The following is a 70,632-nucleotide window of genomic DNA, read 5'->3' as shown; positions in this document are numbered from 1 at the left end:
GTCAAGATCTCCAGGAGGTCAGGAGGGTGCCCCTGTCATTCCAAGGGCCTGTAGATTCAAGCCCGGGCCTCATTTTCCCAAGGGATCCAGCCTCCACATGTGACAAGAAAGAGAGAGCAAGAGAGAGAAGTCAAGTGGAGTAGAAGAGATAAATTTGGGCTGAGATCCTGTCTTCTCTCTTCCTTTGGATACGCCCTCCCTGCAACCCCAGAGCTGACACCCAGATGAGCCCTTCCAGGGGAGTCCTCTACCCTCCCCCACCATTGCCCACCCAAACCCGTCCTTGGTCCCATCCCAGCCCCCTCCACAGCCTCATCAACCCCTCCCTCTCCTGCTCACTCCACTCAAGCTGCACTGCCTTTCTTTCTGTTCCCTGAAGGTGACAAGCTCATTCCAGCCTCAGGGCCTTTGCACTTGCACTTTGCAGGTGCTGTTCCCTCTGCCGGGACACCCTTCCCAGATCTTCAGGGGGCTCACTCCTTTTGCTCTCAGCTCAACGTCAGGAAGGTTTCCACTGACATTGAAATTCAGGGCACTACCTCCTCCCCTCACCCACCCACATCTTCCTGACTTACTGTCTTCCTGTTACTCATCCTTATCTGAACTCATCATTTATCTATTTGCCTATGTGTTTATTGCTTGTTTTCCCCATTAGGGTATCAGCTCCATGGGGTCTGGGATTTCCCCCTATTTTGTTGACTGCTGTGTCCTCAGCTCCATAAATATTGCCTCTCACATAGTGAATGAAGGCACAGGCTCCAAGGAAAGGCCGTGCTGTGGGAAGGAAGCTTATCTCAGAAAAATACTGCACTCCAAAGATGCTGCCCTTTGCAAAGTGTCCTGGGATGTCCAATGAGCTTCCATTTTCTCATCTGTAAAATGGGGCAGTGCCTTCCTTGCTGGGTCATCATCATGAGGATGAAATGAGATCAGGCTTATGAAGCAGTGAGTCCAGCGCCTGGCAAGCGGCAAATGCTCTTGAACACTGGCAGCAACTCTCATTATTGTGGTTATTAATCTCTCACCCCGACTCCAGGCTTGACGTCATGGGCTGCTGTCTGGCGGTCAAGGGAGGAAGACCCAAGGAGAGTCTGGTCTCAGCACAAACCATGTGGTCACCGCTGGCTCCTTGGGCCTCCTCACCTGCCCCCCAACTTCACTGGCGCCCACATGGTGTGCCCTCCATGGCTGGCCGTCCATTCCCACCCCACAAGACTTTACAGGACCCCCGGGCAGCGGATGAGTGCGGGCAACATTAGTAAGCCCAAGAGACAGAATGCACCAAACACCATAGAGGTTTATTTCTCACTCACCCGAAGTCCACCATGGGTGCTCCCAACGAGTGAGCGACTCTCACCAGCAATGATTCCAGGACCCAAGCTCCTTCCATCTCGTGAGCCACCATTTCCACCCCGAGGTCTCCAGGCCTGCGTGCATCAAGCCCACGGAAGGGGAAGGCGTGTGGTGGAGCGGAACTCAGGGACATGCCCACTGCTACCTGCAAAGGAGGCTGGGGAATATGGCCTCGCCACCTGCCTGGGTTTGCTTACCGCCGGGTGGTTCCTGCCTCTGGTGGGAGCAGATTTGCTACCTGGGATTCTAGGATTGTCGGGGAAGGCTTTGCAGAGAAAGCACCCTGGCTGTTGCTGCTGGCACAGGGCCACCGGGGCCAGCCACTGTCTCTCATGCCATCCTCCACCAGAGGGCCGTTCTGTCCCCCATGCTGGAGATGCAGGTACTTTGAGGTGAGGCCCAGGGCCTGAGTGGCTCAGAAGTCTTACAGGGAAAGCGGAGAGGACTGAGGAGGGAAAGGACTGTCTTCCTCTGCTTTCAAGATAGCAAGGATTGCGATGTGATAGGATGAATTCAGGAAGGTCACAGCTTGGTCCTGTACACGCTTTACGGCTTGTCCTTTACTCCCAGGAAGACGCCCTATCTGGACAGTTCCCTTGCATTATTCTCCCTCCACCTCCCCGATAAGACACCTGCAGGATAAACGAGCTGTTATCTCCCTCACTGTCCCAGGAAATGATGGACGGAAACCCAGACCAAGAACAAGGAGTCTGTTGTCTCCCTGGATCCTGGGGTGTAGGAAGAGCAGCCCCCACTTCCCTCCTCTGCTGACAGCCCCCCGCTCGCCCACGGGGGAGCCATCCCTGCCCACTCTCAGCCTGTGCGGTGAAGGTGGCCGCCGGGGTGGTTAGCTGGCATAGCCCATCCCTGCGGGCCACCACGGTTGGTCCAGCAGTAGGAACAGGACCCCATTGGAGCCAATGTGATGCCTTCCCAGAGATTTTATGGGGACTTGACAGAGAGGTGCAGCAGTCAGGAACGGTTTCTGCTGCAAGTAACAGGGCATTTAATGCAGTGGCTTAAACAATAGAGGCTTATTTTTCTCTTTAGGAAGAAGTCTGAAGGTAGGAATTCAGCTGATTAACAATGTCAGAGCTGATGTCATGATGATTTTTTTGGCCTTTCCCTCGAGGTTGCAAGATGGTCCATGCTCCAAGCATCAGGCTTGTTTTCATTGACCTGAAGTAAACAGACAGCTAGACATTTCTCCCGCAAAGATGGGTTTATTCAGAATCGGCAGAGAATTGCAATTTGGGGTCGGTAACCACGGTGAGCCACATGCAACTCCCTGCACGGCAAGGAAAGGAGAACAATTTTATAGAGAGGAGAAGGAATTGGGAAGGCTGTAGTAAACAAAATGTCCGTGGTTTTTCATTGGCTGAGTCCTTGCCAGGAGAGAAGAGGAGTCTTTCTTCTTCCTGTTGCTCTGCTACCATCACAGGCTGTGAGGGCTCCCCGTTCTGGTCTCTCGACTCCCTTTAATCGAGGTTTCTGTTAATTAATTTTTTATATGTACAACGCAAGACAAAGTGAGGAAAGGCAGCTCCAGCCACTGCTGCCCTTGTTATTAGAGTAGCAAAAACTCTCTTCCTGCCAGCTGGCTTTGGCTTATGTCATATTGACCAGCAGTATGTCATGTGTCCCCACAGCTGTAGAAGAGGCTGAACAGGTGGATATTTGGCTACACAGCCTCTATAGTGGAAGGAAGCCGATAGGAATGGGCACTTGATTAGCCAAGCCCAAGGACTGCGATTAGACATTCTTTTTCCCTCAACACTTGGTTCTTTGGGGAGGGGAGGAAGGGATGGGAGGGCTGGCATTGCAAGCAGCCATCTTGCTACTATGACATGAGAGGCCATCCGAGAATGGAGCCTATTTTGATGGTGTTGTTTGAGACCTTAGATCCAGCCATGCCTGAAGGCTGCCCCTCATGGATATATCTATTACATGAGCAAAAATTAATAATAACAATGAAATATTATATTTATTTTTAAAATTTTATTAAAATTTAAAATATAAAAATATATCATATAAAATATTTTATTTATAATTTATTTTATATAAAATAGTATATATATTGTTTTTTGCCTGCCCCCTTAGGCTGGACTTAACTTTTTTCTCTTCCATAAGAAAGGCCTCATGGTAGAAGAAACAGTACTCAGAGTTTAGAATCAGGTCACCCAGTTTCCAGTTCTGGCTCTGCCTTGAGTTGGATTTTCGCCAAGTCATTTCACCTTTCTGAATTCCCAATGCTTACTCTGTGAAGCAGGCTATCGTGTGAATTGAGCCAAATGTGGTGTGTGAGAGGTCCTGTCCCAGGTAGGCCTCAGCACACGGTAACTGCCTTCCTCCCTCCTTGCATTCAGTTTGCAGAAACTGGAGATGAATTTCCCAGCTATGTTTTGCTATGGCATCTGTCCAACTTTCTCTTTTTCCTTTAGATCAAGTGCTCCTTGAGGCCAAGGACTATGTCTGATTTATTTTCGTATCCACAGCCCATAGGCTTTCGATGATACTCAGGAAACGTTTGAATTGGAGACTACAACACTTCACTTACCCACTTAACAAATATTTACTGAACACCTACTGTGTGCCAGGTACCCAATGGGGAGACGAAAGCAAATGCCTTAGACATAGTCCATGCTCTCGGGGGCTCACAATCTAATGAAGGAGACAGACAGAAAATAGATAAATAAAACCCGATGTCAGATAGTAAGAGTGCCATGAAGAAACCACAGAGGGGAAAGGGATAAAGAGTTTGTTTGATAGGGTGCCCAGGGAAGACCTCTTCGAGGGCAGATACTGGAACCTAGCTCGAATGATAAGATATCCACTGGGGGAACAGTGATCCAGGCAGAGGGAACAGCAAACACAAAGATGCCCAGGTTGGTCCTAGGTGACCCACACGCAGGAAATGTCTAAATGAATGAATGAACCTACGTTATAGCACCCGCCAGGCCAAATACTCCTCTCACCCCAATGTGGAATGAAAACATGATCCACTTAAGAAAAGAGGCCAATTTGAGAATGTCTGTCACTGATGGAACTTCTTCTTGGCTGCCAACTTTCAGAGGATCATTTCTGCCAAGGAGGTGATATCTGTGAGGGAATACACTTGTCCTCCAGGATTTCCAGGTCTTGGGCTCAGCCTTCACATCCACTCACTCACGTAATCCTCCCACAACCCCTGTGAGGTAAGGAAAATTATCTCACTTTCCACAGGCAGACCCCCTCGCCGCCCCCCCACCCCAGTTCAAGAAGGTCACGTGGCTCTCCCAGGATCACTCAGTGAGAGGGAGGGATGAGCCCAAAATGTCCCAGGCCAGAAGCCAGTGAGCCTGGCGCCCTCCTGCAGCCGGTGTGTGCAGCAGTGTGGACTGAGCCAGCCCCCCACCCTCAGGGGCTCAGAGTCTGCTCCGTCAGGGCCCAGGCCTTGCTGTCACCCTCCTCTTTGATGCACTGCTGGCTATGCATGCCCCAACATTTTATCTTGGGCAATGATAATGAAATATCGTCAGCAACAACAATACCAGCTATCGTTCACGGAGAGGCTTACTGTTTGCAAGGCGGTGTGTCAGGCACGTGGCTCTCACTAGCTCCTTCACTCTTCCCTGCATTGCTGAGAGGTGATATCTATAACACAGCACTTTCTGGAGCGTATGCTGTGCCAACCTCTGTCCTGACTGTTTCACGTGTATTCATTCATTTCGTCTTCTCAAGACCTCCATGAGGTAGAAACTACAGCATTTGGAGTGGTTTGGCTTAATCAACAGAGAAGTTTGTTTCTATCTCAGTTACCAGCCAGGGGAAGACAATCAGGTCTGGGATCCAGGCTCCTTCTATCTGCTGCTCTGCCATATGTGACCTCAATTCCCAGGTTCAGCTCATGGTCCAGGATGGGTGCTCCAGCTCCAGCCATCACATCTGCATTCTAGACAGCAAGAAGGAGAAAAAGGGCAGGAGAAAAAAAGAGCCCCATCCCTACCCCAGATGTTATACAAACCTTGGCTTAGATCTCATTGGCCAGAATTTAATCGCAAGGGAGGCTGGGAAATTCCATCTTTAGCCCAGCTAAAATTCACAGTTTGTATAATTGATGAAGAAGAGGGATATAGATGTTGGGAACAACTCATGGTCTCTAACTTCATCTTACAGAGAAGAATGCTGAGGCACAGAGAGGTTAAAGATCTTGGCTAAGGTCACACAGCTGGTCAGCAGGGCAGATGTGATGAGATCACAGGCCTATGCTCTGGCCTCTCTGTGCTGGCCAAGGAGATCGTATTACTAACTTCTCTGTTTTTCTATTATTCTCTTCTTCAGAGGAGGAATTGGAGGCCAGAGACATGAAGTGACTTTCCCACTGTCTCATAATTATAGTGGAAGAGGTGGAACTCGAACCCAGCTCTGTCTGTAAAGCTGAGCTCAAACCCATGGCATCATGCCACACTCCCTCCTCTCCTGCAGACATACTTCCTCCCTACCTGGGGCATCCCAGGCCTGGCAAGGTCCTGCCACCAGCTCTCCCATTCCTGTGCCAGCCTATGTACCCGGTCCAGATTTGAGCCCAACCCATAGCCCTATCAGGCCTCCCTGAGGTCCCCAGCACCTTCCTGGCTCTGACTCCCCCTGCTTCTGTGGTAGGTGGGGGAGGGGTGGGGAAGTTACTGGACAGAAAGCTGGAGAGCAGCCACCCAGCCCGCCCGGCCAGATCCCAGCCCTGCAGGGGGATGAAGTGACAGAGGGGCCATTCCATTCTCATTTGGAGCCCAGATCTTCCTGACACACATACGAGGGAGGTCTTCCTTCTTCATGCCTTCGTCCCTGTGTCAGGCCTTTGCCCCTGCTGTGCCTTCTGCTGGAAGGAGCCTCCCGACCCCATGCCTGAGCAGCTCCTCACCACCCTCTAGCCCGACTCAAATGTGCCTTTACAAGGCTGCATTTCCTGACCCTGACTAGGTTGAGACCCTGTTACACTGGCCTGGGGTTCCCTGGAGCCTCCTTCCCAGCGTTTGTCACAAATGGATTCATTTTCTGTCTATTTTTTGCTTGGCATCACTTTCTTGCACTAAAACATAAACCAACAAGGATAGCATTTCTCCTTGTTTGTTCCTGAATCCACAGGGCCAAGCATAGTTCTAGGCAAGTAGCAAGTGCTCAATAGATATGTATTAGATGGACAAGTGTATGGATGGATGAATGGACAGATGGAGGCATGGGTGGAGGCATGGATGGATGAATTCTTAGTAGATGGGGAGAGGATGCTTAGGCTCCTTAAGGAAACTCACCCATCCTTATGTTTATTAGAGGTAACAATCTTCACCATCACTTACTGTGGTCTTTGGGGCTCTTTTCCTGCATCATTTCCAATCCTCACAAGGGATCATACAATGAGGCAGGTGGTGATTCCCATTTGCTGATGAGGTACAGTGCCTTGCACTTTGTTTCAGAGGCAGGCAGTGTTCCAGCACCTTGGTGATCACCAAGAGTCAAGCATCTTCCTACTGACACTACCTGTTATCGTTTTAATCAGCTTCATTAAGGTATAATTTGCATACAATAAAATTCACGCATTTATGTTTATAGTTTGTTGTGTTTTAACAAATTTGTACACCTGGGTAGCTACCACTCCAATCCAGAATAGAGCACCTCCATCACCCTAAAATGTTCCTTTGTGATGTTCCTTCCCAGTCAATCTCTACCTTTCAGGCCCCAGCCCAGGCAACCACTGATCTGCTTTCTGTAGCTATAGATTAGATTTGTCTTTGCTAGAGTTCCATATGAATGGAATCACTATGAATTCTTTTGTGGTTTTGACTTCTTTTACTTGGGGTAATGCTTTTGAGATTCATCTATGTTGTTCTACATAATTCATTCCTTTTCGTTGCTAAGTAGTACTCCACTGTTTGCATGTACCACAATTTGTTTATCCATTCACAAATTGTGACATTTGGTTGTTTTCATTTGGGGCCAATTTTCATTTGGGGGTGATTTTTAATTATGAATAATGTTATTCATAGGAACATTTGAATACATATGTGTAGGCATATGTTTTCATTTCCTTTGGATAAACACCTAAGCAGAGAATTGCTGAGTTGTATGGTAAGTATATGTTTAACTTTATAAGAAACTGCCAAATTGTTTTCCAAAGTGGCTGTACCATTTTGCATTCCCACCAGCAATGAATGGGAGTTCCAACTGCTCCGCATCTTCACCAGCATCTGTTGTCAGTCTTTTTGATTGTAGTCATTTGGTGAATATGTAGTAAGCATCTCACTGTGGCTTTAATTTGCATTTCCCTAATGACTTTTCATGTGCTTATTTGCCATTTGTGTCTCTTTCTTCATTGAGAGTTTTTGTTCAAAACTTTAGCCCATATTTTTGGGGGGTCGTTTGTTTTTTTATTCTTGAGTTTTGAGATTTCTTTATATACCCTGGATATAAATCCTTTATCAGATATATGTTTTGCAAATATTTTCTCCTCGTCTGTGACTTGCCTTTTCATTATTTTAATCGTGTCTTAGAAGAACAAAAACAATTAACTTTAATGATGTTCAGTTTATCAATCTCTGATCTATATGTCTGTTTTTGTGCCAGTACCACACTGTTTTGTCAATTTATCAATCTTTTCTCTTATGATTCATGCTTTTGGCGTCTTTAGAAATCTTGGCTGAAGTTGTTTTTGTAACTTAATATATCATGGATCTTTCCAACAACCTCACTTTTAATAGCTCCTTGGTTTTTCAGCCCACGAACTTGCTACAGTTTCTTATTCCCCTTCTGGAAGACAAATCCAGACAGAGGGCCTCTAAATCCCCAAAGCTGGACCTGTGGAGCCTCCTTCCCGTCTCTACAAATGCCATCGCCTCGGAAAAGCCACACACACATCCACCTAGTCACCCTGCTCAGTGTTGACACCCCCTAGTCAGGCAGCTCTGTGAGGAGGGGCCGTTTTGTTCACAGTCCTTCCTCGTTGCCTAGAGAGAAGTGCTGGGCATACAGTAGGCATGTGGTAAATAAAATAAACAGGAAAATAAATAATAAAAATGAGTGAATGAATATTGTATGTGGAGCACTGAGCAATGTGCCTGGTGCACAGAAAATCTCACTGAACAGACACTGTGACGACTGCAAGAGGGAACCTTCATTGACTGTTGTATTAGCTAGTGTAAGTTGGTGAATTCGTTTCCTGGGGCTACCATAACAAAGTACAGCAAACCTGGTGGCTTCAAACAACAGAAATGGATTTTCTCACAGCTCTGGAAGCTAGAAATCAAGGTATCAGCAGAGCCATGTTTCCTCGGAGACTCTGGGTAGATCCTTCCTAGCCTCTGGTTTCCAGTGATGGCCATCAATCCTTGGTGTTCCTTGGCTTGCAGCTGCCTCACTACAACCTCTGCCTCCACCTTCACATGGTGTTCTGCCCTGGTATTGAAGCTGAGCAGGACCCTGTGGGACCTTCACAGGTACAAAAGCCCCTCTGTGTTCCCCGTTTCTTATTTGTAGAAAAAAGGCTTTAGTCTCCTAGGCCTTCCCTGAGTTCCAAAGAGCAGACACATTCGGTTACTAATTAGGGAAGTGAGGGAGTGCAGAAACAAAGGAAAAGAAGGCAAGCAAGAAAAGTGATGATAGCTCAAACAATGATTCAGTGATAAAACAGAGTCCTAGTTCCTCCTCAAGTGATGTACATAACAATCTGAACACCCCCACCCAGGTGGAAGATGGTGACTACATGCTGACCGCAGACTGGTTGGAACCAGAATGTTGATGATTAAGATTCCCGCAACCCTCACCCCAAATGTTGCCTTTAAAAACCCTTCCTTAAAAGCCAGTGGGGAGGGGCTTCCCTGGTGGCGCAGTGGTTGAGAATCTGCCTGCCAATGCAGGGGACACGGGTTCGAGCCCTGGTATGGGAAGATCCCACATGCCGCGGAGCAACTGGGCCCGTGAGCCACAACTACTGAGCCTGCGCGTCTGGAGCCTGTGCTCTGCGACAAGAGAGGCCGCGATAGTGAGAGGCCTGCGCACCGCGATGAAGAGTGGCCCCCACTTGCCGCAACTAGAGAAAGCCCTCGCACAGAAACGAAGACCCAACACAGCCATAAATAAATAAAAATTAAACTTAAAAAAAAAAAAAAAAGCCAGTGGGGAGTTCGAGTCTTCTGAGCATGCACTGCCCATTCTCCTTGCTTTGCACCCTGAAGTAAACACTGTACTTTCCTTCAACACAACCCAGTGTCAATAGATTGACTTTGCTGCCCAGGGGCTAGCGGACCTGAATTCCATTTGGTAACAGTATCTTCACATCATCTTCTTATGAGGACAACAGGCATATTGGATTAAGGGCCCACCCTACTCCAGTATGACCTCACCTTAACTAATTACCTCTGCAATGCCCCTTTTTCCAAATAAGGTCACATTTTGAGGTACTGGGGTTAGGACTTCAACATATATTTTGAGGGACACAGGTCAGCCTAAAATAGTTGTTATGCTGCCATAACAAACAGCACAATACAACAAAGGTTCTTTTCGTCTTTCTCCTCCTTCTTGTCCCCAATGGGGATCATCAGGTAAGCTTATGGAAACCTCACTGGGACCAAGAATTTTGACCATTTGATGTTGCTGCTGTCTTAACACAAGGCTTCAGTTTCTCTGCAGTAAGGAAAGGAAGCAGAGAATCCCACAGTGGTTCTTAAAAGTGTCCAGTCACATTCTGTGGTCAAAGCAAGTCACATGGCCATGCGTAACTTCAAGAAGGAGTGTCCTGGAAGGAGAAGAGACGTGGAAATCTAGCACTAGGGATGTTTACTTAAGTGAACATCAAATACTTAAATTATTACGTTTGCCTTTACATTTAAATAGTGATACCCTCCAGAAAACCTGGAAGGATGAGGAAGTTTTGGATAAAGAGGGGCAGCAGGGAGAACAAAGGGGACATAAGAAAAGTCACAAGTCTAAGACCACCAGGACATGAAAGAGGACCTGTCAGGTACCAAGTCCTCACTGGGTGATACTGACATGCACCATCTCATTCAATCCTCACAACGACTTTGAGGGATAGATATTAACCCCCATTTTACTGAAGAGGAATTGAGACTCAGCAACCTGCCTAAGATACACAGCCTTAATGAGCTGAGCAAAGGGAAAACCTGACTGGATCTGCATCAGCTTTTAGTATCTCACAAATCATTCCCAAATTCAGTGGCTTAACACAACAAATATTTACTATCCCCACCTTTCTGTGAGTCAACTGGACAATTCTTCTGGTCTGAGATGTGTGGCCTAGGATGTCTTCAGCTGGCCTGGTGGTCAAGGATGGCCTCACTCATCTGGGGGTTGGTTCAATGTCAGCTGAGGTGATAGGATGACTTGACCACATGTCCATCATCATCCAGCAGGCTAGCAGGAGCTCACTCACCCTGTGGTCCCAGGATTCCAGGTGAGTGAGAGAGCAAGCCCCAGGGCACAGTCTCTTTCAAGCCTCAGGAGCCTCACATTTGAAGGGGTCCCATTGGCGAAAGCAAGTCACATGACCAAAGCCAGCTTCGAGGGGTGGTAACATAGACTCCACCTCTTAAAGGGAGGAGCTGGGAAGTCACATTGCAAAGAAGCGTGCTTACAGGGACCGGAATCTGTGGCCAGTTTTGCAATCTACCCCAAAACAAAGCCCAGTGTCCAACAACAGAGAATGAATTGAGAAAACCTTGGCTGCACCAGTGGAGGCTTACGCCACCATTAAACATGTGCTTATAGAAGAACCTTCTGCTGTAGAAAGAACTTCATAATACATAGAGTGTTAAGTAGGAAACACAGGCTATAAAATTACGTGTACATAACTTCACGTTGATTTCACAGCCATCAGATTGCCATAAAAGTAAAGCCTGACGATACCAAGGGATGGCAGGAGTGTTGAGCAGCAGAGACTCTCCTGCCTGCTGGTGGGTGGTACCTCAGTGCAGCCTCTTGGAAACACAGACTGGAAATCTACTCAGGCTGGCAATGCACATACCCCACATCCCAGGAGGAGCACCCCTCCATTAATACCCTAGAGAAACGCTTGCTCATGGTACAGGGCTAGTGTAAAAGAAAGCCACAGAAGCCTCGTTAGGAACTACAGAAGAACTGAGTCAACCCAAATGTCCATTCGCAGAGGCTGAATAAATAAAGAGTAGTGTGATTATTGATGCAATGCTGCACAGCAGTGAAAAGAAGATGACCCCAGTCACGGGATCTATCTGTGAAGTTTGTATAGATCTGGAAAACATGGTGTGCACGCAGGACATTGCTTACAGCTTAATAGCATATGTTTGAGTTTTGGAAACACAGAAATAGTATCATTATTTATGGATACATACATATGGACCTGTGGGCAGGGAGAAGAGAAAATGAGACTGGGGAGGAGGATGTAAGGGATGCCAACTTAACCTGTAACCATATTTCATTTCTTTAAAAAAAATCTGGGAAAATTTGCAAAATGTGGACAGGTGCCCATTTGGAGTGATGGGTATATGGGGTTGTATTATATTACCCTGTGCATTTTTTATATTTTGTTTTTCAAAAAGTAACACCAATGTAAGTAAAACAAATTTTTAAATAGCTTAGAAATGTTCCTTTGAGGTTCTGGAAGATTTTTTGTTTTGGGGGATTGCTAGAAAACCACCCCAAAATATACGTGTCTCTGTGTAGAGAGAAATGATTGGGGGAAAAATACTCCAAAATGTTAGCTGTGGTTTTGCCTCTGGCTGGTGAGAGCACAGGCAACATGTATTTTTTTTCCTTCTTGCTAAGTATGTATTTTCTGACTTTTCTATGAGGGACATGCTGTGCTCATTTAATAAAAACAAACAAAATACAGAGGGGCCTGTTGGTTCTCTGGGTCACAGGCTCCCCTGGGCCTCCGGGGGGTGCCAGGTTCCAAAATAGATCTGCCCTTCGACCTGGCAGCCTCACTCTTCACGTCCTGCAGCGAGTGCCAGGCGTGGGCTCAGAGGCAGTGGGGCTCCCCAGGCCTGAGAAAGGATGGATATGGATAGTGGCCCAGGCTGAGTGGCACAGCTAAGAGGTACGTGTCCTCCACCCTGGTCCCCTCAAACTCTGGGGTAGCAGAGTCAGGCCTGCCATTGTTCAGAGGGGAAACCGAGGCCAGAGGGGATACCCCAGGGCGAGGCAAGTGTCGCTAACAGCAGAGAGAGCTCTGTCCGAGGCCCATCTGGCTGGGACTGGACTGAGTGCTGATATGCTGGGTGGCTTTGGACAAATCTCAGAGCATTTCTGGGCCAATTTTTCTGGCACCCCCGATGGAAATAATCCCACTTCCTGCTGCACCTTTAGCCATTAGAAGGGCTGAAGGACATTTTCATGCAAAGAGATGCTGGATCTTGCCCATAATAGCAGGGATAATAATAACAACTACCAACTATTAAGCACTTTTGTGCTAAACACTTAAATGACATTTTCTCATCCTGCCCTTCTGTGGCAGATTATATTTTCCAAAAAAGGCCACATCTCCCGTCCCACATGCTCTTCTAAAACTTTGCCACTCTCCATTAAGAGGTAGTCTATTCCCTTGCTTCTTGAACTTGGATGGGACTTTGTGAGCTGGCCTTGCAATGATTCATGAGGCTAGGTCGTAAAGGTCATATGCCTTCTGCCTGATTCTCTTGAGATTCTCCCCCTTGATAGCCAGCCACCACGTCGTGAGGACCACCCCGCCCCATGACATGCGGAGGCTGTACGTAGTCTTTAGGGCTGACAGCCCCAGCTGAGGTCTCAGCTATATGAATGGATGAGCTTTCAGATGATTCCAGGCTCTAGCCTTCAAGCTGTCCCTGCTGATGTCAAATGGAGTCATGTCAAGCTGTCCCTGCTAAATGTGGCCCAAACTGCACGTTTATGAGTAAAATAGGTGTTGCCATTGCTTTAAACCACTAAGTGTTGGGTGTTTTATTACACAACCCTGGGAACTGGAAGCCCCCCCAAAATCACCTTGCTAATGAGGGACGGCTCTCTCATTATATAGATGAAGAAACCAGTTCTCACCTACTAAAATGGAATCAAGATTCAGTACCATGAGTGGGGAGCTCTTAATTGATAGGTGTGTGTCACAGGAGTGACCTCAATACCTAGCCTGGGCCCCTCCTGATGCATCAACTATGCTGTGGCTCTAGGGTTGGGGTGGCAGAAAGCAGAGGCAGGGAACAGTTGACAGACTTGTCTTGAGTGGAAAGTCTCACGGGGGCACCATGATTCGTGCTCCAAAGATCCCCGCCTTGGCCTCCTGGGGACACTGACAGACCATCCCCCCGGTGGTCAGCAACCCCAAAGCTTCCTGCCAAGACTCGCTCTGTTGCAATCAGCAGCCCTAGCAGATGCCAGGCCATGTTCTCAGGAATGTGAAGAGTAGAGAACAAGAGGCTTGGGGGCACTTCAGGCTGCCCGCTTGCAACCCTCAATTATCACCCTGGGTGTTGAAATGTAGGAAGCTGAAAAGGGAGGCGGGCGGGGGTAGTGCTGGATTGTGGAGATGAAGCCAGGAGTAGGAGACTCAGACTTGTGACTAAATCCTCTTCTTTGGATCCAAAATCAGTAAGTGACTCTCCAAGAATGATCCCGTTTTCCCCGCCTTTGTCCCCAGGAGCAGGAAGAGCCATACTTCCAGGAGAATCGACCCCAGTGTGTGACTTGGGGCAAGTCGCCTCATGAGCTAAATGCGAGGTGAGAGACCATGGTATCCCTGGTTATGCCAAGGCTCCCCTGGCTGGGGGCAGGGGGGCAGGAAGCCAGTTCACTTGGTGAGTGACTAGGATGGGGAAGCAGTGGGCAGGTGGTCTGTGCCCATCAACATCCATCTCCCTTCTGGTCTCTCTACCCCAGGTTTCCTTGAGAGCCACCCCACCCTTCCCTCAATCCCTTTGGGTCCCATGAGGTTGACCCATGAGGCACATGGCCCAGCCTGACCTACCAGGGTACCTCATCCCTCTGGCTACAGTAGTCGGTTCAGGAATGTCCATGTGACCCAAGCCAGAATTTTCCCAGGAGCTGTCAGGAAAGGGGTACTCCATTTCTGGGGGGGTGGCTAAGTTGATAGATTGGAGCTGCCCTCATCAATGGTAGAGGTGATGGTGGTGAGAACTGTCTGGCGATAAGCTAACAGAGGAAAACAAGAGCCTAGCGCTAGAGAAAAAGGGGGAAAAAAGAATTCCTAATATCATCTGAGTACCTGGATCCAGGCTATGCCTGAAGCCAGGTACCCCTACACTTTTCAGTTACATCGGCCAATAAGTTCTCTTTTTGCCCAAGACATTTGAGCAAAAGCCAAATTCTCCAGATGGATATGAGTATTTTCTCCACATTCTGGCTCCACGGCAACAGCAGGCCAGCAAAGGGAAAATAAACTGGGGGTAGAGGGGCTCTTTTAAGTATTTGGAGGCAAGATACTTGAAATACCCCAAACAGAAACTTCCTGCTTCCCTTGCCCTGGAAAGGGTGATTTCCTGAGTCTCCACCTGGGGACTGCAGCTCCTGTCCCCACACCAAAGTGGAGACTATTGATTCAACACTCTTGAGGACTTACTATGAAGTTGACCTTAGGAGAGGCAACAGACACAGAAATGGAAAGTGGGGCTGATGCCCTGAAAGAGTTTTCAAACCAGAGGGGGATAAAGGCACACAAACAAGGCTTTATAATACAGGGTGAGAGCTCTGATGGGGAAGCACAGGCAGGGGGCCCTGGGGTCCCAGAGGAAGAGGGCCTATTTCCACCAAAGGAGGGAGGCTGACGGCGAAGGCTTCCCAGAGAAGGTGATGCCTGAGATAAGACCCAGAAGACAGGTAGAAGGAAGCCAGTGAATAAATGTGAGGAGGATTCTCCAAGCAGAGCGACTACAAAAACAAAGGAACTGAGGCTGGAGATAGCAGAGAGAGTGTTGGAAATTAAAACCAATTCCTCATCACAAAGTACCAAGTCCTAGGATAAGAGTGGTGAGGCTGGAGGCCAGATCCTGCAGAGATTTATAAACCATGTAAAGAATTTGGAGTTTAAAACTGAAGGGTCTTAAGCAAAGGAGTCAAGAGCTGGATTTGTGTCTTAGAAAAATCACTGACTGCAGCATCAAAGATGGATTAACAGGAGTTCGATTCTGAGGCTGTTATTCTCCCTTTGGCAAGGGATGAAGACACTGGGTTAAAAGAGTGACAGTGGGGGGAATGATGACTGCCATTTATTGAGCACTTCGTATGTGCCAGACTCTGTGTTAAGCCTTTACAGGGATAGGCTTTTTAATCCTTTTAACAACCTTACCAGGTAATTGCTAGTATCAACCCCATTTGACAGAAGAGAAAACTGAGGTACAAACAGGTTAAGCAAATTGGCCTAGACCATACATTTGGGAGATGGGAAAGCCAGAATTCCAACCCAGACAGGCTGGCTCCAGTATGCCCAGAACAGTGAAGAGGGGCAGAAGGGAGAAATATTTAAAGGGTCATTGGCAGAACAGGTCTGATTGGATGGCAAGTGGGGTTAGGGGGGTGGTGGGGCCTTGTGTCTCCCTGGCAGGACCGGCTACATAATTTGAGGGGCCCAGTGCAGAATGAAAGGGCTGGACCCTTTGTTCAGAACTTATTAAGAATCTAAAGGTGGTGACAGCAGAGCATTAAACCAAGTGTGGGACCCTTCTAAGCGTGGGGCCCTGTATGACTACAGAGGTCACACACCCATGAAGCCGGCCGGCCCTGCTTCCAGGTTTCTGGTCCAAGTGCCTGGTCAAGGTGGGGCAATTCCCAGGGATGGAAGAATCCAGAAGAAGTTCATTTGGAGTGGAGTAGGGGAGGAGAAAATGAGGAGTTCCGTTTGAGACCTAGGAGGTCAGGTCCAGAAGGCGAATGGGTCTGGTGCTCAGGAGGGAATTCGGGGCCAGGAGTCCACAGCACAGAGCATGCTGGTTACCAAAGACCCTTCAGGTCCAAGGTTCAATGTTGCCTCTAGGCTCCCTGAGCTCGCTAACCGACCCCAGACGGCATCTTTCCAGTTTCCTCTCTGGGTCTAGGCACCAGCTCCTGCTGCCTGCTGCCACCTGGGCACTTGCTGCTTCTCGTGGGACTGGCTGGTTCCCTTTTCCCGGAAGGCCAAGAGGTCACTTTGTAAAACCTCCGTCTCCTGGCTAGACCTATGCCCAAACCACCTCCGACACTGGCCCTGAGGCCCTGTGTTCAAAGATTCTCAGCGGCCTGAGAGTTCGTAAACTTTCCCTAGAGCTCTCCTCTGCGAGATCTCCGGAGACCTGGTGAACCTGTTCACGCCCTCCGCCCTCCGACTGAGGAGGAGGTAGCTTTGGCCCCAAATGGTGATCTGCCCGAGGCCTCCCAGCGTTGTGCCAGCTGGGACTTGCCCTGGTGCCACAGCCCCGTGGCAGATCCACGGCATCCCGCCTCCTGCCCCTCATCAGCCCGACGGCGAGAGCCTGGCTCAAGCATTCATTCACTCATTCATTCATTCATGCATTCATCTGACAGATATTTATTTACTGAGAACATACTGTATATCAAATGCTGGGAACAGAGGGAGATAAGTCATTACACAAGTAATTAACCTCTGAGCACCTTGAGGAGGGTTAAGATAAAGGGGTAGGGCTCCAAGAGGGGCGGGTCTGGTTTGAACAGGGCTGAGGGGGGCCGTGTAATCATGTGTCAGTTCTCCGGCCTGTAGCATTTCCCAGAGGCGGCTACACTAACGCACCTCCTGTCCTGCAAGCTCCTCTTGTGACAATGACACTCCTCCATCAAGGGATGGTGTCTACATTCCTGCCGTGAACCTGGGCAGACCCCAACCAATAGCACATGGTAGAGCTTCCACTGAATGCCTTCCGAGGCTAGATCATAAAAGGTGAGGTAACTTCCACCTGGCTCTCTGAGGACATGTGCCTTTGTAGCCACCGTGCTCCAGACACCACCGTGTGGAGTGAGGAGGATTCCCAGGTACTGACAGGTGAGAGAAGCCTTCAGGATGACCTCGGCTCAGAGCCACCATCTGATTTCAACTTCATGAGTGAATGGAACAGACTGTCCAGCTGAGCTGCTCCTGAATCCCTGACCCACAGAAACCCTGAGAGATACTACATGGTTATTTTTGTTTTAAACCACTAAGTGTTGGGGTCATTTTCTGGCAGCCATAGTAACTGGAACACTGATGAAAGGTGGGGGTGAGGGCATGTGGACAGCAGTGTTCTGGACAGAGAAAGCAGCATATGCAAAGGTCCTGAGGTGAGAAGGAGGTGCTACAATGAAGGTGCAGAGGTTGGCAGGGCCATCTCCCAGGCTTTCCAGAACTCTTCTTTTGATTCTACCTGCATTTCTCCTATGAACAGACAATCCTATTTCCTCTTCTGTGCAGAGAGCCATTCTGTGTTAGTGCAGTTATGGGGCCCATGTCTATTTAATGAAGCCCTGGGTGGGGCGGGGTGGGGGGTAGAAATTAACATTCATTCTTTCTTTCAATCAATAAGATTAAATGCATTGTCTGTGCCAGGAGCTTCCCTTGTCATATTGGTGCCCACGAGGAGGTGTTAATGCTCCCTGCGGTGCACAGATGATGAGGCTGAGGCTGGGGGGCAGGCATCCTCACACATGGCCTTGACAGGTACGTGGGAGGAGGTGGGATGGGCTCTGGGGCCAGCATGGCTGTTGAGCCTGCCCTCCTTCGCCACTTCCGGGTCAAGCCCCTCCAGGCTGTGTGACTTTGGGCAATTCACTTTCCTTCTCTGGGTTTCAGTTTTCTCCTCTGTAAAATGGGGAGGATAATAATGCTGGCCTTACTGAGATTATCTCGAGGCTCAACCTACACAATCTTAACGATAGCTGCCCTTACTCTGGGCTCATCTGCGCCTGGCACTGTGATAAACTCGTGACTTATGTTAACATTCTTCTTTCTTGCAAGGGCAGAGGTGGTGTGACCCCCTTTACAGTGGAGACAGTGGAGGCAGAGGTGGGCAAGCAGGGCTCTGTGAATGCCGGTGGCTGATGACCAGCTGCCTTTCCTTTTCCTGCCAAAGCCTCACACATCTGGTTTCATGTTCTCAGTCCCCCGGATGAGCCCCTACTTTGCTGCTGTCCCAAGCAGGCTGCCCACTTCAAAACTCCGTCAGGATTTGGGAAAACAAAGGGAAAAAAACAATACCAAACAGCCGGATAAGCCCCCACTCTGGGAAAACAAGCAGAGAAAGCCAGAAGGCAGCCCACACAGGAGGGGCCCAACCAACTCCTGGGCACCTCCTGTCCAGCAACCAGGTCCCCCAAGGACAAATCCTTGCCCCTGTGGTGTTTACATTCCAGCAGGGTGGGGGAGGGGAGGTACTTAATAACTATGACACTGATGACAACAACCAAAAGCATTTATCTAGCGCTCACCTTGTGCCAGCACTGCTGTAACTCAGAATTTTCACACCCTGTGAAGTGCATGGTATTATTTCTCTCTGTTCACCAAGAGGAAAGGTAAGCACAGAGAGGTTAAGCGACTTGCCCAAAGTCACACAGCTGATAAGTGGTGGAGCCAGGATTTGAATCAGTAAACAAGTTAACAAGTAAATCCAAAATTCCTCAGTCCCCACGCGCAGAACCCATATATATTCCTCATGCAAGAGATGGGGTTTACCCAGCCTACACACCAGGGTATGGAAGCCGAGAGAGGTGAAGTTGCCCACCCAAGGTCTCAGAGCCAGTAGTTGGGGCAGGAGGATTTAGAGCCAGCTGCCGCTAACTCGGGAGCTGGTCAAGACACTGCTGCACCCCAAGCTCTTCTCCCCGAAATCTACTTCTCCACTCCAGCCAAAGGCGGCCCCAGAACAATCTGCCACAAGACAGGACAATCTCTCATTACTGTCACAGCAACGGAGCCAGGGCCACCTTAAGGCCCAATGTCCCTCCAGGCCCTGAGGGAGAAGGGAGGATGGGAGCCCACTCCGGCTGGGGCGCCCACTTCCCTGGCTTTGCAAGGATGTTCTCTGTCTCTAGAAACAGATTGAACTGGCTGCCTTCTTCCCAGCCTCACCCGTCTGCCCCCCTCCCCTTTGCTCCCTCTAAGGTCACTTCCCTGTGTTCCAAGGCTAACTGGGAATCAAAGGGGGGAACGTGGAGCAGGGAGAGAAGGGGAAGGCGTTGGGGGCTGAAATTTGAGATCCCAGCCTCCCTGTCGGGGGAGGTTGGAGAGAGAGACACAGAGAGACAGAGACAGGAAGAGAAAATTCAGTTGTCTTTGGTTTTCCAAAGCGGGCAGCTTGGGGGTTTGTGTATGTGTGTGTGTGTGTGTGTGTGTGTGTGTGTGTGTGTGTGTGTGTGTGTTGTTTTCTTTCCTCCGCTCAGGCAGGGAGGCCAGGCCTCCCCTGGATAATCCAAGGACTCAGAGGTGAGGCAGGCAAGCCAGTGAATGGACATGGCAGCGTGCGGACAAGAGTAAGGAGGCAAGAAGGGAAAGGGGGAAGAAGAGAGGTGAGGGGGTGTCTGGGGCGGGAGCCTGAGGCGGTGGGAGGAAGCAGAGCAGCTGTGGTATTTGGAGCAAGTATAAATAGCCGCCTGGACGGAGCTTGGCCAAACAGGGCTTTGCAGCTGCAGCGGCTGTGCAGGCGGGACTGGCCACTGTTGGCCACGGTGGGTGCAAACTGGGCAGGGAGACAGGCGGTGGACAGGCACGGCCCCTGGGCTCTGACCTGACACCCCTCGCCATCACATCTCTGGATGCCTTCCCGGCCAGCCATGCTGCTGAGTGGCCTCCTCCTCATTGTGGCCACCACGACTGTGGCCCAGCGGAGGGGGCAGGAGGCCGGCGGGCGCCGCCGGGCACACCGAGTCCAGCATGGCCAGTGCAGCTACACCTTCGTGCTGCCCGAGCCTGAGCCCTGCCCGCCCGAGCCCCACGCCTTCGGGGGCTCCAACAGCCTCCAGAGGGACTCCCCAGCAGCCGCGCTGAACCTAGGGGACTGGCCGACCCAGCGGGTACGACAGCTGGAAAAAATGCTAGAGAACAACACACAGTGGCTGCAGAAGGTAAGGGTTGGGCCTGCAGGGGGGTGGTGGGCAGCGAGCAGCAGGTGAAACATCTACTCCAGAGGCCTGCCCCGGACACAGATGGCCAGGCTGATAGGACCTTTGTCTCCGAATTGTACGGGTTGGGATGATGAGGCCCAGAAACAGAGGAGCCTGAGGCCACACAGCAAGACTGGGTGGAGTCAGAGCTGGAAACCTGACTCCTTAACTGCCATTCATTCATTCATCCGATTAAGGGCCAGGCCCATCCTAGGCGCTAGGGATACAACAGTAAACAGAACCGTACATCCCCGTCTGGACTAGTGGAAGAAAGAGGCAATAAAGAGATGAACAATAAATATCTATTCTGTCAGATGGTGAAGCAAAATGAAAAAGGGAAAAAGGCAAGGAATGACCAGAGGTGACTATTTGAGGTCAGATAATCCAAGAGGACTTCTCGGAGGAGGTGACGTTTGAGCCCAGAGGACAAGCAAAGTGATGAGGCAACCCAGGAAGGTATCTGGTGGGAGGGCATTCCTGGCAAAAGGATCAGTAAGTACAAAGGCTGTGTGGTGGGAATGTGGTTGGGTTACCTGGGGAACAGCAGGGAGGCCAGCGTGGCTGGAGCAGAAAGGAGGAGGACAGAGGGGTGAGGGACAAAATCCGAGAGATGAGGGGAGGGCAGACCATGTCGGGCCTTGGAGGCCACTGGGAAGGATTTTGGCTCTTTCTCTGAGCATCATGGGAGCCACTGCAGGGTTTTGAGCAGGTGAGAAACACCTGATTTAGTTTTAACAGAATAGACTGTAGGAGACAGATTCGATGCTGGGAGCCCAGGGAAGAGACCACTGCAGCCACCAGGCAAGAAGTGATGGAGGTGTGGAGCAGGACAGGGCTGGGGGAGGGGGTGTGGCCCGTCAGTTTCTAGTATATTCTGAAGAGGGCGCGAATGGGCTCTGCTGATGAATTGAATATGGCGTGGCACAGATCAAGGAGCTGAGGACCCCACTGCCATTTTGGCCCAAGGCCAGAGCCACTCTAAGGTCTCCTGTCCTCATACTTTCAGCAGACACTCTGAGCACCCTCCATGTGCCAGGCCCTAAGCAAGACACTGAAGTACAGAGGTGAACAAGGCAGGTTTGGCCCTGGGTGGGGTGGGGGCGGGAAAGGCATCCTGTGGTGTCCAAGATGGGGAGCAGTCCCACCTTACCCATGGTTTCCAAATTTTTCAAATCATTCGCCCAATCAGCAAACAATGTTTCGCTCCCCCAATACACGCATATTTATTTAGAATTTACGCACGTGCGCCCATATTAATATAGTATGTACAGGGTATGAGACAAATGAAAATGGAACTTTAAGAAGATAAGATATGAGATCATATAAACTGAAGTTCTGGTGGTTTCCTCCTGTTTTCCAAAGGATTGCCTTCTGCATACCCTGGGTTGATCCATCCCCCAGGTGGAGAGGTTGCCCTATATGTATCTAATCAAGCTGATTTGTGCACACACTCGAATACACACTTAACCTCCTGTTTCATTCCTGCCCTGGCCATCTATCTCCCTAGCCCCCCACTCATCATCTTCCCATAGTCCCTGCCTACTTGCCTTCCACCCCTCCTGCCCTGCAGCACTTCCAGCTGCCACCATCCCATCCCTAGATCCCCCTTCAAGGGAGCTCTTGGCCTCATACACCAGAGCCCAACCCAGGGGGCTCCATGCTGCCTTGAAATCTGTGTGTGTCTCTTCAGGCAGTTGTTTCCAGTCCCATAAGGGTCGTGCCAAACCTCACCTCCTCCTCAGGCCTCCATCTTCACCCCCTGCCCATCCTCTCACCAGACCATGGACCTCCTTCTTCAAAGAGAAATGGGGCCTGCCCCACACTTGCAGGTTCACCCGTGCACCCACCAGTCCCCAGGGCCTTTCTCTGGCTCAGAGGGAAGTGTTCCTCCATGAGCCAAGGCCACTCTTCCCTGCCTGCAGGCCCTCAACCTCCTGAAACCAACCATGCCCTCCTGTGTCTCTAACAACACCTCCCTCTCTGCTGTTCCTTCCCCTCAGTCTTTAATTGCATCCAACTATCTCCCATGTTAAAAAAGAAGGAGAAAGAAGAGAATGAGGAGGAGGGAGAACAAGCCCCTTCTCCAACCCCCACCCCCTCTGATGTCTGGCCTGGCTCTCAGAAATCCACAAGCTCTGCCTCCACTTCCTCCTCCATTCTCTCCTTTCCTTAAGTAGCCTCCCACTTCCCACTTCCCACTTCCCACATCCAGTGGCCACAGCTCAGTCTTCATCTTACTTGACCTCTTGGCAAATTTAATATTGCTGACCAATATCATCCTTCTAGAAACAGTCTCCATCAGCCAGTCCTCAGCTGCTACTCCGACTACTTTCCCTACCTCCACCCAGGACCAGCCACCTCCATCTCCTACCTGTATGGTCGTCACGTCCACTGCCCTGGGCTCCATTTCCACCCTGACCCCCATAGTTCATTCTGCACTCAGCAGACAGAGGGGTCCCGTTAAAACCTAAGTTAGATCCTCTCCTCAAAACCCTCCTGGGACTCCCATTCTCTTTAGTTATTCTCTTACTGAACAAAAATCCTTACAGCCTGGAACACCCCTCACCCAGACACTTACGTGGCTCACTCCTGACCCACCTCAGGCCTAGTGCTTAAATGTCACCTGCTCAGAAAGGCCCTGCCTGTCCACCCCATTGAAAATAGCCACAGTCCTTCTGCCACTCTCTGTCCCTTTTCTCAGCTTTGGTTTTCTCCCTTAACACCTACCACCACCTGTTCTTAAAAGCATTTCTTTTGGTCTGTGAGCTCCAAGAAGGGAGGAGCCATGTCTGTTTTGTTCACTGCTGGGTTCCCAGGGCCTAGAACAGTGCCTGGCACATAGTAGGTGCTCAATACATGTCTGTTGAATGGATGAATGCATGGACGCACAAGGGTCCTCCAATCTCTCAGGCCACTCCTGCTCCTCCCCCCACCCTGAAATGTTGGTGTTTCCTAGGACACAGTCTCCATTCTTTGCTTCCTCTCACACTTCGTGGCACAACCCACAGGGCTGCCCCTGTCACTTCCAGCAGCACCATCTCCAACCTGCCCCCCAGTGACACCAAACCAACATCTGATGGGCTCCTGATCTCCTCTCCGAGGGCTCACAATGTCTCAACTCCAAAGCTGCCTGAAACTCAGCTCTTCCCTCCCCTGCCCGCCTGTCCTGTTGAAGACATTACCACCCAGCCAGTAGGTCATCTATGGCCCTGGGGTGTCCTTCACCCCCAACTCACCCACAGGCAGCAGGTCCCATGCATCCTGTTGCCTCAGCTTCTCAGGCCATCCTCCCGTCTTCCTGGCCACTGCCCTGGCTCAGGCCTTGTCACCTCTCCTGTGGACACTTCTCTCACCTCCCACCTGCTTTTTCTCCCCCAAGTCTCACCCTCTCATCCCTCTTTGACTCCCCTGGGTGCCTAGTGCTTGGATAACATTGGCTGAGCCAAATGATGGATTTAAACCAATGGTTTTCAGGTTAGGAGGTCACCCACCTCGCCTCTTTATCTGGCAGTGGAGTGTCCTCTCCAGGTATCTGTCCACGTAGCCTGGTAATCCCAGGCAAGGGTCACCATGGAGCACCATGAGGCTAAAGAGTACTGATGTGGGAATCAGGTGGACCTGAGTTCACATCCCGGCCCCAGCACTTACTTGCCACGTGGCTGTGGATGAGCAAGGCTCAGTTTTCCCTTCTGCAAAGTGGAGAAAAGAATAGTATGTTAAGTGGGTGGCTGGGAGGACCAGTGAGACCACTCAAGCACCACTCACAGCCTGCTGCCCGGCTACAACATATGAAGACGTGGGGTAGCTCACCTGGGCAAGGATACAGTAGCTCAGTAGGCTTTTACTTAATTCAACATCATCTCTATTTGGAGCCCTGCACCACTGGGTGGGGGAAGCTCAATCCCGGTCAAGTCAGTCCAAGGGTGGCAGGTAACCTCGGGACAGGGAGTGTCACTTGTCCATGCTGGTATTCTCGGGCGTCCCCAATCCTGCCTGGTCTCTGTTGGGGTCCAAGCAGAGGTTTGTTGTGCCATCTCCTGGGTACCCTTGGGTTGAGTGCCCCCTTCATGCCCTTTGGTCTTTGGGTTACTGCCAGGTCACCCTGTGCCAGTGGAGCCTGCCACAAGGTCAGAGCCATTGGCAGTCACTTTCCTCTGGACCCTGTCACCTCCTTGGCAGCAGCATAGCCTGGAAGGTGAGAGCCCCAACTCTGGAGCCCAACTTCTGGGATTCGAGACCCATTCTGCCCCTTTCTGACTGTGTGACTTGAGGCAAGTTGCATCACCCCTCTGAGCCTCAGTTTCCTCACCTATAAAATGTGGTGACAACACTATCTACCTTTATGAATATTTAATGAGATGATGCATATGAAGTCCTTGGCCTGGCACCAGGCGTACAGTAAATTCTCAATCAGTGTTGGCTGTTTCTATTAGGAGTTCTCCCTGGAAAGAAACACAAATCCTGCAATTCTTGAGTTCTTCCTCCCCCAGATGAGACATGTGGCCCCTGGCTCAGAGATACAAGGCCCCTGAACAGTCAGCTCTCTCCCTCTGGTCAGGGATGCTTGCTACCTTCTGTGACCGTGACCTGCCTCTGGCTCTTCTCTTGTGTATTCTCTTGGTCTGGGCTTATCTCAGAGTATTTGAAACTTGAGGGCCTCTTTTTGGCTTCTGCTGCAATCTCCCAGAAGAGAAAAAAAATGAGTTTCAAAATATTCTCATCACCATCGCCATCAGGGATAACCAGGGATGACTGGGGAGGACTGGCCTCCCAGACGGAGCTCTCAGCAAGATTCGTTCAGCTGGGAGGGCGCAGCGAAGAGCCTCCCTGTTGCAAGCTCGCCATAGCCAATACCTGCTCAGCCCATGCCCCCAGCCCCTCTCCCTGTTCGCAGTATACAGGCGAGCAAACTGAGGCCAGGGAGGGGAAGGAACTTGGCAGAATGGCACAGCAGCGAGACCCAAAGTCCAGCTTCCTTCTCCAACTCTGCAGGGTGTCAACGAGGTGGGGGAAGCCCTATCTGAGACAAGGGGTGCTCCCTTCCGCCTCAGAATTCCCGAATCCCCAGTACCTACTCTCTTCTTGCAGCACTCTGCTGTGGTGTCCTCCTGCCTATGCTCAGGGTGCGTGGGGGGTGCCCCACCCCTGCTCCCCCTCCCCCATCCTCACTCCCCTCCACGCACCCTTCCCCTTCCCTTCCTTTTACTAGTCTCCTCTTCCTCTTCCCTCTCCCTCCTCCTCCCTCTCCCTCCTCCTGGAAGCCTCTGCCTCAATGACTCACGTCTGGAGCCGGCAATCAGCTCAGTGGGATGCACATCAGCTCTTGGCTCTGCTCCACCCCTTCATCTGGGTGAAGAGCTGCAGCAGGAATGTTGGGGGGACAGGGGTTGGGGGGAAAGAGCCAGCTGGAGAGCAGGCTTCCCTCGCTGGGCCGTGCAGACCAGTGGTTAGCTCCTGGCTCCTGAGTCCACCACGGATTAGCTCTGTGAGTCTCAGCTGCAAGATGGAGAGTGAAAGCTCCTACTCCTGACATTTGATGTAGGGTCAAGAGAGGCAGAGTCCGGAAAGCATCTGCCCGTAGCAGGTGCTCAATAAAGCCCCACTCTTGTCCTGTCATGTCCCCAGCGCCCCAGGCCTCCCAGCCAGGAAGTGCCATACTTGGCCCTCTCCCGTGCCCCGCAAGGAGACCCGTTCCTTCACATGAGGAGCGTGAGGAAACGCAAGTCCCCAGGCTCCCGTCCCACCCCCAGCACCTGAGGGCAGCAAAGCTTCCGCTAAGAGTGGGGCAGACTCTGAACCCGGAAACCATGGAGCCCTCCACTTTCTTACCTGCACCGAGAACTGCTGGCCCTCTCTGCCGATCTCTCTGTGTGTCTCTGCCTCACTCTGTCTCTGTGTCTGTCTGCCTCTTGTCCTAGGGCTCTCACGGTGGCCTGACTCGCTTTCTCTAACTCCGTGGGTGCCTCTGTCACTCTTATTCTCTCTCCTGTCTGGCTGGCGTCTACCTGAGTCTCTCCCAGTCTCTTGCTCAGGTCTCCCCTCACCCCTAGGCCATCCATCTCTCCTGCCTCTACCTCCCCGGGTGTCCACATGCTCTGTCCACACTGGAGGACCCGGGACACACCGGCCCAATGGCTAGCACCCCACCCCTCAGCCAAGCTCAGCTGGGGCCTCTTTCTCTTCCCCTTCTGCACCCAAAGCCAAGCAGGGAAGGGTCAGGGGCTGGGCAGGAGCCCCCCAGCCTCTGCTGTTCGCTCCAGGTCTCTGACGTCAAACCTCAGAATAACTCGGCCCCTCGGCCCAGCGGTCGTGAGGCCTTGCCTGGCTGAACGAGGATCGAAAGTGCATCCAGCGGGAGCGCAGCGTGGGGTCCTGGCCCAGCCCAAGATCCTCCCAAACTGGCTGGGGCTCCCAGCTGCCCTGGCCTCCCCAGGCTGCCCGTAAATTCTTGGCATTTTCGGCCTTCAGTTATCCAAACAAGGAATGAATCTTGGTTGCCGAACAAAATGTCTTGAGGTTTGATTTCCTAACCTCACCGCTGGCTCCTCTAAAGAGTCTGGGGCTGGGGAAGGGGGTGGGGAGAACAGCATCTACTTCTTGGAAGAATGGGGTTATTGTTCCAAGGAGGGAACCTAGAAATGGATTGCACAGATGCCCTGGGCGTAGGGATGACCAGGGAGCAGAGGCAGTGTGGCCCCTCATGCAGGATTCCCCAAAGGAACAGGCCATCCCATACGGGCAGCTTCTGGCTCTCTCCTCCCGGGCCCCAGAGCTCGGCCTGGCTGGGGTATACACAGACCCTTTCCCCTTCACTCCTTGGGCAGGAAATGTGAGAAAACAGGCCCCAGGTCTGCCCCTCAGCCTAAACCTCTGCCTGGACTCTGGCCTCTGAGCGTTTGCTTAACCCCAGAGTCAGCTCTGAAATGTCTGGAATGGAGCCTGAGTCAGGGATCATGTCCCAGGGGGGCCACCGACCAGCTGTGGGCCCTGGGGAAGCCACCTGCATCAAGTAGTTCCTCTGCAAAGTGGAATTTAAAATACTGCCTCCCAGCAAGAGGGTAAGATAAACAGAACAGGTGTTATGGCCAGCATTTATGGAACACTTCCTGTGTGCCAGACACTGTCCTATGTGCCTTGTGAGAATTATTGCACTGAATTCTCACAATGAGCCTAAGATTGTTTGCCCATTAACAGATGAGGAAACTGAGGCACCAAGAGGTGAGGTGACTTGCCCAAGGTCACAAGACCAGGAAGGGTGAGGTCAGGTTCACACTCAGGCTGTCTGATGCCAGAAACCACGCTCTCAACACAATAAACAAGACATGTCCATTGTGACCTGGTCCCTGGGTACCTAACTGAGGCCTGGGGAACAGAGAGGCCCTTGGCCATCAGAGGGAAAACTCACAGGTGCTGGATTTTTCCCCTTCTCCCAGGAGGCCCTCAGCCAAAGAGAACTTCTCTAGGGCTCTTTTGCCAGAGTAAATTCAGGTAGAACCTCAGTCATCAGGGGCAGCCCTTGAAAGCTGAGGGAACCCTGAACTTCCGTCTAGGCGTCCTCGTTACAACCTCCATCCTTGGCCCAGGGCCCGGGGTAAATCCCACAGAGACTGAGCGTGGGCCTTGGGGCCCCACTGACTCAATCTGAATCACATCTCTACTGTTTGCTGGGTGTGTGTTCTCAATCACTTTGCCAGTCTGTGCCTCAGTTTTCTTGTCTGTGAAACAAGGACACTAGTAGAAGCCACTTTGCAGGTTGTCGTGGAGATTAAATGAATTAATACACATACAGGGCTGAAGACAGCTCCCGGCATAGAGTCAGAGCCCAGGGAAGCTAGCTGTTGAAAACATGCTTGGGGTGCTCGGCACAGGAAGGCAATCCATCTTGGAGTCAGCACAGGAGCCCGACTCCACCTTCTCTGTGTCCCGCCTTGTGTGATCTTGGGAAAGTCCCTTTTTCTCCTCCCTGGGCTTCAGTTTCCTCATCTGCCAAGTGGGGAGCATGAAAACAAGTACCTCAGGTGAGGACAAGATGAAGTAAAGCATGCAGAGATTTGGTGGGGTCTGCAGGCGAGGAGATGACTGGGGACTCTTGAAGCTGAAAGCAAAACGGCTTCCTTTGGACAGAGGAACAGAGCCTCAGCAGCTCAGGCTGGCAGAGCCTTGTGGCCCTTTACTCCTGACTCCAGTCCAACACTTGTTGGTCTACCAAGTAGGGCTGAAGGATGGAAGGTGATTCCCAAGCAGCTGAGGGGAACCCCCATATGAAAGCTCTGCAGAGACTGTAAATGGGTCCCCCAGGAACAGAGATGAGCTAAAGAGAGGCTGTAAATAAAGCGGCTGGGGTCATGCTGACCTAGGGTCCAGTTCCAGCTCTACCTCTTGCCAACAGCCCAGTTTTTTTTCTCAGCTTTTGACGAATTTTCAGCATGCAAAAATTGGGAAATATGGAAGTGTGTGAAGACACAGAGGGAAAAAAATCACTGTCATCCCAATCCCCTGATCATCTCCTGGTTAGTTTCCTTGCTGTTCATTCTATGCATTTGAAATTTTTACTGAAATGCTTTAGATGTATGAAAAGGTAGAGAGAAAAATCAGGTGAAATTTCTTGTCCCCACAACTCAGCTTAAGGAACAAAACCTTACCAACCCAGTTAAGCCCCTGACCCTCTCCTGCCTCCTTCCCCCACCAGAGATGGCTACTGTGAATTCTGTGTTGATGACCTCCTACTCCAGGTACCTCCCTAACCGATGTATATTTGTTTCCTATATAAGTGGTCACCCTGTCTATCTCTTTCTACAATTTGCTTTTGTTCACTCGACCTTGTATCTGGGAGATTTATAGCTCTGCAAGTGTGGGAAAAGCCTGAGTCTCAGTTTTTCCATCTGTAAGCTGGGGACAATGGTAAGCACATGCCTGAGTTTGCTGTGAGGCCCAAATAACTAGTGCATGCCGAGGTCTGGGAGTGTGCCTGGCGCTGCATCTGCTTGCAGGGAAGTAGGAGATGCTGTTATTGCTTCTTCTCTCTTCCGGGGTGAATGCGTTGCTGTGGCTACTCCACAAACAGGACTGTCTCTGTGCCAGGCACTATCATACATGTTTTACAAACATTGACTCATTGAACCTCATGATACCCTAAAAGGTGAGGACTGTTATGATCCCCATTTATTGTGGGGAAACTGAGGCCCAGAGAGTTCACACATCTAGGAAGTGAGGGAGGTAGGCTTGAACCCAGGCAAGCTGGCTCCAGACCTCACACTCTTAATCACTACACTGCCTCTCCATGCCACCCATTTTACAGATGAGTACACTGACCCTGGGTGGAGGAATGACTCGACTACATTCACCCCGGGGTCATTGGCAGGGACAATCTTGTGGTGACAGGACACACAGCATGTCAGAAACCTCATGAAAAATCCATGCGTCCTTACAGTTATGAAGCTCTGGGATTATGTGCAGAAATACAGGCCTGCACACGTGCACACATGCACCGTTCTGAACTTAATTTGCCAGGTAGAGTGTTCATTCCTCCATGCACTTCATCTTCCCCTCCACTGATGTTTACTGCAAGCTTACACGCTAGGCACTGTGCAGGTGATGAGGATTCAGCAGTAAGCAAGGAAGACTTGGTCTTTCCCCTCTGGGAGCAGAGGAAGAGACACTAACCTAGTAATTTCTCATGTGTAATGATCAACCATGATACATGCTGTGAGGGAGGGGCTCACCTGTTCTAAGAGGGGCCCCAACCTTGATGGAGGGTCGGCTCCAAGAGGAAGGACAGAGCTGAGATCTAAAGAGTGGATTAGCAGTTCCTAGGCAAGGAAGAGAAAGGAAAAACATTCCAAGCACAGGGAATGGCAAGTGCAAAGGCCCTGAGGTAGAATGGAGCAAAGTGATTTTGAAGGAGTGAAAAATGTTTGGTGTGGCTGGAACACAGAGGGTCAGCAGAGTGTGGCCAAGATGAGACCAGTGTGTCCATCAAGGCCCAGACCCAACCTCCCTGGGCCTGACCCTGCTCTCGAGGCTTTCGGGTGCTGGGAACTGATGTGGCCACTTTCTGTCCTGCCCCCAGTGATGGGCAGTGGCAATGGACATCTGGACCTGCTCCTCCCCTCCTTGCCTGACCCTGGTCCTATCCCTGTCACCCTGTCTTCAATATCAGCCTTGCCCACCAGAGATGGGGGATGGGGGGATGGGTGAGGGAAAGAGCTTAGCCATTGGATTCAAATCCTCACTTACCAGCTGTGGGTAAAGCTTGGCCTCTCTGGGCCTCAGTTTACTCATTTGTCAAGGGTGGAGCAATCTCTCTTTTCCTCCAGGCTGCTGGGGATCAGAGTTACACACCAGAGTTGTGCAGGCAGGAAACCCTGTTGCTGCATGGGGAGATACCCCAGCAAGGCCTCCTTCCATCTAGAACACACTTGACTCCATTCCCCCAGGTGGAGCTGGGGCTGGGAGGGGAGCTGGGGTTACTGTCACATGATCACTTCAGTCAAGCCAGCTTTGAAGTGCAGCCTGGGAGAGTCACTCCCAGACAGCCTGGATTTGCCCTCGATGAGCTGTCTGTCCTTGGACAAGTTGCTTAACTTCTATGTGCCTCATCTGTAAAATGGGTTGATAATATCTCCTACCATAGAGGGTGGGATTTAATATACATAGAGGTTAGAACAGTGTCCAGCACATAACAAGCACTAAGTAGACACTTGCCAAGCAAAATGGACACACCAGCCCACTCTGTGTAAGGGCTGATGCACAGGTGGCAGGGAGGTGAGTGACTGCAAGAAATGTGCTTCTTCACTTCCTCTTGATTAAACTCCCAATTCCTACACTCGGGAGAATAAGGAAGCCTCATCCACTGGGCCTCATTGTAGACAATCCTTCCAAGATCAAGGTTTAGATACAGACAACCACAAAGGGATAGCTGAACCTGAGGCCAGAGCCCTGGCAGCTCCTTCCCAGCTTATGAGAGGCACCCACATCCAGGCGGCAGAGGCACCCACGCCAGCCCCTCTGCAAGGAGGAATCAATGAGCCCATTTTCTGATGAGGCCACTGAGGCTCAGAGAAGCTCCACCACTGGCTCGGAAAGCAAACACCAAAGCTGTGATTGCACCAGCGCCTGACTCCCAGCGCCATGCACCAGGCCCACACTAGACTCAGTGCTCCAGCTGGAAGTTTGGCGAAGCCGGGCCTGTGCTGGGAATCGCAGCTTGAGCTGAGAGTTGAAAAGCGCAATCCTCCTCAACAGCCCCGCTGGTCCCTGACACTCTCCACTCCTGGCTCCCTGCCCGCTCACTCTGCTTACTCTGAGCCCTGACCCAGAAGAAAAGCAACAGAATCTCCTGCAGGGAGGAAAATAGCCTAGGAAGGCTGGGCCTGGCGGCTCAGAAAAAACAAGACAACCCCCTCTGCCTTGAGCCAAGGGGTCAGGGCCTGTGTGGGCCCCGAGGGGAAGGGAAGGGCTGGAGCCAGGCGGAGGAGGAGCGGCCATCAGGCTCACAGCCACAAAGTTAGTTCCATTGGGAAAATGAGGAAACTGAAGCCTGGGGATGGCAGGGCGGGATGTGATGGGCCAGGCAAAGGCGGCAGGGCCGGCGAGATAGAGGGTCTGACTTCTGTGACCTCCGCAAAAGCAGTACAGTAGTTATAGTCATCTATTGTGGCGCAACGAATTACCCTAAGATGTTCAGCAAGTTAAAGTAACCACAAACATTTATTATCTCTCACAGTTTCTGAGAGTCAGGAATCGGGAGCCCCTTAACAAGGTAGTTCCGACTTGGGTTATTTTCCATGCAGTTACACTTGGATGTCAGCCAGGGCTGTGGTCACCTGAAGGCTTGACTAAGGCTGGAGGATCATCCCCTAAGGTGGCCCCAGCACAGGGCCGGGAGGGTGGTACCAGCTGGTGGTGGGAGCCCTCTGTTCCTCTCCAGATGGGTCCCTCCTCAGGGCTGCTTGAGGGTCCTCAGAACATTGCGGCCAGCTTCCCCCCAGGCAAGAGATTCAAGAGGGGGCAAAGCAGAAGCCACAATGTGACGATGTCACCACGGGCTCACCACCAACATTTCTACAGTATCCTGTTGGTCACACTGGCCAGTCTGACTACACTGGGGCATGAGTACTGGGAGGGGTATCATTAGGGCTGCCTTGGAGTCTGGCTGCTACAAGCAGCCCACTGGAGTGGTGAAGGCTGTGGTCTCAGGAGCCCGAAGGCCTGTGTCCCAAGCCAGCCTCTGCCACTCCCAAGCTGTGAGACTTGGGGAGTGGGCTCATCTTCTCTGTGCTTCTTTTCCTCACCTGTGAAATGGGAGCGATGAGACCAAGGACTAAACGGGCTAAGTAAGGCCCTTGGGGCCACACCTGGCACCCCTCCTCAAGCAGGAACCAGCCTGCTCTGGTCACCGCTCTCTCCCCAGTGCCCCGCAAGAGTCCTGGCACTTCTGAATGAGTTTGTTGAACAGACGGATGAGCCCCGAGACTGTGTCAGGTCTCTGGAACATTTTTCCTGCAGATACCACAAGCTGGCTCCCTCCCTTGCCGTGGGCCTCCCTCGGCTCCTCCCCCTTGCCCTCCAGTCCCTGTGCGGCATTTCTTCCTGCCCTTGGACCAGTGGTCTCCCCAGCACTCTGGCCCTCTGGCCATACCTCTCACAGGGCTCCAGGGGCAGCTGGGGCTGGGTTAGGATGTCTAAACTTATTTCTAACAGCCAAACAATGATTCAGTGGAAATCCAGTGCTCCTTACATAAAATGGACCTATTTGTTCTTTTTAACAAATAGTTTCTGAGCACCTCTTATGTGCCTGGCACTGTTAGAGGCACAGAGGGCGCGGCCATGAACAGGGCAGCCCTGCGCTCCTGGGGCTGATATTCCTGTGGTGGGGAAGAGACAAATAGGAAACGACTGCAGTGATTTCAGATGCGTGACATGCTGTGAAGAAACCACAGTCATGGCAGGTGGAGTAGGGCTGGGGCACAGTTACCTTTGATGGGGCGGCCAGGGAACGCTTCTCAGAGGAGGTGACACTTATGGGCAGACCTGAAAGTCAGAAGGGAGCTGACAGGAGAAGCTCTGGGAGCTCCTGAGATAGGGACGTGTGGATGTGTGTTGGAGGATTCGAGTAGGTAACACCCTGGCTCCACGGCTAGACCCCAGGGCCCCTCCTCCAAACGCAGTGTGGGAACCACAGACACAACCTCTGCCCAGGGCAGTTTGTCCACATCACTAGTGTACACACCCTTTAACTCGGCAGTTCTGGTTTAAGGGATTTATCCCCAAGCAGCCTTGCAAGAGAGTTAATGACAAGTGGACAGGATGTTCCCAGCAGCCCTGGTGTGATGGCAAAAGCCTGGAAATAACCTACAGCCAACTATAAGCAAACAGTGGGAGGCTGTTAAAACAGCAAGGCGAGTCTCTCTGGATGAATCTAGAACAATCTCCAAATTATATTAAGAAAAAAGACACAGGGTGCAGGATGGTGAGCTGACATTTTTATAGACTAAAAGCAGGGGGATATAGGCATACTTACTGCTGGTACATGCTTAGAGTTTCTCTGAGAGGAAACCTGGAAGCCCCTTCAGTGGCCTGTGAGTAGGGGAAACAAGGCAGGGCTTATATTACCCATTTGAAAAATTAAAATTAAAATTAACATTACAAGAATTTGCGTTTAAATTGAAACACATACACAAAACCATCAAAGCTCTGACCTTCCAGATGTCCATATGTCTGGCTAGACAGGGCAGTAGCTCCTGTGTGTAACCTCCTGCAAGTTACTTTCCTGATTGGGGCCTCAGTTTCCCTGTATGTGAAATGGGGCTGGGCTGACTGGGCCCTGCATGTCCTCCAGGCTCGCCAGGTCTCTGCTCCTGTATCCCTCCCTGCCTGGGGCCCAGTGCCTGGGGGACCCCTGCTGAAGCCCTTTCTCCTTCATTAGCCTCTAATCTCTGCCCTTCCTACCCTGGGTCCAAGGTTCAGCCTGTCCTGCTTCACCCTAATTCCCATCCCAAGATGGGATGCTCAAGAAATAATTTCTGAGTGAATACATGAATGAAACTCAGAGGATGAGGGATTAGTTTGAGGAAACACATTTGTTATTATAACACGTTTTTATATGGGACATTTTATAGAACCTTGTGTTGCTGGGTTTGTTTTATATTGAGATATAGTCTCAATATGTGGATACAGTGAAATTCACTCTTTTAATGTACAGTTCTATGAATTTTGACAAATGTATATAGTCATGTAACCACTATCACACGATATAGAATATTGCCAACACCCCAAAAAAGTTCCCCTGTGTCCCTTTGCTGTGAATCCCTACCCCCGGCCCCCAGCCCCTGACAACAGCTAATTCTGACTTTTCCAGAAAGTCATATGAATAGAATCCTACAGTATGTAGCCTCTTGAGCCTGGCTTTTCTCGTGCAGCATAATCGGAGGTGCCTCTGTGCTGTTGCATGCGTCAGTAATTCATTCCTTCTCATTGCTGAGTAGAGTTCATTGGATGAATGGACCACAGTTGTTTATGCATTTACCAGTTGAAGTCTTTCTCATTTAGATAATGCAGGAGAGAAGCTGGCTTGAGCAGATCCCCTGGGCCACTGAGGCTGCTCATGCCTGCATGCTCATCCCTCGTCTGTCCGGGGTAGCCTCCTTCCTCCCCCAGCCCCTGCCTGTCAAAACTCCTTTCCTTTCCTTCAAGGCCCTTTTCAAATGCCCCCTCCCCAACAAGGAGCAGGGTTTACTGTCCCCGTGTCACAGGTTGGTAAAGTGAGGCTCAGAGAAAGGTAGCCCTCACCTGCTAGAGGCCCACAGCTAGAGTGTAGCAGAGCCAGAAGTCAAACCCAGGGCCAAGGGGAGAGGGGGTAGCTCAAGGGCCAAAGATCAGTCTCTTTGCAGGCCAGAGGGTTGGTGGGAGTTCAGAGCCCCATTCCCCCCATCTCAGCCCTGAGAGTTTACCAGCATGAGGGTGGCAGAGAATGGGGAAGTCCAGTCCTGCGTGAGGGGGGGCCATGGCAGATCCCACCAGGGCCTGTTTCTCCATGGGGGTCCTTCCTCCACCCTTCCAGCTGGTGCCTGAGCCCGGGCTGGGCCAAGCTCCCACCACACAGGCTGACATCAGTCACCAGAGCTGCGGGCTGGCTGAACGGTGCCCAAATTGCCCAAATTACCCATCCTAGGGCCCATGAGCATGCATGGCAAATTGGATGATGGGCCCCAGCTGTGGGTGGCCTTTGCCCCACCCAGCCATTGGCAGCCACAGGACAAGTGGGGGACTAATAAGAGTGCTTAGTGAGCTCCCATCGCTCGAGAGGATCCCAAGCTACCCTGCTCTGCAGACCTGAGGAGTCTTGGAACACAGCCCAGCAGCTGGTGACCTTCGGCAAGTCTTCTGGGTCTCAGTTTGACCATCTGCAAATGAGACTCTTGGGGGAGAGGCTTGAGAAGGTCTCATGGCAGGAATAAACTTGCTGTTTGTCTGTGTGGAGCAAAAGCTCAGGGCCTGGGAGTCTATATTTTAAACCAGGCTCCAGGAGGCTTGTGACACATGGGATAGTCTGAGAGCAGCCTCAGTATAGCTCTGCTTACCCTTGTGCACATGAATGCACGCTGGGCCACATGGTAGAATCCCCAAAGTGTTGATAGAGGCATGGCGAGGAGGCTGACCTGTGGGGATGCTGGTAGCCTGGCCCAGGGTGCAGGGAAGTGAACAGATTGGCAACTCACATTAGGATCATAGTGACCAGAACTTGCTAGTGGATTGAGTGCAGTGGGTGACAGAAAGAGTCAAGGATGAAGTCTGGATTTGGGGCTTAAGAACTGAGGCCATTTACTGTGATGGGAAAGAGGGAGGAGAATGGGTTGGGGAGGCAGGGACGGGGTGCTGTGGGAGCTGGGGAATCAAGGGTTACATGTTGGATGCTTCTGCCTGAGATGCTTTTGGAAGCCCGGGTGGCGACGCCAAGCTGGTGGGACATTCAGGGGAGAAATCTGGGTGGGATGGAGACCACGCAGTCAGCACACAGGGGGATGTGAAAATCCTAGGACCCACTGGAGCGGCAGGGCCCTGATGCATCTGGGGCCTTGGGCACTTTGCCATCTGGTCCTGGGTGGAGCTTATGGATCCCTTTTCAGAATATTACTTTTAAATGCATAAAATAAAAGCATAAGAACACCCAGTGATATAGCAATTATAATCAAAACATTAAAAATTAAATCTGTGCCACAGTTGTCACATTATCCCGTGGTGGGTTTGAGAATGTCTGTCATTCTGAAGTGATGATCAATATAATATTTTAAGATACTGTAACATCGGTGCTGTGATGTGAAAATATTTGTGATTTCTGTTGGTAATGAAGTTGTAGAATCAGCTAATAGTGCTATGATTTGGGGCCTATGCTCATAATTGAAGAAAATACCAAATTTTAATTACAGGTTAGTGAACAAAAACGTAGTTTTTCTCTCATCCAAGTTCATGGACCCCCTGAATTCTCTTCACAGGCCCTGTGGTCCCCCATTAAGCACCCTTGACCTAGGTAGAGAACGTAAACACCCTTGACAAGGGCCCAGGATGGGGCTTATGAGAGCTCCCTAAGAAGCCTGAAAAAGGAGGACTCAGAGAGGGGGTGATGGGAGGGGAGGGGAAAGGAAGGAGGAGGGGAGAAGGAAAACTCAAGGAGGGTACATCTGGGAAATACTTCCAGAAAAAGGGAGCGGCAATAGGGGTCGACTGCTGCTGAGGTGGAGAGTAAGCTGAGGGCATAGAAGCGTCCCCTGACCCTCCCTCGTCAAGGAGGGTTATAACGAGGTGCGTTAAAGAGTGAAGGGGCTCCCTGGGGCTGGGGATAGGTCGGCGGGTGCACAGGATTCAACAATGTGGATTGTATTTTTTTCTTGAGTGTGGCAAATACACAGATTTTATTATACTGTTCTTTATGCTTTGTGTGTGTGCGTGAAGTACACCATAATAATATTATTAATTTTTTTAAAAGGTGGGGACTTCCTGGTGGTCCAGTGGTTAAGACTCCATGCTTCCACTGCAGGGCGCAAGGGTTCGATCCCTGGTTGGGGAACAAAGATCCCGCATGCCACAGCCCAAAAATTAATTAATTAATTAATTAAAAATAAAAAAATTAAAAGGCGAGCGTGGGAATGGAGGTGAAAATGGAGACAACTTGTTCAAGAAGTTTTGTTGTTTGGGGGAGCAGAGAAACTGGAGACACAGACAGAGGGGGGCTGTGGAGTCAAGGATATTCTTTTTCTTTAACTTTTAGCTGGGAGCCCTTGGAGCACATTTGTGTGTTGGGGTGGGGGGTGGGGGCGCTGACGGTGCAGAGGAGGAAAGAAGGGGCCAAAGGGACAAAGGCTTGAGAAGCTCGGACGTACTTGTCTCCCTGGTCCTCAAGTCCCCTTTGTGACCTCTGCACCACGGGTTCTCACACTTAAGTGGGCATCAGCTGGCTGGGCCTCTCCGCAGAATTTCCGATTCAGTACGTCTGGAGTGGGACCTAGAAACTTGCATTTCTCACAAGCTCCCTGGCGATGCTGCCACAAGGACCACAATTTGAGAACCACTGCTCTAATCAACACCACTTGCGCCCCCTTCAGGATTTAACATTGCACTACAATGGACCATGCCCCTTCTAAAGCACTCAAGGGAGGAAGGTATGGGAGCAGACACTTGAGATGGAAGAGACTAAGGAAGAAGCAGCTGGAACCTGACCGCCAGCCAAGGTCACTGCCTTTCTCTTGGAAGCACCAGTCTTCCCAGGGACCCTGGGAGCTGCCCTTTTGGACCTCCTGGAAGACTGACAGGAGAAGGGAAGGAGCCAGGGCTGGGGGATAGAGACTGTGGCAAGAGGCCAGCAAGTATGCCAAATGGAGAGGGAGTGGAGGAGGGGCACCGGCTCTCTGCCTTCAGGCACTGAGCCCTGAGAACATGCTGTTCACCTTTGCAATCTGATCCTGGTCTCACACCAGACCAGTTTCTCCTGCTCTTGGGAAAGAGAGCCGCTCTGTCAAAGAAATGAACATTAGCTTGTCAGATCCCAAAACATCTGAGCTGGGAGAACCCTTGGAGACTGGCCAGTTCAGCTCCATTTCATAGATGGAGGGGGCCAGAAAATAGAAAGTCCAGCATGGTGGATGGACCTGCAAACTCTTGTACGGGGAAAGATGCATCCCTACTTCCTGCTACTGAGTCAGCCCTAGGAAGCTGGGTAACGGGCATGACACTGGGGGCTATGCTCTGACCCTTGCTGCTTCCCCTTTTCATCGACTCATTGAACACATTTTTTTTGAGCACCCACTGTAAGCTAAGCATTGTGTTAGATATGGAGATAAAGCAAGACCAAGCCCCTTGCTTCATGGCACTGACATTCCAAGGGTAAATTTTAAAAGGCAATAAACAGATAAATATGTAATACAAAGTCAGGGAGTGATAAGTGGTAGGAAGAGACCTGAAATGACATGAGGGAGTGAGCCTTGTAGATGGTGTGTGGGTGGGGAGGATCCACACAGAGGGAACAGCATGTGCAAAGGCCCTGAGGTGGTTGTGTGCTTGCTCTGTTGGAGGGGTGTTACAGAGGCCAGTGTGTCTGGAGCTGAGTGAGAGAGAGAAGGCAAGGAGAGGAAATCAGAATGGTAGCAGGAGGCCAGGTCATAAAAGAACCTGCGGTCAGAGAGGATTTTGGCTTTTCCTCTGAGTGAGACAGGAACCCTGGGAGGGTTTTGAGCAGAGGAGAAATGTGATTTGACTTAGGTTTAACAGGATCCCTCTGGCTGCTGAGTGGAGGATGGCCCTGGTTGCTCTATGTCCTTCCATGGGGACATATGGAAGGGACAGGAGCCTTCCCCCAGGCCCTACCCATGACCCCAGCCCACCGTCTGTCTCCACACAGCTAGAAAGGTACATCCAGATGAACCTGAGGTTGGAGCTGGCACAGGCCCAGCAGCACATGGTCCAGAACCAGACAGCCACCATGCTGGAGCTGGGCACCAGCCTCCTGAACCAGACCACCGCCCAGACCCGCAAGCTGACCGACGTGGAGGCTCAGGTACCGGAGGGTGAGGGGGCAGCACTGGGGGGCCTGTGGCTGGCCAGGCTGGCTCACAGCCCCAGTCATCTTGCCCTGACCCCTGTCCCTGGGTGAGGTCAGGGCCTCCTCTGACCCTGTAGCCTCCTGGGGCTCCTCCCTGATGACCCCGTTACAAAGCTCTCTCCCACCAGGCCATGAGCCAGGGTAGGGAGAGGGGGGAGGGTAGACCCTGGGTTTGGCTCTTCTGCCTCTGCGACTCCAGTGTCCGGGTCCGTGCTGGGCACTGGGATGAGGGGATGCAGCAGCACACACCCCCCACAAAGGACTCACAGTGCTCCAGGGGAAGGTGGATAATAAACAATTCATTAGAACTCAGGGGGCCAATGACTCTGAAAGAGGAGGCCACAGGGAGCAGCCGAGAGGGAAGGAGAGGACGGGAATATAAACGAGAGGGTAAGTGAATGGCTGAAAAGACACTGACAAATGGGCACATGTTTGTTAAACCCTACTATGTGCCAGGCACTGTTGGATAGGCCTGGTTCTAGTATACAGCAGTAAATAAAACAGGCGTGGATCCTTACTCCCCATGAAGCTTCCTTTCTAATGAGCACCAAGAAAACAAACAGGATAAATAACTTATGTGTGTGAGACGGTGGTAGCACTAGGGAGAAAGCAGCATGGACGAGATCAGTGGGGAGTGTGTGCCGGGAGTGGCGGGAGGGGCGAGTTGCAAGTTTAGACAGTACGGCCAGGAAGGCACCACTGGGAGGGTAGGACTGGAGCCAGGCTTACTGGGCGAACCTTCCAGACAGGGAGAACAGTATATGCAAAGGCCCCGGGGTGGAACGGTGCTGGGAAGCTCCAGGAGCATCAAGGAGGCCGGTATGGCTGGAGTGACCCAGGGAGACGGGTGGGCTCAGACAGGTGATGGGGGCAGATGGCATCACAGGGCTTTGCAGGCCACTGCCGTGTGAGGCGGGAGCCACAGGGAGATTTTGAGCATAGGGCCTGCTTTTTAAGTCTGCCTCAGACTACCGAGCAGACAAGGACTGTAGTGAGCAAGGGCAGGAACAGAGAGCCCTGTGAGTAGGCTGGCGCGGGATACGGCGAGAGATGGAGGCCAGGGCCTGAGTGCGGACGGGGAAGGGCAGGGAAGTGGTCAGGTACCCGTTTGGAAGGTGGAGCTGATGGGACTTGCTGATGGATTAGATACGGGGGGGGTGGGTGGGTCAAGGGTGAGTCCTCCTGGGGTCTGAGCAGCAGGAGGAATGGAGCTGCCATGCACGGTGATGGGGAAGAGTAAATTTAAGAAGCAGATCATAAGCTCAGTGAGGGTCTGTGAGTGAGTGAGTGAGGAAATACTGAGAGGGTGGAAATAGGTCAGCAAGTTTCTGGAACGGCAGGGCCCAAGGTCAGGCGTGTGGTGGTTGGCAGGGCTCCTGCAGGGCTTACATGGGCCCCCACCTCCCCCCATCCCCCCACTTGCCGGGGCAGGTCCTGAACCAGACATCGAGAATGGAGATCCAGCTTCTGGAGACCTCACTGTCCACCAACAAGCTGGAGAAGCAGCTGCTGCTGCAGGACCACGAGCTCCACCAGCTGCAGGGCCACAACAGGTGGGTGCTGGCACCCTGGCACTGGACAGGGACAAGGGCTGGGACCAGGGTTGAGGGCCAGGGCCAGCCGGGACCCACGTGGGCGTGAGACCGAGGGTGAGCGCCAGAGCTGGCCAGGGCTGGGCTCGGGCCGGGGCCGAGGTTGGAAGCTGGACTTGGGCTAGTGCCTGGGATGGGGGTTGGGGCCAGAGCTAGGGGCCTGGGTTAAGACTGGAGTGAGGGGACACTTGGGGGACTAGGGCTGGAGCTAAAGCTGGGACGTGGCCAGGGCTGGGGAAAAGACTGAAACCAGGGCTGGGGATCAGACTGAAGCCGATAGTGAATGTGAATCCTGGGGCTGGCGGCCAGGCAGGCATACGGCCTGGCTACCCCATCCTGGTGGGACAGGGGACAGGCATTCTCCTGGGGCTCAGGACACGCTGATTCTTTCTCTGTTCTTTCTATCTTTCCCTCTCTCTCTCCCTCTCTCTCTCTTTCTTTCCTTCTTTTCTTTCTTCCTTTATTTATTTCATAAATTTTTAACAGCTTTATTGAACTACCATTTACATACCATACCATTCACCCTGTGCATTTTAATTTGATTTACTTATTTGTAAATACATAAATCTGATCTCATCTATCAACTCTCCTTCCCAGAAGCAACCACAGTGACCAGTTTCTTTTCTGCATTAGCAGACAGTCTCTGCATTTACAAGCAAAGACACACAAGGGGAACACCCTTTAAATTACAAAGAAAGAAAGAGTCCTGGGGTACAGATAAGGCAGAGACATGGACATCCGAAGCTGATTTCATCTTGGTTTCGAGCTGAGTAGAGAAAACACTGCCAAGGTCAGGCTGCCGGAGGAGGCACCGGAGAAGCCACAGGCCTGTGTACAGGGCGAGATATTATTGTTGCTCACGTGCTGGGTCAAGATAAGGCATAAGGATCCTCCGGCTCCCTGTGATCTGGGGACCGTTAATGATAGTTTGTGCACCTTCTTATTCTTACTCTCCACCCTGAGGGGGGAAGGACTGGGACACTAGCAATCACTCTGAATTGAATTACCAAGTGCCTAGAGACCAGTGAAGGTGGAGGATATCATCAATAAGCTCTTGGCCCATGGAGACAGCTAAAATTCTAGAATCCAAGTGTGCCCAAATTCTCTCTTTTCCTGCGGCGTAATCTGGGGTCCAGGGGAAATTCCTCCTGCCCTGGCTGGACTCATTTTCTTAGTCTGGCGGATGGGTGGGCATAGCCTCATGTATAGGAAAACATCTCCCTCCTACCCCTATCCCTCAGCCACCCACCCACCCACAGCAGCGGCAAATACGTATGCACAGTCCCTTTTTAAACCCAAGTGAAGCAGACTACTCCTTGGCACATTGGTTTTCTGTCTCGTTTTTTCAGTTATCCGAGAGATGGTTCCATAACTGTATGACACACTTGCCCGTTCTTTCCTCCAGCTGCATAATATTCCACTGTATGGCTGTCCCCGCATTTATTTCCCAGTCCCCAATTAATGGGTATTGAGGTCGTTCCAGTCTTTTACGATTCCAACCAGTGATGCTATGAATAACATTCCCATATCTTATTGCACACACATGTGAGCAAATCTGTAGGATAAAATGCCAAAAGTGCAAGAGCTGAGTCAAAAGCTTCTTTCTTTTTTAAGACTCTTTTTTTTAAACTCATTACAAAAATGCCTCATGCTTATTAGACAACCTTACTTATCAGAGAATAGAGACCTGTGCAAAATGAAAGGGAAAGTCAGTCCCCTCCACCCAACCCCTCCTCTCCACCCCCATCTGCTCAAACCTGCTCTGCAGAAGTAACAGCACTTACTGGATTTTCGTTCACATTCTCTAGAAACACAGGCGCCACTATGTCCTTCCACGTGTCCGTCCACGCCTTTTCCTATAAGCTCCCCAGTATCCCTCTACATTTACATTAATACATTTTTCTTTCTAATTTCCCACATGTGGGGTTAGACTACATGAGGTACTGATGCGCCAGGGCGCCCACTCCAAGTCCCCGGCATCTTTCCAGTTCTGCGCAAATGCTCTCAGCCTCCCTCCTCTTCACCGCTCCAGAACATTTCCAGGGACACCAGAACAGAACAGACTCAGCCAGTCCTGGCTGTTGGCATTTTGGCTGTTTTGTTTTTCCCTATTACAACCCATCCTCCAAAGGGCATTCATGCCCATGCTCCCTGGAGGTTATCTCCGGTGAGTGGACTGCGAGGTCAAAGGGCACGCATATTTGGGATTTGATAATGGCTACCAGGTTGCTGCTGTGTCCCTCCCACCCCACCTCTTTCCTCTACTGGGCTCCAATCCATTTTACTCCAAGGCCAGGTCTCTATTTCCTCCCCTCCTCACTCTGTGCTATCTGTGGGGACGGACCTCCGGGCTGTGTAACCCTGGGCGGGACGCTACCGCTCTGAGCCTCAGCGCGGGTCTGAGCCTCACCCCGGGGCCCAGGGGAAAGCCCGTGAGTGTGACTGCCAGGTGGGGACGGCGGGTTCACGCCTGTGCGCCCCCGCCCCGCAGCGCGCTGGAGACGCGGGTGCAGGCCCTGGAGACGCAGCAGCAGGCGGAGCTGGCCAGCCTCCGCGGCGAGAAGGAGCGGCTGCGGCGCCTGTTGGGCCGCCAGAGCGGCGCCCTCGCCGGCCTTGAGCGCAGCCTGCGCGCCGCCAGCAGCAACTCCAGCCTCCTGCAGCGCCAGCAGAGCCAGCTGCTGGAGTCGGTGCAGCGCCTGGTGCGCGTCGTGGCCCAGGGCCCGGGTGAGCAAAGGGGGCCCGCCAGACGCGGGAGGAGGGGAAGAGAGGGGAGGGAGACCCCGCTTACCCTCCTGGTTCACGCCAGTCCTGGAAGCCACCTCGGGGAAGACCACCCCCCGCCCCCACCTATGAAACAGAAATAACACCAAACAGTAGTAATAATGGTGACGACAACAGTCCTAAGAGGAACCAATCCAGACTCTTTCCTCGACTCCATGAGTGACCTTGACCGTACCCCTGTCCCTCTCTAGGCCTTCGTTTCCCCATGCATTTAATGGAGGTGATGATAAGAAGGAGGATACCACCAGCCCAGACGGACAAGTCCAGGGTCCAGGATCCACCCTCCATCCTCACTTGCTTGGGCTTGCCCCCCTCCCCAAGCCTCAGTTTTCCTATCTGCAGAATGGAGAGGTTGGACTCAATGCCCCCCAAGGACTTCTCTCGCCCTAATGGCCCCTGCCCCTAAGCCCAAGAGGGCCAAACAGAAGTGGGGAGGCACCTGTGGCCCACCTAGGCTTCTGAGAAAGGAGGGCAATGGCTGGCCCCGCTCCCCAGCCCTCACTTCTAATGGGACCGACTTCAATCACTCAGTTCCAGCTTCAATCACTCAGTCAACAAGCACTTACTGAGCCAGACCCAGTGCTGGGTGCTGCGGATACAGCTGTGAACAGCATAGTTCCACAACTGTCTCTTGCAAAAGATGCCCAACCCCCGTCTGTGGGTCTCTGAGGGAAGGAGGAGGGAATACATATTTGCTAAGTGCCTACTATGTGCTAGATGCCCTGCTAGCAGTGTTCCTGAAGTTTCCAGTGGTTAAGAATCCGCCTGCCAATGCAGGGGGCATGGGTTCGATCCCTGGTCCTCTGGGAAGATCCCACATGCCGCGGGGCAACTAAGCCCGTGCTGCAACCACTGAAGCGCACGTGCCTAGAGCCCGTGCTCCACAGTAAGAGAAGCCACCGCAATGAGAAGCCCACGCACCACAAGGAAGAGTAGCCCCCACTCGCTACAACTAGAGAAAGCCCGCGCGCAGCAACGAAGACCCAATGCAGCCAAAAAAAAAAAAACCAATAGTGATGGATTCCAGACACTATGGCTGGCAGCGATTTAGAGACAGAGGATGGCACCATGGCTGCATCTAAGGTGGGCAGGCCCCACCAGATAGGAGTGTGAGGCCTGAGGTAGCCACAGGCAAGAGAGGTGAACACCTTCCAAACCGTGAGATTAGGAGTGACCCGAACCCATCACTGGCTTGTGCATAGAGCCGTAGCAATGAGGCTGCCAAAATTAATCCTGTAGCTCAGCCAAAGGCACGGGGCCTGGGCCCAACACCTCTCCCCACAGGCTCACCGCTAACCCAGTCTCCAGCTGTGGCCCAATGTCTGTGCACCAGTCTGGGTGAGAGGTTGTATAGGGGACTTTGCCTCAGGCACCCTTTGACCAAATGCATGTCCTGCCCCACTGTCACCAGGGAGAGGCACTACGGGTTGTTTCTCCCTACTGTCTAGATGGAGAAACTGGAGGAAGATTAGTCACCAGGTGTAGAACAGAAGATTGGACGGAGACGGGCACAGGAACCAGGCATCCATGAAGGCCAGCAGGAAGCCTGCACCCCCTCTCTGCACAGCTTTGTCCTAGGCAGGTGGAGGCTGGCAAGGGGTGGAGAACTCGGGGCATTCAGAAGGTTAGAAGGACGGGGACACAGGTAGAAAAGACCTAACCCATGCATGGTATCAGAAGCAGCATTCGTTAACGAGGTCTGTTTGTCCAGCCTTGTATGGGCTCAGTAGTGGAGACCCAAGGGGAGGTGGGTAGTAGGAAAGGTACTGGCTCTCCAGTCAAATGGACCAGAGTTCAAGCTCTGGCTCCTTCACTTACTAGCACTGGCACTTTGCACAGGTCATTTAACATCTCAGAGTCTTGATTTTCCTGACCTATAAAATGGGAATAATAATAGCTCCTATCTCTCAGAGTTCTGGCGCAGAGCATCAGATGAGTTCATACACATGAAGGGGCTGAGCATGGTGCCTAGGGCCAAAAGGGGGTGAAGCTGGTACAAAGTTTAAGGGGGGGTCCAGGCTGAGGCCAAACTATGTTGCATGTCAATACTGGTCCATCCTTGCCGTTATGCTCCCTGAAAATACTTTTCCTGGCACCAGACTGCCCCTGACAGTACCTGGCTAAGAAACACCACAATGCATGGTGGGTATTTCACTTTAATTGCTATGATTGTCGTTAAGGCTATTGTTGTTGACTAAGGAAAACAATAGTGGACAGACCCTGAGAAGAGTGGCTGGAAATCTGAGGCCACCTCCTAGCTCTGCCCTTGCCTAGCTGGGAAAGTTGGGCCTGTCCCAGCTTGCCTCTAGGCCAGCAAACTACCAGGCTTGGCTAGACTCCAGTTCCCCAGGGACCAGGGGCCTGGCAGATGGGGCCGTGGAGACCCTGCCCAGGGAATGTTTGTGCACAGACTGGGATGGATTTGGGGCCTTTGTCCCTTCATTTGTGATCTGGGAATAACAGCCTCATTTTAACAGGGCCTCAGCTCCAGGACCCAGGATCCAGGTTCAAGAATGAGGCCAAAACAGGAAGTCCCACCCCTTGGTAGCTTCCTGGCTCCTCACTGGTCAGGATACCTATCCATCTGGAACTTTAGCCCTATCCTTGGATACCCACCTACCCAAAGATTGGTTTCTGGTGGAATCATAGCCCAAACCTCTAATTGGATCCCAAAAAAGGAGCCAGAGAGGGTGTTTGAAACCTCTGTAGTTTTTTTACCAACAGTCACTTTTTTCAGGTTAATCCTGGAGGCCTCCAGGGCCCTGGTGGGATTTGGCCATTAAATTAATATTCTCCCTTAAGGCCAGAGGTCAGCTCCCAGGGAGGGCATAATGAGGGGGGCCCACCTAAGAGCTGCAGGGATATCCAGCTGGTAGAGTGGGCTGTGGAGGGGACCCTGGGTGTCCTACCTCAGGGAGCTCCAAGGACAAATCCCCCATAAGACCTGGAGAGAGGGAAAGCCCTGCCCAACCCCTCCCACCCGACCCAGCTGTGTGCCCTTGAGCCAGTTACCTCACTTTTGGGCCTCAGTTTCCTGGTCTGTGAAATGGGGAAGTACCTCAGTGGAGTTCAAGCCCCAATTACCTGTCCTGGAAGACTCTAGCAGCCTCATCTCTGGCCTTCCTGCTTTGAGTCTCATCCCCTCCAATCTCTGTTCTATACTCTGGCCAGAGGGCTCTTCTTCTGCACAGTCTGGGCTCCTCAGCCTGGCATTCAAGGATGAAATCTCAGCCTCATCTCTCCTTCCTTAATGATACTCTCTGGTCCCTCAAACAGCCAGAGCTTCCTCTGGCCTTAGCTCTGGATCTGGGTGTGAGTCATCTCCTCTTTGTGGCCTCAGCCAAATTCCCCTCACCACACCCCAATCCCTGCACACACAGGACTGTTCCCACCTTGGAGCCCCTGCATATGCTGTTCCCTCTGCTGGAGACACTCGCCCTTTCTCCACCTGGGTGGCCTCTGCTCCTCGTCCAGGTCCCAGCTCACTGTCAGCTCCTCTACGAAACCTTCCAGGGTCCGATACATCTCCCTATCCCCAACACCTCCCAGCCCAGAACCTGGCACAGAGCAGACGGGAGTGCCCACCTGACCCCTTCCCTCTCTCCTTAGCTCACTTCCAATTGTTTTTACCTTGTCCCATTGCAGCGTCCATGAGGGCAGCTGAGCAGGTGTTCCAGGACTGTGCAGAGATCCAGCGCTCCGGGGCCAATGCCAGTGGCATCTACACCATCCATGTGGCCAATGTGACAGAGCCCAGAAAGGTTAGGGGGCTCCCTGAGGGCTGAGGCTATCAGAGGGTGCTGAGCCAAAGGACTCTCAGACAACCCTACACCCAACCCCACCCTGCCCCCACCAACATCACCTCCAGGCCTTGTCCAACATCTGAGATTCCAGAGAAGGTGGGGGTGACCCTACCCTCTAGAGCCCCCACTCATTCAGGGGTCAGATCATGCGGTTAAAGCAGAAGTTCCCAAAGTTGGCAATGCATCCTTCTCCAGCATGTTTTCCTGGGATGCTTTTAAGTTGGAATAGCAATAAATGGTTCTGTGTTGGTTCAGATAATGCTAGCTGATACAGCAAACAAACCTGCAAGAATTTCAGTTCCAGGGGCTTAACACAAAGAAGTTTATTTCTAATTTACTTACAGTCCAGTTGAAGGCAGTTGTGGGAGCTTGCTTTATATGGGAAATTAGAGACCGGGGCTGATGGAAGCTCCACCATCTTCAGTGAGTGGCTCCCAAGGTTACCCAGAACTTTGAGGTCCAGTTATCAGATGTGGGGGGGGAGGGCAGTCAAGGGAAAATGTGGATGTCAGGAGGGAGGGTTTGGGGGCCAGGCCCAGAAGTGGAAGAGTTTGGGGAACAACTAGCCAGTCTTCCCACTTCATATTCCCTTTTCAGTTTTCTTTCAACCCTGCTGAATATATCAAGGAGAATGGCTCAGATTATCTTTAACAGTTCTCACACACCTGCTAAATCCCCCTTTTTACAAAGAGAGATCAGGCCCTCAACCTCTAGCTAGAATTTTGTAACACTATTTTGTTTTCTTTATATATATTTTTAAAATTATCTGAATAAAGGCAAGTGTTACTAATTTTCCCTCTATGGTACTAATAAGATTTCCTTTTAAGATGCATTTAGTCTGAGTATTTATTTAAGTAAAAAAAAAAAGACACCATTTTTTTTAACATCTTTATTGGAGTATAATTGCTTTACAATGGTGTGTTAGTTTCTGCTGTATAATAAAGTGAATCAGCTATACATATACATACATCCCCATATCTCCTCCCTCTTGCATCTCCCTCCCACCCTCCCTATCCCACCCCTCTAGGTGGTCACAAAGCACCGAGCTGATCTCCCTGTGCTATGCAGCTGCTTCCCATAAGCTATCTATTTTACATTTGGTAGTGTATATATGTCCATGCCACTCTCTCACTTCGTCCCAGCTTACCCTTCCCACTCCCCGTATCCTCAAGTCCATTCTCTATGAAAGATACCATTTTTGAAGTAAATATTTTATATGAAATTAGTTCAGCTATGGTGGAATTTGGGAAGGTGTGAATAACTAAAATTTGGGAGCACTGATAGAGAGGGAAGAGCTGGCTTGGGAGGCAAGAGATCTGGGCTCAAACCTCAGCTTTACTTTTGACTCATTTGCCTTGAGCAAGTCCTTTCCCTTCTCTGGGCCTCAGTTTCCCTTCCTGCAACCTCTGCTACCCTCACAACAGATACCACTGTCTTCTCTCCCTGAGCAGACCTTCACCATCTCAGAGCCTCTACTCCTGCTGCTCCCTCCACTGGAAACGCTATTCCCACTCATCTCTGTCTGGCAGGCACATCATCATCCAAAGCCTTGTTCCAATGCCACCTCCCCTGGGAAGCCTTCCAGGATTGCCCTGTGACTCCCTGGGAACTCTCTGTGTAGCTGCCCAAATATTCATATTCAATAGTCTGCCAGCCCTATCAGTCTGCTAGCCTCCTCCAGACCAAGCCAGCCCTGGGGGTTAATTTATCTCTGATTTGTCTCTGATTCACCTAGTACAGGGGCAGGCACCAAGTGTTTCCTCATCAAACATTGAAATGTACTGAGCTGGCTGGAAAAATAATATGTGAACAAAAGTTAAACTGAAAGATGTGATTGTGGTGGATGGTAAGCTCTTTGAAAGAATCATTCTGTCTTATCCATATTGGCATTCCCCATGCCTTGAACGGAACCTGGCACCTAGTAAGTGCTCAGAAAACATTTGTCTGCTGAATGTAATAACATTTCCTTTTTTTTTTTTTCGTATTTTGGCCGTGCCGCCTGGCATGCAGGATGGTTCCCCAACCAGGGATCGAACCTGGGCTTCCACAATGAAAGCACGGAATCCCAACCATTAGGCCACCAGGGAACCCCTGTAATAACATTTCCTGAGTCTACACCATGTGCCAAGCACTTTACACCTCTTGGCATTTAATTCTTACAGCAACCCTGCAATAATAGCCAGTGAAAGGCCTCCATTTACTGAGTTCCTAGTATGTTATGTGCCAGGCTCTGTTCTTTTGATGGATGACTCATCTCATTTAATTTTCACAACAATCCCAGCGTGCAGATGAGAAACTGAGGCACAAAAAGGTTAAGATATTAACATCCCCATTTTACAACTGAGGAAAAGAAGGCTCCGAGAGGACATCACTTGCCCACCATTTTAGAAAAATGAAGACAACGGGTGTGGGACTTGGACCTGGATCCTTGGGATGCCCTTGACCACCAAGCTCACCTGTTGCTCTGTGAGGTTCTGTCAGCCAAATCACCCTCGGGCTGGCCCAGACCTGGCTTCTGGCTGCCTCCTGGGACTTCCAACTTCCCACCTCCCCAATTTCCTCCAGGTGTTCTGTGACATGGAGGCCAGTGGAGGTGGGTGGACCCTCATCCAGCGCCGTGAGAATGGCAGCATGAATTTCCAACGCAACTGGAGGGATTACAAACAGGTAACATTTCTGCCCTGGGGAGGAGCTTGTCAGCTCTGAAACCTGGGGCAGGAAGTGGGTTGTGGGCAGGGGTCTGGTTTGCCCCCAACCCTTCTCAGAAAAAAAATCAGCCCACCTAAACCAACTGCCTTCAAACAGATTTGACCAGTGCAAATACGCTATCAGGGACTCCATCACCCGAAATTGAACCCTCTTTTGGCAAGTCCTGACATATATCCTAAGAATGAAAGTTTAAGTTTTATTTTGTTTTAATTTTTGGAAAAGATAATACATATACATTGCTAAAAATTTTTAAAGAATACAAAAAACGGAACAGAAAAAAGTGATCTCCGCTGCTCACACCTGGCTGCACTGCTTAAATGAATGTCTTTGTCTTAGCACACATACATGACTACATCTGCAGGAGAGATTTTTTAAATTCAGAATTGCTGGCTTAAAGACCCCATGCATTTTACAAGACGAGGAATAGTGCCTGATTGTCTTCCAATTTTTTAATTAAATTTTGGATAAAGGATTTTTGGCAAGCTGACTTAAAAGCTCTTAAAGTCTTTAAGAGCAAAAGAAATAGAAAAAGATACACAGAAATACAACAATACTATTTTTTGTGTGTCTGCTTGCTGTTCCTTTGATAAATACTTTTTAAAAGGTACCAAATTAATCTATGAGTGTTCTTGAACCAATTGGGTTTTAAAGAATCATTCAAATGGCAAAGAGAAACAGGGTGCTCAGAAGCAGAAATACACAAAAGACTGCTGAATATTAACCATTAGGCTAATAAGTGGTACAGCATAACTAAAATGGGGAGTGGGGCTTAGGTGTGCCCTGTCCTCGGTGCTGAATTATTGTTCTGGCCAAGGGCATTGGTCACGTGTCACTCTGGGACACTGGTGACTCCCAATGCTCTTAGCTTTACATTCCTATGTGACTGAAATTTTGCAGTGGCTGCCATGTCACTGAACAATGTTTGCTCTACCGCTTATGCAGCTGATTTAAGTTTTTAATTTTTTAATTGAGATTTAATATTCATGCAGCTAAGTGCACAAATCTTAAGTGTAAGACTCAGTGAATTTTCACATATGTATTCACCCATGTGACCACCGTTCAAAGCTAGATATACAACACTTCCAGCACCCCAGAAACCTTCCTTGTGTCCCCTCCAAGTCAAGACTCCCCTAAAGGTAGTAGCTATTCTGACTTCTACCACCACAGACATTTTTTTGCCTGTTCTTGAACTTCATAGATTTCAATTATGATTCATGTGATTTCAATTATTTTTAACAGGCTTTTACATTTACAAAAGTCTTAGTCTTTTTTGCTCTAGGAGTTGGGGAGCTCCTAGCCAAGTGGTTTTGGGTAAGTGTCCCCAGAGCCCGGCCCAGCCCAGCTCCTTAACCAGAGACATAAGCTTCCTCCTCGGCATGCAGCCTACCCCCATTCTCCTCTCCCCTAGGGCTTTGGCAACCCAGCCGGGGAGCACTGGTTAGGTAACGAGGTGGTGCACCAGCTCACCAGCAGGGCACCCTACTCTCTGCGCGTGGAGCTGCAAGATTGGGAAGGCAACGAGGCCTACGCCCAGTATGAGCATTTCCAGCTGGGCAGCGAGGGGCAGCTGTACAGGTGGGCTTGGGGCCCAGGCTCATGGGTGGGCTGGGAGCCCTGGGCTAGTGGCTACAGGGTATGCACCAGCGGTCAGTCCCTGGGCGTCTCCAGTTCCTGCCATCTGTCCCCCATTTGGGCGCACGTCATGGGATCCGGAGGTGGCTGGTTAGCGCTCAGCACATCCTGGCCACTGGGTGGGGTGGAGAGAATGTCGCTGACACTGCCATGCCAGGAACAGGAAGGGGCCTTCCAAGGTCAGTCACCCCGAGGCGGTCATTTTACAGAGGCCCAGAAGTGGGGAGGTGACTTTCCCAGCCTGTCCTATGCTGTGGGGTGAGGTGGAAATTCCAGGCTGGGAATCAGGGGAACTGGGCTCATTCTGGCCCTGCTCCAGCTCAGTGTGTGAACTCAGGCAAGTCAAGTGGGCTTCTCTGTACCTCTGCTTCTTAACCACAGGATGGGCTTAAATATGAGCACATTATAAAATCATCAAGGTCTCTCACCCCTCCCTCAGCCTGGTTCTTGGCTCTGTTCAGGAAAAGGAATGAACATTTCTTGAGCGCCTATTATGTTCCAGGCACATGACTCCATTTAATCCTCCCCACAACCTTCTGAGGTAAGCATTGCTCTACCTGCTTTAGCGATGTGGAAACTGAGACACAGAGCTTAAGTCCCCTGCCCAAAGTTACAAAACAGGTAGGGCCTGGTTTTGAACTCAGTTTTGCTGCCAAAACTCATGGTGTTTCTCCTACATAATGTTACGTCTCTGAGAAACTCAAGGATCTTAAAGATAAGCTATCTTGGAACCAGGACAGAACTGAATTCATAGACTCATGCTCTAGGGCCGCAAAGGACCTCACATGTCGTCTGGTTCTTCACGTGATGCTAGAATCTCCTCCACAGCCACATTCATCGTCCAGCCATGCTGGAATGCCTTCACTGATGGGAGGTCACTTCCTCCCAAAGAATCTCTGATGACTCTCTGTCTGCCTGCATTGTATGCCTAATTCCACCTCTGAGAGCTTCTCGGTGATGTGCCCCCAACCCCTCTATTAAATGCCCCTGGTTCCTCCAGCTAGCTGGTTCTGACATCCCTTCTATGGGACCCAACCCAGTCTGTTAATGTTCCTCCTTAAAGTGCAATGTCTAGAGCTGAATGAAACATCCCCGGGTCTGGGCTAGGCGGGGCTCAGCTGGATGCCTCCGACTCCTTACGCTGACCAGTGAGTAGCCACAACACCCTGCTGACTCCTCTTTAAGCCACTGACCACCAAAGCCAAGGCTTAAATCCTGACTTTATCCCTATCTCTCTGAGTGACCCTGAGCAAGTCCCTTCACCTCCTCATCTGCAAAATGGGTGCCACAGGTGTACCTACCTCATTTAAAGTGTTGTGAAGCTTGAATGAGATACTACACATAGAGCATTAATGCTGGCACTTAGTATATGTTCAGCAAATAATATTATAACATTATATTATAATATTATAATTACTGTCCCCAAGCCAGCCCTTCACACACTTGGCTGGACTGCTCTATGAGAGTTCACTGCTGTTCCCATCTCCAGTTCCTGGGACATGGTAAGTACATAACAGGAAGCTGGGGAAGCCTCCCTTTCCTACACAAGTAACAGTTAAACCTCATCTCCATGACCCAATTCTTGGGCAGCAGCTTCTGTGGCCCTAAGTCCAGGATCTGCCATTTTTCTTGGGGAAGAAACATCGGGAAAAGTATCTCATTGTGCTAAAGAACATGGCCCTGGAGCCAGATTGCCTGGGTATGAACCCTGACTCTATCACTTGTTGGATTCGTGACCTTAGACAAGTTACTTACCTCTCTGTGCCTCAGTCTCCTCATCTGTAAAATATAGTATCTATGTCATAATTGAGATAATCTGCAGAAAACGCATAGAATATGGTAAGTGTTACATAAATGTTAGAGATATACAAACAATATATTCAAAGACAGAAATATAATATTTCTGCATTTATGTATATCTCAATTATTTATGTCCATTTATACAAACATATACATGTATGTTACATTTAGAACCCCTTGCTGTGCTGTCCCCTGTGAATTTGACGCGCTGCCACTGGCTTTTTATCTGAGACATGGAGAGCTCCCTGCCCATGGTTCCAGACTGTTATGCTCAGGTTTCAAAGGGCCCACATCTATGTGACCCTTTGCAGAGCCCTAAATAATAATAATTATATATTGAACACTTGCCCTGTGCCAGGCATGGGCTGGCTCTGGTCATTTGTGGAAGAATCAGACCTGCGCTCTACCCCTCAAAGTTGTTCACAGTCCAGTGTGTCGAGTGTGTCCACAAGCAAACCCACACCCCCGAGAAGACAGGAGCTGCCTAAGGGGAAAGCACAGGGGCTTAGAGATGCTTGTGCTATCGGGGAGGGCTCCCTGGAGGAGGTGGTGCCTATGAAGAGTAGGGATTCTCCAGACAGAGAGAGGATAGAAAGGGCTCCCCAGGCAGCAGGAAGATTCTGAAAAGAAAGCAGAAAGAAGAGTTGACATGCAGCTGGCCACAGAAACCCCAAACCTGAGCAAGGCTCTTTCAAGGGCTCCGGGGATCATAAGGAATAGGCCCTGCTCATTCAGGAAAAGCTTGGAAGATCCTGGAAAACACCTAGGGACCTGGAAACTGCCAGAGAAGGGCTAAGGGGAGAGTGACAGAAACAGGTGCTGTCCCTGGGTCGCCACCGTACAGAGTCAGCTGCCTGGTGAGGTGGGGTGGATCCCCATAGGGAAGCCTAGAGGTGGCGAAACCTGGGCAGTCAGCAGCTGGGGCATGGGCATCGGGGTGGGAGGGGCACCATTATTTGTCAGACACAATAATGGGAACCCTCTGGAACCCGGCTGGGGTGCATGCATAAGCCTGCAGAGAAGTGGCCCACGGAGCGGGATGGGGGAGGCACAGACAAGGCACAGACACACGCTGACACCAGACACAGGCCTCCCAGAGGTGCCCACACACCCGGACCCGGCAACAAGCACAAGATACACACAGAGATACACAGGGACACACACAGACACACATGCACATGTGGAGGGGCTCACCACACCCCTCGGGTACACACTTGAACCTTCAGAGCACAGACTTACACAAGTGCCATAGCTACACAAACAAGCACAGACACACACCCAGGCACATGTGCAAACATACCTCAGAGAAGCCCTCTCAGGTAAACACGCACACAATCTCAGGCACAAAGACATATTCCAGAGCACACACTCAGACCCACCATAGAGATTGCTGCACAAACTTAAATGCACACATAAACACGCAGTCACAGAGACTTGTATCCAAATGCTCACGACCTCAGACACAGACTCACGCACCTTGTGTATCTCACTTGGGGGTGTCCAAGGACTCGTGTGTATGTTTGTGTTCCCCAGGCCTGAGCCATGATTATGTCCAAAGTGCATCTGAGCAATGGGTCAAGTGGGGCTTCCCGGCTCATGACTTGAGGGTCCCTTAGAGATCACAGATCCCCTTTCTGGCTCCCAGAGAGGAGGGGAAGGGAGGCTGAGGACTTGGGGCCAGTGCTGCTGCAGTGACCCCACGAGATCATTCGGCTTTGTCCAGCACTGATTCCACACAGCCCCAGACTAAAGGTGACACCAAACTTCAGCCTGCGTCCCGAGCCTGGCCTTGAACTGACATGACTGAGCCCTCAAATGGAGCCCTCAGTGGCCACAAGGAGAAGCTGGGACCATATGAGCAGGTGGGCCGGCCAGCCTGTCCCCACCCCAGGGAGCCCCTGGCCAGGTGGGCCTCTTGGCGGGGGATTTGCAACACCACTCATGCAAGCCCAGGGTGGCATATTTAAGGGCACAGTTAAGGCTTCACGGCTGGCCACCCTGAGCCAGCCCTGCCCTCACCACAGACAGAGAACACAGGTGGTAGGTGCAGGGACTGAGGTGGCCTCATGCCCAGACCCCACATTCCCTCTGGATCCCAATGGGGGCATCTCGCAGGCCCTGCCCTGGGGAACCAGGGCTTCCCTGAGCTGCCCCGGCTGCATCTGGTGTCCACTTGCCTCCACCCGTAGGACCTTCTATTGCTCCCAAACTGGCTCCCGCCTCAGCTGCCAGTACAGCCCCTGCCCTGCTACAAGCCCCCAACACTCTCTCCTGCCAGGCTCGGTGGAAGCCTGTGCCAGCCATGCACACGGGCTGGGAACACAGGGACAGGACGGGACGAATCAACAGGCACTGAACGTGCCAGGCACTTACCGTGTGCCAGTGCTGCCCTGCGCCTGTCACACGCTGAGGTCACCCCATCACAATGACGGTTAACATACTATCGTTACCGTTTTAACAGATGAAGAAACTGAAGCTGAGAGGCGAAGCAATCTGCCCAAGGCCACACAGCTGACGAGCGGCACAGCTGGGATTTGAATCCAGGCATTTTACCCCCAGAACTTGTGGTCATAATCGCCACACAGGCCTGGATGTGCCTGCCAGGGCCTCGTAGCCTGACCAAGAAATAGAAACCCTCCCCAGCTGGCTGCAGGGGTGGAAGTCACAGGGCTGGGGGTGCCTCAGGGCCCTGATCCATGTGGGCTGGTGTGGTCAAGGAAGGCTTCCCAGAGGGCGTGGGTGAGTGTGAGGAGGTGTGACAGGGCTGGGGTTGCCGGATGGTCAGCTGGGAAGGTAATGCACACAGCTCCCAAGTCAGGCCAAATGGGGCTGGGATCTGGCTCTCACCCTCATTTGTTCTGAGATCTCAGGCAGGCTCCTGTGGCTCTTGGGGGCTCTGTTTCCTCTTCTGTAAAATGGGAATGCTAAGATATTTTGAGGATTAAATGAGAATGAATTAACCCATGTAAAGTGCTTTAAACAATGCCTGGCACATAGTAGATGTTCAAAAAAATGTTAGCCATGGTCCTCATTATTATTATCATGATCATTCTCACAACTGTCCAAGACTCAGGTTCAGCCAGCTGAGGGAGGCCTGGCACACGGTGAGTGCTCTGTCCCTGCAGGCAGCAGACAGGGAGGGGAGATGCCTCAGCACAACCGGAGGGGAACCCCTTCCGCAACCATCCCCAACCTGACTGTGGGCCCCTCTCCCATCACCACCTCCGGGTGGCCTCCAGGCTTTCTCTGAGTGGGTACAGCGGCTCGGCGGGGCGCCAGAGCAGCCTGGTCCTGCAGGGCACCAACTTCAGCACCCGCGACGCAGACAACGACAACTGCCTCTGCAAGTGTGCCCAGATGCTGTCTGGAGGTGGGTGCGGGGCGGGGTGAAGCCCCACCTCCCCACAGGCACGCCTGGCTGAATACCCCCATCCCCTCCCCACTTGGGTCCTTGTGCAGCCAGGTGCCGTCAAGAGGCGGGTGCAGGTCAGGGTCTCGCTCACCCACGGCCTGGCCTGGCTGTGCCTCATCCATACCTTCCCCCCGACAGGGTCCCTGAGGTCCCCTCCAAGGTCTCACCTCCTCCTAAAGCTGGCATCACCAGTTCTCCTCTGAGACCTCTGAGAAGCACTGAGAGTGGGGCCCAGGGTGCACCCTAGGGGGGTACAATGCCTAATCTGCCCCAACCCCAGGCCTGAGACTTCCTCCCCAACCCTCCTCCTGGGCCAAGCAGGATCCGGAGGAGGGAGACCTGGGTGGAGGGGAGAGGGGCAGCTGCCCACCAACTCTGGCTTAGGCAGTGTTTTCTGTGGGGAGAGACATCAGAGAGTGGGAGATGAGGAGTGAGAGACAGAATGGGAAGGACAGAGATCAGAGGAGACCTCCAGAGGCACAGAGACAGGGACAGATGGAGACGAGAGAGACATCAGGATGGACAGACAGAGTGCTGGGCACAGAGCTACACGGGGACAGAGGGAAGTACAGAGGGAAAGATGGAGAGAGAAACGCAGACCACAGAAAGACAGATGGACAAAGTGTGTGAAAGACAGAGAGACCCAGAAAGGTAGGGTAAGGGAGAGCAAAGAGAGACAGAGAGATCAGAGAGAGACACAGAGAGACAGACATGAGTGCACTGCCTTTGGAGGCCCCATACTGAGCAGAGGGTCTGGGAGCCTCCCCCCGCCCCACCACCCAATGCCCGTTCCCACCCAGCCCCGTCTCCAGCGAGCTGGCTTCCCAGAGGAGCCAACAGCCCTGATTCATCTTTGGGGTAGGGGGCTGCCCTCACCCCACTGGCTGGGCCCCCACCTCCCCAAAGCCTCTTCCTCCCCCTCCACCAGGATGGTGGTTTGATGCCTGCGGCCTCTCAAACCTCAATGGCATCTACTACCCGGCCCGCCACCACGTGCGCAAGCTCAACGGCATCCGCTGGCACTACTTCCAAGGCCCCAGCTACTCACTGCGTTCTACTCGCATGATGGTGCGTCCCACAGACATCTAAGGAGAAGCCACGCCTGGAGGCTGGTCCTGCGGGAGGACCTGGATGTGGTTTCCTCTGAACAAGCTGGACCCAAACACAGGACACAATGCCAGGACCTTGTCCTGGACACCCTGGGTCCCCTGAGCCAGCCCTCCTTACCCCAGGAGTCCAGAAGAGTCACCTCCCTCCCTTTTTCCCTCAAGTTGTGAAATGGTGGGTGTTTGGGGGTTCCTGCCTCTGCACTGTCCCTATTTCCTCTTCCCTCCTGCCTCCTGCAGAGCCCTCCGGCCAGCTTGAGGGTCACAGTACCCTGGATGAGCTGAGAACAGATTTAATTGGGCTCCTCAAAGGAATACACGACTAATGGTGGGATGTCAGGCAGGCGGGAAGGTATTTACAGGCAGGAAACTGCCCAGATGGAGGCCCAGATTCTGTCCCTGGGTTGTTGGGAAGGCCATCTCTTGTTCCAAGCTTTCTCAGCCTCGAGATGTCCTTGAACTTTCTGTTCAGGACTGAAGGAGCTGCATCCACCCTATAACGGGAGTTATTTCCACCGACACTGTCCACCACTCCTAGGCCCCAGCATCTAAAGCTCAGACATGGTTTCTCGGGGGCTCCAGGAGATCTAAGAGGGATTCCTTTACCCCTTGAATGTCCTAGAATATATTCCAGAGAGAATAACTAGGACTCCCCTCTAAAAGTACCTGTGGTCAAGTGAGGGAGGGAAACACCAGGTTAAATCAACGTGAACAGGCATTCTTAGCTGCAGGCCTTGTCAAAGCCATTACTGTGGTCATGTGCTTAGTGACTGCCCATGAAAGGGCTAGAGTAGGCAGCTTTCCCCAAATTTATTTATTTGAAAATGGGCCCTGATTATCCCAGAGCATCTCTCTGGGCTGCAGATACCCTTGGAAAAAGCTGGTCCTCGTATGTCATGAGCTGAAACCCCAGGTCACTATCCCCATCCCCGGCTGCTTTCACCATTTCTAGCTACGAGGGACACAGTGACATTCTCAGCCTCTAAAAACAACTGGAAGGAACCTTTGGGTTAAAACAGACACACCGCCGCTGAAGAAGGGTCTAGAACTAAGTTTCCTGTCTGTGCTCCAAGACTTCTCTGGCCGTAGAAAGCCAGATCTCTGTCTGGGGGCTGCCCTCAGCACTCCCTGTGACCCCAGCTCATACCAGCTCAAGTTCAGGGGCTCTTGGGGCCCACTCTGCCTTGAACAGGACACCAATCGCTGGGTCCAGATCCCTCCTGCCTCCAAGCCAGAGCTCCTAGCCTCCTCTTGCCTTGTCCAACAGCGATGCTGCAGCTAGGGGTCCATGGAGACTGGGCGGGCCTTTGCTGAGTCTGGGAGACCAGGGGCTCCTCATGAACTTCTTTCAGAGAGGGGCCGCAGCCACTCTGCCACCCAGTCCCATTACTGTGTCACCCTCCTCAGATCTGATAAGGCCACCAAAGTCCTGTCATCCTCAGCCAACACCCGGGCCCAGCCCACGACCGACCTGTCCTACCGCCAGGTTGCGCCTCTGTCTTCAGAAGGTTTTCTGCTGGCTGAGGCTGCACAGTGGAAATGGGGCACCTTCATCCCACTGGGCTCTGCCCCCGCCCCTGAGTCCCACCTCAGCCAATCCACTGATTAAACCCAGCACAGATTAATGCTGATCTCCTTCAGGGAAACCAAAGGTTGTGGTTGCTAATGGTGACTTCAGGCAGGAGGGAAAAGTACTTAGGGGCAGGTAGCTGCCCAGAAGGCTGACACAGCCTTATCCAGCATTTGCTCGGCAAGCCTTTATTTAGTGTCTACGGTGTGCAGTGTGGTGCTGTTGGCAGGACTTTGGAGTCAGACAGACCTGCTCCAGCTCTTGAACTTGAAGCCAGTGGCTCAGCCTCTCAAGGCCTCAATCATCTGGTCTGTGAAATGGAGATGGTGATACTCCCTCCTTACTGTGCTGGGGCAGGAGGAAATGAAACCTTGTATTGCAACTTCTTAACAGAGCCTGGCATGAAACAGGTGCCTAATAAATGTTAGTTCCCAAAGAGGTGAATAGGGTGGAGAAATCGGCCCCCTAGTGCATGCCACCCCTTCTTCTGGACCCAGGGAAGGTAAGTATTTTTTTTTTTGTATCTACAGCATTTATTTTTGTACTACAAGTGTATAGGCAATGCTGTGTGGCCCAGGGACAGAACTCCTCTGGGTGGGGTGAAGGCCCAAATCCCTGTCTGCGCTCCAGTTGTCTAAGAAGACCAAGAAGCCGATTTGGGTAACCCTCATACATCTGTTCTTTAAAACATTCATCCTTCCTTCTTACTTTCCTTCCTTCTCTGTGCCAGGACTCTCAAGTGCAAGGGATAGAAACCTTATCCTGAGGAATGGATTGACTCACATACAGGGAGTCTAGGGATGGATTCAAATGTGGTTAGATCCGGCTGCTCAACTGATGTCCCTCCCCACCTCTCAGGCCTGCCATTCACCGTGCTGACCTCATTCTCAGTCAGGTTCTCTCCTGAAAGACGGCTCCAGCAGCCCCAGGCTTGTGTCCTGCCTGCTTAGCATCCCTCAGACAGAAAGCTCCCCTGTCCCAGGGATTCCAGCAAAGGCAGGATTCTTTCCAGCCAGGACTGGTTCTGTGTCCATCCCTGCGCTTATCACTGAGATTCTGGTTGACCAGACCTGGGTCACACTATCATGCCTGGAACCAGGGGGTGGGGTTAGTTCCCTCCAAGTCGTGTGGACTGGCCTTGGGGAAACTGAGGAGCCGCTTTAGGAAGCAGGGATGCTGGGCAGGCAAGAACAGAGGTTCACTTTTTCTCTTTCCATCTCTCAGACTCCCATCTCTCTTATTTCCATCTCTGCCCCTTCTCCTAGCCTCCCTGCCCCCAAGGCCTGCCCCTCAGGCTCCAGCCAATCCCTGGTTTGCCCCAGACTATCAAGGACACTGCTGTGTTCTGCCCAGAGGTGTCAGACCCTGGTTCGCAGTCCAGGCTCTGTGGCTGGAGCAGAGCCCCTGCCCTCTCTAAGCCTCCAGTTCTCATCTGTGCAGTAAGGATGGAGCGCCTGCAAACATCTAAAAGAGAGCAACGCTCACTCACCGTGGCTGCAGACATGAACAGCTAAAGGATTCTGGGTGCACAAGGCCCTAGGGGGCCTGGCTGGCGAGGTCTTGGCCTTGGATGGGTCTCCTGGAGGCCACCGCTTGCAGGAAGTGGCTTCTGAGATACCTACATCTGCAGGTTCCTATGTAGAATCCTTGTCCCCTCTCCCTGCATCAGACCAGCGTTCCCCCATTTTAGTAATGAAGAAATTAGAGCTCAGAGAGGGAAAGAGTTTCATCCGAGCGGCACAGCCAGTCACCACCTCCAGTGCACTTGCACCTATCAGCTGCCTCCCTCATCCAGAGCTCTCTGGAGGCACCTTGGCACCGACCACAGAAATGCTGGAGTGGTGTCCCCTCCACCTATATCAAGGGCTGATGGAACTTTCTGGAAAGTTTTCCAAGACTAATCTGTCTTTCCCACTGGCACCTGGTATGTCCCGATGGAGCCAGGCAGGCAGAATGCATTGTTCCCGCGATCTCTGCACGTTCACAGCAAAGGCAGTTGCCACACTGGGGGAGAGAGTTCACTGTGCACAGCCCAGAGACAACCAATCATGGGTGGGGTAGGAGGTGGCCCTTTGCAGGGGACAGGGGATAAGTCAGCATCAGGACGGTTTGTCTTGCTGGCTGGGTGATTTGACCCCTTTTTCCAGACTTTCCCCCCCTCAGTGTCCATCTGGGCCTTCACCTCTCTCATTGAAGATGCTTCGGAAAGCTAACAGTGTTGCCTTGGCAACAGCAGCATCAGCATCTTTTGATGGAGCAGCCCTTCTGCGAATGGAATCTGGTCCAGGCCACATCCAGCAAAAATGTGTTACTTTCTTGTGTTAGATTAACGTGTAATGTGGCCTGTGAGCTGCTGTTGCCTGTGTCCTGAGGGCAGGGAAGTCCAATGGCCTTTAACATCCAACACATTCCCACCCTCCCCTGTGGGACCTCTCTGAGCCTCACTTTCCTCATCTGCACAATGCAGAGACTGTGATCTAGTCATGGGGAAGTCGTGCAAATTCAGTGCAGTGGTGGACATCCAGGCCTGGCACATTCACTCATGTATTTATTCGTTCATACACGTATTCATTCATTCACATGGCAAGGACATACTGAGGACCTGCCTGGGCCAAGGCCTGCCTCGGTGATGGGGAGGGAGCAGCAAACGAGACAGACAGATGGCCACAGTCCTGAAATCATAGAGCTTTACAGGCTAGAGAGAGAGACTCGCCAAAATTTTTTTTAAAAAAATTTTTTTATTTAACTAAATTAATTAATATATTGTAAGTGAAGAAAATAAACAGGAGTTACAGATAAAAGATTTCAGAGGCAGGGTGATCAGGGAAAGACTCTCTGAAGAGGGACACTTAAATTGAGGACTAAAGGTGAGAAAGAGGCAGCCAGGTGAGGAGCTGGGGGAAGAGTAGGCCCACTGGAGGGAACAGCATGTGCAAAGGCCCTGAGGTAGTTGTGAGGAACCATAAGGAGGCTAGTGTGGGAGACTGATGCCACTGAGCCAGTGAGCCAGGGGAGAGAGGTGGGAAAAGGTACCCCCGACACCTATATCGGAAATCAACTCCCCACCCTGGTGCCCATGAAAGACTGGATCCAGCACCACTCTGCCCGAGTTGCTGTGGAGCTGGGGCAAATTCCTGCCCCTCTCTGGACCTCAGTTTCCTAATCTGTAAAATTCAGGAGAGGGATCACCTCTGTCTGAAAGTCATCCAGACCCTGGGTCTAACGTCTGTTGTGTCCACTGCCCTGAGCCTGTGCCACCAAGGGAGTCAGAAGGAGGAAGAGAAAATAAAAGTCTTGCCACTGGGCTAAACGGGAGTTAGGGGCCAGCCAGGGGCTTGTCTGGGGATAAGGGGCATTAACTGCATGGCTCCTCCCTGTTAGTTCTACACACACCACTTCTGAATCCTAGTGGGTTCTATTATTGCCCCTGTTTTACAAATGTGGAAACTGAGGCTCAGAGAAGTAAAGTGCTTTGCCTGAGGTCACACAGTGAGTTCTGGTACAGGATAAGCTGCTGTAGCAGAAAGACCCCAAAACTCAGTTAAGTTAAATATTTCTCTTTTGTGTATGTCTGGAGTTGAGCCGTCTATGTCTGGTGGGTGGCTCTGCCATCCTCCACCACAGCTTCCTTCTCTGGGAGCAGGGCAAGCTGTACCCAAAGGTGACATTTCCCAGCTGGCAGGAAGGGAAGCAAGACATCCGGTACGGCTTCCCCTCCAGCACCTGCCCTCTCACCCCAGCCTCATGTTTTGCCTGGAAGATCCCAGCAGCCTCCCGATAGAGCCCCATCTCCAGGTTTGCTCCCTCCTGGCCTACAGTCATGTCACTTCCCCTGCCTAGAGCCTTCAGCGGCTCCCAAGTACCCTGAGCCCAGCCTACAAGGAGGACTCCTCACCGCCTAGCTCAGCCCCTCTCCAGCTCCACTCCTGCTCCAGGGGTTCTTAAACTGGAGTGCAGAGGCTTCGGGCCTGAAGTATTCCTTCGGAAAAAAGGGTCCCAGATGGCCATCAGTTGTCCTAGAAGAACTGTCCATTTCCACTTGACCTTTATTGCCCTATGGAACAGAATGCAGGGCCCAGAATGCAGCAGCTGCTCTCTCTAAGTAACATGGTTCTTTGGTTCAGCCCTCTGGTTCTGTAGAGAGCTAGGTCCAAGTCCCAATTCTGTCCTTTTCAAGGATCATGCTGGAGCCTCCAAAATCCACATGAAGGCTTAGTAAATTGTAAGGGCCCTCGTACTGGGCCTGTACATAGTAAGTTCTCTGTGGCATTATTTCTCTATGCCAGGCACCCCACGAAGAACTTCCCTTAGAATATCTGGGGAAACCCTATAATGACCGTATGGGATAGGTACTATTATCATCTCCCCCTTTTACAGATGGGGAAATGGAGGTCCAGAGAAGCCAAGATACTTGGCCAAAGTCACACAGTGAGGGGTTTCAGAGGTGGTTTTGGACCCAAATCACCTGCTCCAGAGTCTTATCTTCCCTGTGACCAAGATTAAAGGAAAATAAATACATACATAAGCAATTGCTGAGTCCAAGCTGGCCAGTGCTTGAAACACACAGGAAGATAAAGGCCATTGAGTCCTCTGGATCCTCCTGGGGCAGGGACGGGAGCTTCCTTCCTGCTTCTGACTTCCTGACTCCCCTGCCCTGGCTTCAGAACGTGACCACAGCTCCGCCTCCCCCAACTCTTCTGCAAGTAGGACTTAGCTTTCTTCCTTGTCTACCTCCTCAGCCTTCTCGCTGCTCTGATCCCACCTCCCGCTGCACCCACGCAACCCCCCCCACCCCGCCCACCAGGTCCTGGGCAGGGGAGGGTCACACTTGTCACTTCCAATGTGGGAAACAAGGGAGGACTACGGGAGCCCTGGAAGTCCCCCTGGCTGGCTGAGGCCCCACCCCTCGGTCTGGGAGATGTGTCAGGACCACAGTCACCCAGGCCTGGTTGTGTCCACAAATCACAGGGGACTGGACCCTTCCCTCTCTGGGCTTCACTCTCCTCATCTGTAAAATGAGAGTGAGCAGCCCAGCCCTGCTTGCTTCACAGGGTTGCCATGAGACTCAAGTAAGATGGTCCCTTCCCTCAACAAATGTTATTGAGTGCCTACTGTGTGCCAGCAACTGTGCTAGGCTCTGTGGACACAGCCATGAACAAGACAGACAGACACCTGCTCTAAGGTGCCTACAGTCTGGGGTGGGTGGGGGGAGACAGAAATTCAATACCAAACAACCAAAAGCACAGTGACAGTGAGAGGAGAACTATACAGTGCTATTGGAGCAAGGATACCAACTTAGGGAAGGCATCCTTGAAGGACGAGGAGGAGTTAGGTGAAGAGGAGAAAGAGGGTTCCAAGCAGAGGGAGCAGCATGTGCAAAGGCCCAGGGGCTGGCTCAGGGAAAAGCTTGAGAACATTCAGGAAGCGGAAGGAAGAGGCCAGAGCTCTGAAAGAGGCAGAGGAGGCAGAGCCTTGGGTGCCAGACTGAGAAGAGGACACAAAGATGTGGTCTAAACCGAAGGAAGCCAGGGCCGTTGGGGAGCCCAGAGCCTATAGGTTTTCCCATCCTCCAATGTGAGCAATGAACCTTGAGCAAGTTACTTCCCCTCTCAGAGCCTGGGTTTTCACTCCCAGTGAAAGAGGGGTCACAATACCTATTTCACGAAGGCTTTTGAAGATTAGAGATCTATGTACTGTACATAAAAGACCCTATCCCCATGCAAAAGACTTTGCCATAGATGATGACCACGGTTATTCTCAGTAGCAGCCCATGGCATTTCTGGGTCTTCCCATTATTTCCTGTTTCTTGAACATCTGTCATTGCTAAAACTTGGTAGCCAACAAGTGGGAACGAACCCCAAAGGTTTTAGGGAAATTTTTGCACTGAGAAGAGCCAATCCATGCATTTGTTCTTTTTCCTGTCATTTGAGAAAGAACCCCAGGGTTCCACAGGAACCTAGTTTGAGAACAATAACCCAACAGAATGGCAGAACCATAGAGGAGGATCTAACAAACCTGACATCTGTGCAACAGGTTCTGATGACTATAATAAAAGCCAAGGAGCATAGAATGTATTAGCCCCTAACGGGAAATACCAAAAGGAAATTGGATAAATAGTGGTAAATTCATACCACGGAAGGGTGTATTCACTGGGGAGGGGGACTAGGGCGGCTTTTAGGTTTGTTTCTTGACCTGGGTGAGGGTACACATGTGTTTAGTTTCATCAAGAATTCATCAAGCTGTACCTCTATGCATTTTTCTCTATGTATGTTTCTCTGTAGGTATGTTGGGGAGGGGAATTATACATGTACAAATATACTGTAAACACAAAGAAGGCTGTTTAGAGAGGAATTTGGCAATAACTAACAAAATTGTGTATGCATTTTACCCTTTGACACAGTAATCCTCATTTCTAGGAATCTGCCCTAAATATACATAAACTATGCACAAAGTTATTCATTGCAGCTTCATTTGTATTAACAGAAGATTGGAATCAACCCGAATGAATAAACTAGGATACATTTATTTCTGCATATCAAATTACCCTAATCTCTGGCGAAATATAACAACCATGTGTTTTATTTTGTTCACGGATTCTGTAGATCAGGAACTCAGACAGGGTACTGCAGGGATGGCTTGTCTCTACTCCATGAAGGCTGGGTCTCAGCTGGAAGACCCAGATGGATGGAGGTGTCTGGAAGTTGAGGTGGGGCTGGGGGAGGGCTAGGAGAGGTAGGAGTGGAATCATCTGAAGGCTGTATTTCTGTCACCTGTGCTGGGATGCCCCAAAGGCTGGGCTTGGGCAGAACTGTTGACTGGAGTACCTACACGTGCCCTTTCCATATGGCTTGGGCTTGCTCCCAACATGGCAGCTGCGTTCTGAGAGGAAGCGTCCTGACAGCAAGCTTTCCAAACCGGGCCAGCAACATAATTTGCAGGGCCCAATGCAAAATGAAAATGTGGTCCTCCTTGTTCAAAAAGTAGGAAAAACGTGCCAGGAGGAGTACTGAAATATAAAGCTGTTTCCTCTCTTCTAGTCTCTCTCAACTTGTCATGGTGTTTTTTATTTACTACTAAATGTTGTTCTAAGAAAAATTAATTTTAAATTATTAGCATGAATTTTACCATTCATGTTTATATTGTGCAATGACAGTTTTAAATGCGATATAAGAGCATTTAACTCATATGTGGAATCACTGAAACTACACCATTGGTATTTCATAGTTCATACATTCTTACCAGGACAGTGCACAGCTGCACCAAACCAACTGAATTGCTTTTATTTCACTTCTTGATATTCACACATTTTACCAACACTCCCTACTTCCTACTTACTAATGAATAAGGAAGGCTGAAAGGAAAGGGAAGTACGGGGTGTCCTATGTTTCCCCTTCCTTCTATGTCCTCATTTTCAGTGTAAGTGATTGGCTAAAACAGGGAAGTAACATGACTAAGAAAGGATATGTTAAGTTTCCTTGATTGTCCTTGTTTCTTGGAACACCATTACCTTTTTTCTGTGACTTTTTCAAACTTCTAGTTTGAACAGAAAGTATAGCCTCTTTGGGCTGTGCCCCTCCTTACCAAAGATATAACATGCTTCCCTTGTACTCATTTTGAGTCTCGCTGAACGTCCATGCATTGTGGGTTCACCAGGATTCTATGCTCATGGGGCACTGTGAACACTGTATGTGAATGGTGAACACCCATATCGCATGTATCTCTTCTGCTCACACACAAGATCCATTGCCCATTGGACTTCACTTCCAATACATAGGTTCAAAGATAAAATTTAAAATTTCAAGATGACAGTTATTAAGAATTTCAAGATGTGACAGCAGAGCATTAAAACAAGAGAGGAGCCCTTCTGAGCGTGCGGCCCTACATACAAAATAAGCTTGTTACAGAAGCCACGTAGCAGGCATCACAAACGCATATACTAATAAGGTAGCAAGGAACTAATGCACACATATCTCCTGTGTGGCCACATGAGCCACCGTCCCATCAGACTTCATTTACAAAACACAAGTTCAAATATACCATCATCAAGAAGGTTAAGACTACAGCAGAGCATTGAAACAAGAGAATGATCCTTCTGAAAATCACAGACAAATGGGAGCTCCCAGAGCCCCTGCTCTAAATTACACACGTGGAAACGTTTATAGGTGATGGATATGGTTCATTAACTTGACTACGGTGGTTTCACGGGTGTATACGTATGTTAAATCTTACCAAATGCTTTGCTTTAAATACGTGTAATTCATCATGTCAGTTTTACTTCAGTAAAGCTGTTCTTTTTTTAAGTTATTAGATAAGATACAAGTTGTTATTTTCTCTTCCTGCCCGAATTTCCTCAGACATAGCATTGGGTAGACATAGAGGCTACCATATAGAATTGAGGAGATACAGATATTTCTTTTAATCCTCACCAATTCTGCAAGTAACCGTCTCTGTTCTTTAAATGAGAAAATGAGATGAGGTGACTTGCTGTGATTTATTTCCATTCTGCCCCGACTCCTTAGAAAGCACATCACAGAGCTATAATCATTGGTCCAGTGCGGCACAAGTATGAGGATTAGCAAATGATGACCCCAAATAATCCATGTGATATATGTATTATTGTTATTGATATCATTTAACATTGGGGATGAAAACAATTAACTAGACTTGGCATTTTTGGAAAGATATATTGAGAGGTACAGCTGAGGAGCAGGGAGAGATATTCAGGGAGAATATTAAAGGGCCCCTTCTGGGGGACTCCTATCCCATGGGCCACGGGGTGGGAAGAGCCTTTAGCTCTGTGGCTCAGATGGCTCACATCCAAAGACCCCTCTGGAGATTCAGTCTCCTCAGGCTATGAACCCCAGGACCCCTGTGTGGGTAGGGGGCAGGCTTTACTAGACTACTGTGATATTGTGATTTATAATAAGAAATGTATAGATTTGGTCTTCATTCTGTTTCTGGCACACAGTTCTAAACCCTTGGAATGAAGACAGGCTGGAGGTTATCACCAACAACCAATGAGTTAATCAACTGTGCCTGTGTAATGAGGCTGCCATAAAAACCCAGAAGGATGGGGTTCAGAGAGCTTCTGGGCTGGAGAACATGTGGAGGTGCAGGGAGAGTGGGGACCCAGGCGGGGCATGGGAGCTCCGCCCCCCCTTCCACATGCCTTGCCCTCCGCATCTCTTCCATCTGGCTGTTCCTAAGTTTTATCCTTTTACAATAAACTTGTGATCTAGTAGGTAAACTGGTTCCCTGAGTTCTGTGAGTTGCTCTGGCAAATTAATGAAACCTGGGGAGGGGGTCTTGGGAAACTCCGATTGATAGCTGGTCTGTCAGAAGCACAGGTGACAACCTGAACTTGAGACTCGTGTCTGAAGTGGAGGGAGGGCACTCTTGTAGGATCTGACACTAATTCCAGGTAGTGTCAGAATTGAGTTAAATTGTAGAACACACCCAGCTGGTGTCACAGAACTGCTTGATGTGTGGAAAACCCAGTCTGGCGTCAGCAGTGAAGTGGTGCTATAGTGGGGTCCTGAGAGCCGAGGAGCCCTCCAACAGTGGGGTTTTCCTTTACGGTTCCCACCAGCACTGCCACTCCCCACAGGCAGCCTGGCACAGGGACTGTGGTCCCAGATTGCCTCCAGTCACAAGTGCCCAAGAGAAGGGCTCACTATGGGAACTGCCTCCTCTTTCCTCCAAATTCCCCTCCCCCCAGGCTGTGCCCAGGTTACATATCTAGACCCAGGCCAGAGGCTGAGCCCTGGGGCTATGCTTGTCCTCCTACCCCACCTCCACCTGCTGCCCCTTCCCCCGGGCCTGGCCCCACTGTCCTTCCCCAACCCAGCCCTTCACTTTCCAGGGCCCAAGGGATGTGGAGATGCAATTAATCCAAGTGATCCCAGAAGTCAGACAGAAGGCCCAGAGTGGACAGGTGTTTTTGGTTCCCTTTTCTATATGCACTACACACACCCACGTATAGAAACGGAGATCCATACATCCACACGCATGACACCTGCCTAGGGACATTCACATGCATATGCATAACACAGAGAACAAGCCCACAGCAGACCATAGGCTGTAAACGCAGCTCTCAGATTAAATAACGCACTACAGCTTGATATCTGCGTGACCTTAAGCAAACTGTACAACCTCTCTGTGCCTCATATCCCCCTCTGTAACATGCTGGTAATAATACCTGCTCCTGGGGGTCACTGGAGGATTTAATCAATGCACAGGGCTCCTCACATCTGTCTTGTCATGGATACTTTTGGATCTAGCCATGGAGCACTTCTCAGAATGATATTTTCAAATGCTTGAAATAAAATGCATCAGATTTTGAAGGAAAAAAATTTATTAAAATTGTGGTTATCAAAATATTTTTAAAGAACACAATTGTGGCATAGTATTATATATGATTCTTTGTTAACACTTATTATGGGGGGGAGTGATAAATTAGGAGTTTGAGATTAACATATATACACTACTATATATAAAATAGGTTATCAACAAGGACCTACTGTATAGCACAGGGAACTCTTCTCAGTATTCTGTAATAACCTATATAGGAAAAGAATCTAAAAAAGAATGGATATATGTATTTGTATAAATGAATCACTTTGCTGTACACCTGAAGTTAACACATTGTAAATCAACTATACTCCAATATAAAATTTTAAAATTTTTTAATTAAAAAAAAACACTTATTGCACG

At 50.9% G+C, this 70,632-nt stretch overlaps 1 protein-coding gene and 1 long non-coding RNA gene across 4 annotated transcripts; one reads left to right on the top strand and one right to left on the bottom strand.

Annotated features, from left to right (window-relative positions):
* The first annotated feature begins 19,835 nt into the window (after positions 1-19,835).
* Positions 19,836-62,638, top strand: ANGPT4 (angiopoietin 4). 3 transcript variants are annotated; one of them, XM_082359869.1, is made up of 9 exons: positions 19,837-20,382; positions 39,314-39,469; positions 40,946-41,067; positions 43,598-43,830; positions 47,533-47,648; positions 50,256-50,357; positions 51,808-51,974; positions 57,071-57,201; positions 58,172-62,638. In XM_082359869.1, exons 1-9 carry the CDS (start codon positions 20,074-20,076, stop codon positions 58,330-58,332), a joined length of 1,497 nt encoding a protein of 498 aa, XP_082215995.1. In that variant the 5' UTR covers positions 19,837-20,073; the 3' UTR covers positions 58,333-62,638. The 3 variants fall into 3 exon arrangements, 2 of the variants coding, with proteins under 2 accessions (XP_082215994.1, XP_082215995.1); XR_014235615.1 differs by lacking the exons at positions 57,071-57,201; positions 58,172-62,638 and adding an exon at positions 53,459-55,999 and having other exon boundaries at positions 19,836-20,382; positions 51,808-52,572; XM_082359868.1 differs by lacking the exons at positions 57,071-57,201; positions 58,172-62,638 and having other exon boundaries at positions 19,836-20,382; positions 51,808-55,999.
* On the bottom strand, positions 20,406-39,291 carry LOC309613262. Its single transcript, XR_014235616.1, has 3 exons — positions 26,251-39,291; positions 25,703-25,917; positions 20,406-24,421 (listed from the first exon to the last, which is right to left on the bottom strand). It is a non-coding gene; the product is annotated as an uncharacterized lncRNA (long non-coding RNA).
* Positions 62,639-70,632: the final 7,994 nt, after the last annotated feature.

Source organism: Balaenoptera borealis, assembly GCF_965194805.1.
Source record: "Balaenoptera borealis genome assembly, chromosome: 16".
Lineage (NCBI taxonomy): Eukaryota > Metazoa > Chordata > Mammalia > Artiodactyla > Balaenopteridae > Balaenoptera > Balaenoptera borealis.
The sequence above is the reverse complement of the archived record's forward strand: the minus strand, read 5'-3'. Positions and strand labels throughout refer to the sequence as shown.

What these genes read in the sequence shown, in the direction of transcription:
- ANGPT4 (XM_082359868.1), top strand. Translation starts at nt 20,074, where the DNA reads ATGCCTTCCCGGCCAGCCATGCTGCTGAGTGGCCTCCTCCTCATTGTG. An exon ending in TGACCGACGTGGAGGCTCAG is followed by an intron (nt 39,470 to 40,945) that starts GTACCGGAGGGT and finishes TTGCCGGGGCAG; the next exon opens with GTCCTGAACCAGACATCGAG. An exon ending in ATGTGACAGAGCCCAGAAAG is followed by an intron (nt 47,649 to 50,255) that starts GTTAGGGGGCTC and finishes AATTTCCTCCAG; the next exon opens with GTGTTCTGTGACATGGAGGC.